The 72,089-nt window shown below is 26.5% G+C and overlaps 9 protein-coding genes and 1 long non-coding RNA gene across 10 annotated transcripts; 9 read left to right on the forward strand and 1 right to left on the reverse strand.

Annotated features, from left to right (window-relative positions):
* Nucleotides 1-24,752: 24,752 nt before the first annotated feature.
* LOC129613641 (uncharacterized) lies at nucleotides 24,753-25,223 on the forward strand. Its single transcript, XR_008697325.1, has 2 exons — nucleotides 24,753-24,929; nucleotides 24,989-25,223. It is a non-coding gene; the product is annotated as an uncharacterized LOC129613641 (long non-coding RNA).
* Nucleotides 25,224-25,943: 720 nt separating this feature from the next.
* Nucleotides 25,944-26,281, forward strand: LOC129611376 (sarcotoxin-1B-like). Its single transcript, XM_055524508.1, has 2 exons — nucleotides 25,944-26,056; nucleotides 26,140-26,281. Exons 1-2 carry the CDS (start codon nucleotides 25,958-25,960, stop codon nucleotides 26,230-26,232), a joined length of 192 nt encoding a protein of 63 aa, XP_055380483.1. The 5' UTR covers nucleotides 25,944-25,957; the 3' UTR covers nucleotides 26,233-26,281.
* Nucleotides 26,282-27,812: 1,531 nt separating this feature from the next.
* Nucleotides 27,813-28,811, reverse strand: LOC129610749 (cecropin-like peptide 1). Its single transcript, XM_055523437.1, has 2 exons — nucleotides 28,257-28,811; nucleotides 27,813-28,173 (listed from the first exon to the last, which is right to left on the reverse strand). Exons 1-2 carry the CDS (start codon nucleotides 28,353-28,355, stop codon nucleotides 28,084-28,086), a joined length of 189 nt encoding a protein of 62 aa, XP_055379412.1. The 5' UTR covers nucleotides 28,356-28,811; the 3' UTR covers nucleotides 27,813-28,083.
* A 1,519-nt stretch (nucleotides 28,812-30,330) lies between these two features.
* LOC129610844 (sarcotoxin-1B-like) lies at nucleotides 30,331-30,808 on the forward strand. The gene is made up of 2 exons (XM_055523601.1): nucleotides 30,331-30,470; nucleotides 30,616-30,808. The coding sequence occupies exons 1-2, from the start codon at nucleotides 30,372-30,374 to the stop codon at nucleotides 30,706-30,708; spliced, it is 192 nt and encodes a 63-aa protein (XP_055379576.1). The 5' UTR covers nucleotides 30,331-30,371; the 3' UTR covers nucleotides 30,709-30,808.
* A 2,708-nt stretch (nucleotides 30,809-33,516) lies between these two features.
* On the forward strand, nucleotides 33,517-34,016 carry LOC129611036 (sarcotoxin-1B-like). Its single transcript, XM_055523952.1, has 2 exons — nucleotides 33,517-33,682; nucleotides 33,786-34,016. The coding sequence occupies exons 1-2, from the start codon at nucleotides 33,584-33,586 to the stop codon at nucleotides 33,876-33,878; spliced, it is 192 nt and encodes a 63-aa protein (XP_055379927.1). The 5' UTR covers nucleotides 33,517-33,583; the 3' UTR covers nucleotides 33,879-34,016.
* A 3,941-nt stretch (nucleotides 34,017-37,957) lies between these two features.
* LOC129610654 (sarcotoxin-1B-like) lies at nucleotides 37,958-38,490 on the forward strand. The gene is made up of 2 exons (XM_055523293.1): nucleotides 37,958-38,152; nucleotides 38,298-38,490. Exons 1-2 carry the CDS (start codon nucleotides 38,054-38,056, stop codon nucleotides 38,388-38,390), a joined length of 192 nt encoding a protein of 63 aa, XP_055379268.1. The 5' UTR covers nucleotides 37,958-38,053; the 3' UTR covers nucleotides 38,391-38,490.
* Nucleotides 38,491-41,289: 2,799 nt separating this feature from the next.
* LOC129611097 (sarcotoxin-1B-like) lies at nucleotides 41,290-41,786 on the forward strand. Its single transcript, XM_055524048.1, has 2 exons — nucleotides 41,290-41,453; nucleotides 41,557-41,786. Exons 1-2 carry the CDS (start codon nucleotides 41,355-41,357, stop codon nucleotides 41,647-41,649), a joined length of 192 nt encoding a protein of 63 aa, XP_055380023.1. The 5' UTR covers nucleotides 41,290-41,354; the 3' UTR covers nucleotides 41,650-41,786.
* Nucleotides 41,787-45,689: 3,903 nt separating this feature from the next.
* LOC129610905 (sarcotoxin-1B-like) lies at nucleotides 45,690-46,222 on the forward strand. Its single transcript, XM_055523703.1, has 2 exons — nucleotides 45,690-45,884; nucleotides 46,030-46,222. Exons 1-2 carry the CDS (start codon nucleotides 45,786-45,788, stop codon nucleotides 46,120-46,122), a joined length of 192 nt encoding a protein of 63 aa, XP_055379678.1. The 5' UTR covers nucleotides 45,690-45,785; the 3' UTR covers nucleotides 46,123-46,222.
* A 2,148-nt stretch (nucleotides 46,223-48,370) lies between these two features.
* LOC129607876 (sarcotoxin-1B-like) lies at nucleotides 48,371-48,860 on the forward strand. The gene is made up of 2 exons (XM_055519112.1): nucleotides 48,371-48,526; nucleotides 48,630-48,860. The coding sequence occupies exons 1-2, from the start codon at nucleotides 48,428-48,430 to the stop codon at nucleotides 48,720-48,722; spliced, it is 192 nt and encodes a 63-aa protein (XP_055375087.1). The 5' UTR covers nucleotides 48,371-48,427; the 3' UTR covers nucleotides 48,723-48,860.
* A 2,620-nt stretch (nucleotides 48,861-51,480) lies between these two features.
* On the forward strand, nucleotides 51,481-52,026 carry LOC129607868 (cecropin-C-like). Its single transcript, XM_055519100.1, has 2 exons — nucleotides 51,481-51,656; nucleotides 51,743-52,026. Exons 1-2 carry the CDS (start codon nucleotides 51,558-51,560, stop codon nucleotides 51,833-51,835), a joined length of 192 nt encoding a protein of 63 aa, XP_055375075.1. The 5' UTR covers nucleotides 51,481-51,557; the 3' UTR covers nucleotides 51,836-52,026.
* The last annotated feature ends 20,063 nt before the right edge of the window (nucleotides 52,027-72,089 follow it).

Here is a 72,089-nt window from a genome sequence, read left to right on the forward strand (position 1 = left end):
TCAAAATTCTATTTTTCTCTATAACGCCTAAACCGGAACAGGTAAAAAGATGACTCATGTATCAAATTAAAGGTCAGTAGACAAATGTTTCCAACTGCTCTCAAATTGCAGAAAGTTCTAATGTTACGTCACCTAGAAAATTAACATTGTATTTAAAAATGAAAAGACAAAATTTCAAATTATTCGAAATTCAAAGTCATGTGACTCCAAAATCTGATTGTATTATAACTAATGTTGATATTAATGAGAAAGTTTTCATTTTAATCGTATTTAATAATGCACCTATCTGACATAGGAACCGAGTTATACTTAAAATTTAAAATTTAAAAGTAAGAAAGTCAGTCGAAATTTACTTTAAGCTCCTGTAACTTCGAACCTATTAAGCTGTGAACATCGTTTCCACACAAAAGTTTTGTCTACACGTGAATGCCTATATAATGATATATGGAAATATACTTTGATACGAGACACCCTGTATATAATGTATATAGATATTGTATTTCAGATTTTAGTTAGAAAACTGTGAAATATTTTGAAATGTTCTGAAAATCAATTCTGTTTTTTTAACTCTTATATTTTTCTAAGATAAGATTCATATATTGCTTATATTGAAGAAACTGTGTTCAGATTGTGTTGCAAGTTTAGATATATTAAACAGTTTTTGTTATAGTTAAGTAATTGACTCTAAATATGACCTGACTCATTATTATATATAATTCGATTTATTCATGAAACGATTTTCGTACTCGGAAAAATTGTAAGGTAGCGCCAATCAATTTGTATGGTACTACCTTTACATTTCTGTAAAAACTAAAATCGAATTATAGAATAAGGTTCCTGGTAATTAAAATGAGTCTTACCTAGTAACAAAACATTAATTAAAAGTAATAGTGTAAAATTAAGGTTTATTAAAAATTTTATTAAGTTTAGTAACTTAATTCAAGTTTTGATTTTATTCAGTAATTTTCAATATTTGCAATGGAAAAATAAAAAATGTTAAAAATCAACACCTTCTTCTTGAAATTTTCAAAATTTTACTATATTAATTTCTAGCACTATATCTGTACAATCCCACATACAATAACAGTATTATTTGAATAAAATAAGAATTAAAATAATTTTAAGTTTCAGATCAAATCTGATTTTAAATTCAAAATAATTCAAATATCTTAAACAAGCTTAACTTTAAGAATTTTATTTTTTCCTGAAAGGATTTATGCCACATTTAAATTGGAATTGAGTAGTTATGATAAAGCAAACCTTCTTTTCCACACTTGTATCAGTACACCTTGATTGTACTTATAAGGAATTGCAATAATAAAGACAGAGAAACTTTTGGTCATGCATATATTTTTTATTTATTCATTTTGGAAACTTCATCTTATGAAAGTGGTAACTCAATACACTTAAAATTTTTTTCGAGAAATACGAAGAAACATGACAAGGATAATTTAATTTTGTATGTTTTGTTTCTTTTTTTTTAGATATCTTCTATATTATACTTTACAAACATACATGCAGGTTATGTATCAGGTTTGTATCAGGTTGTGTATATATGTATAAAAAATAAAATAAATACTTTATTATGCACATATAAAATTTTTATTGCAAATTATAAACCGTGTGATGGCGCTTTTTATTTTCTTGTTCTATAACTTCACGTATCCTTGCATAAATTTTTTGGGATTATAGTTTTTATTTTCCTTATTTCGTTTATTGAAGCTTCTCATATTGTGTCAGGAATCTTCAAGAGCTTGTTCTTTTATTTCTTATCCAATAATAATTTTTTTTTTCTTTCAGTTTTTTGGAGTTTTTGTTTTTTTTGGATACGAGAGTTTGTTTATGGTTATGACATGAAAACAGATGTCTGGGATGCGCTTTTTTATATTTTGTTGCTTTTTCATTTGCTTGGGTGCAATATTATAAAAATAAGAATAAGAAAAACGAGAAAATTTTCAACAAGTTCCCAAAGAGCATACAATAAGTTTTCATATATATTTTTGTTCCTTTATAATTTATTTTCAAGAGTTGTGTCTGAAAACTTCTAGTTATCTATACAATAACATTAAGAAATTAAAAATGTCTTATTGACGTGTTTTCTTGTCAAAACGGTCCTGGGAATATGAAGTCGTTCTTTTTTTCGGTTTTATAATTTAATAATAATTTAATAAAAAGTTTTTAGTAAGTCGATTTCAGTTTTTTTCTTTATTTTGTACTTTTGATATTTCGAAAGCGAATAAAATAGTTGAAATGAAAGAATTATGAAAGCAGTAGATTTGAGTTAATTTATAATATTAAATCATTTATATGTATGTATGTATGTATGGATATCTAGAAATTAGAATTATTAAATTTTTTATTTAATTATGCATAATGCATAGATGGTATTCGTATATGTTTTAGAAATTCTCTTCTAATTATTATTATAATTTTCTATTTAAGTTGTGGTTTGAATCTGGTTGCATAAAAATTATAAAATAAGTTATTCTGCCAATAAAATAATTTTGTCAATAAATATTAGAGTATGAGAGGTTAATTTTAATGAAAGTGTTTAATTAAAATTAATCAAATTAAAGCTTTGTATAAGAATTTTGAGAATTATTAAACAAATTTCTAAGCTGTACGAATTATAAAAAATCAATAAGAAAACATGTAAAGCAAAAATAAAGCTTTTAAAAAAACAGGTTTTCCTCTAAATTTGTTTAATACAAATTTTATCATATTGAAATAAATTAGCATAAAATATTAATTTGATAACCATATACTTTAAGTACACTGTTAAAACTTTGGTTTAAATTTTTAACCAAAAGTTTTCTATTTTTATTGAAACCGAAAAAATTCAAGTTATACTGACCATTTGGAGTTGTTTCTTATTATACTGAAAATACAATTAAATGAAAGGTGAATTCCATGAACTTAAAAATCAGTATACTAAATTGGTATCACATGTCATCAGTAAAAAGCGAATGGACAGATTTTAGAAATTCTAACTTTGAAGCCTTATAAGTCGAGGAAGAAGATCCAAAAGGAAAATGTCGCTAAATGCTTTGTTCTCTTTTGAACGCATTCTATCACCATGCTTTGGCAATACCATCGAATTGCGGACACCCTGCAAAAATATAATAAATAATCGGATAGTTTGCGAATTTTTCCGATTAAATCTGATATCAGACTTCGATTACACATCACATATTCACCAGATTCAGATTTAACACAATATTTAATCTTATGCATAACAGTAGCAGGCACCTTCAATTTTAATTTCAAATTTTGAACATAAAAATTTTGATTTGGAATAAAATTTTGATTAACTAAAAACTTAAGTAAAAAATTTTTAAGCTCTGGCAAGATTTTATTGTATAGTTTAATTAAGTTATACTTCGAGAGTTTAAATTTGTAGGGTTAAAATTTTTCTATTAAAATCCAACAAAAATTTCTTTCAAAGTAAAAGAAAAATAAACTTTTTACAATGTGCGGTTTTATAATTTGCAAGCTTGATATTAACTTTAATTTAACAGTGAGCGGCTCACACAAATTTGTCGTGTTAAACTCGAACTAAATTTTAGTTTTTGAATCTTTTTAAAAATTATGTGTGTTTTTTTCACTTAGAATACGTATACAATTGAATTGTATTTTCTAATAGGAATTTCATTCATGTAAATTAAATTTAGAAAAGTGAATCTATTAATCAAATTAGAGTTTTGTCAAATAATTTTTCGATTCGAATCTCAAAGCAGAAAGTAGCAAAAGCAAAAACTAGCACTGAATTTTTAACAGGGTATGTTATGTACATATGTATATGTTCCTATATACACAAGAATTTAATATACAAGTATCTACATAATTTGAAAGTAATAATATACAATTATAAATGATGTATTTACATCCACAATTTGTTCCACTTACCTGATTAAAAAATATTTTTAATTGGAAGTCAAAAATATTATTAATTTTTAATCCTTTTTCGACAAAAAGTAAATCTACTTATTCTACAATTCTAAAACACATACCATATACTCTTCGGTATACGCATAATTACGTTTGCTGTACGTTTATGCTCTGACGTATGAAAGAGAACATCAAAGTATAATTACTTAAAATATTAATAAATTTTAGAATAAAGAAACAATTATTCTTCTTAATCAAATGTAAAAAAAAGAAGAGAACTTGAATCGTATTATCAAAAATTATGTGTAATGTAGAAGTCATGTAATTATTGTTATGTAATATTTGATCCGACATGAAAGGAATTTAATTGTCTATTTTTGGTTAAAAATTTTCTTTAAAAATGCACCCTTTCTTTCACCGTTTATTTTCTGTTTTTCTTGGTTGGTTTTGATTATCAAAAATGAGAGTAATTAATTACCAGCCATGTGGATTCTTCTTAGGTTTAAAATATTCTCTAAAATTCCAAATTCTGCCAGCATTACATATGTATGCGCGTCATGTGTGAATATTCCGATTCCATATGTAATATATTACATAATGTAAGCCGTAAAATAAATTGTATTATATAATGGTTTTACTCATCTTATATCAAATGATTAAATTTTATAACTAAAATAATTTTTCTATCATCAACCCAAAATCGAAATTTGATTCAAGCGGAAAATTCTAAACTAATGCTTGTTTTAATATTTGTTTAAGAAGATTGTGTGATAGCTAGAACAAACAATTGTTTTAACATATGATTTCTTTATACGAGTAACAATTTGATTCAAAAATTCCAAATGCGGTAATCCGTTCAAAATTATTTAATAAATTGTTCGAGGTTTCAAAAAGGACTTAACATAAAGGTATTAAGATTATCCGTTAATGTATTAAAGACCTGTGTGATTATAAACCTCCTCAACTTTCATAAGATGTTTTAATATAGAAAAGCGATTGTCAGCTTTATTCTGTCCTTCTGTTCGTCAGTCCGTGTGTCTGTTTACAAAACTTTAACATTCATTAAGAGAAAAAGCAGAAATTTTATGCAAAAGTAGGTCTGTGTTAGACACTTATTTCTATGGATCAAAAGTCTCGAGTACCTTTTCTACCGTAAAACAGCATTTTCAAACATAGCAATGAAAAAGTGCCATTTAAATTTTTAATCCCGTTACTTTAAACTCGTCTTTTTTTCAAAATTTTGATATTGTTCTTCTTCTAAACGGTAAGTTGTTGAAGTCTGCAATTTTATGAGATTTTAGGCATTAAATAACTACTTTGTTTCGATGGCCATACCACAAAAAATTTTACTTATGTATTTTGATTCGCTTGTTTAACCGTCGAATTTAATCATTATGTTAAAGCTTCCTTAATTTTTCCTCCTAAGTTTATGCAATAATTTAAAAGATGTAGTATATTCTTTTAAAAAGCAGTATTTTCATTTGTTCAATTAAGAAAAAGTGGTCATTTCTTAGGAGCCATTTATGTGATCCGAATTTATTTAATTTCAGTTTCAAAATCATAGCAGCCTATAATAAGAATTACATAATGCCTATAATTTTTTTACGAAAAATTATAGGCATTATGTAATTTATTTTTAATTTCAAGATGATTAATTATGAAATTTAAAGGTTTTGTAATCTACATTGATACTTATTGTAAGAAACTATATTACAAAATTTTTTATTGTGTCTACCATAGCTGTATGGGTTTACATTAAAAAAATTAATATTGAATTGGATATGAAAGAATTTACAAAATTTAAATTACATACGTATATCTCTTTAAATTAAAATATATGTATATGTAAATGTATGTACATATATGTAAATTAATCACATGTTACAATTTAATAGCTTACATTTATAATATTGACGCGAAATTTACTTAGAAATACGCGATGAGTAATTGTATATCTTACAATATCTTCAAAGTTGGTAAAAAAAATCTTATAGAAATCCCCAAGGAATTCTTCTCGATGAACATTATGTTATATGTGTAACTCATATGTAACTCGTTAACTTTTTAAATAAGCAAAAAAAATTTTTGAAATATCATCATATAGGAAAATCGTTTTAACGCCTTCAAATATCACGCTGAGTTCTAATTTATTTTCTTGCTATTTTTCATTTTTTTTCTGTCTTTTATATTGTCATATGGAAAAAGGGGTTAAAACTGTTAAAAAAATTTGTTAAAAAAAAATAAAAAAAAAGTTACTGGGTGAAAACGCATTTTTGTTTTTCGCATTTTGTTGTAACCCCCAACATTAAAGCCGATTACACACATCATAGAAATGTTTTATGTAACATTATATTGTCATGTGTGTATTTGGTACCAATTTTAATGTACTTGTGACAATTATATTTATAATAGATTTTTAAAATTTGATGATCATCTCTTGTAAACGAAGACATTTATTTATAACAAGAAAAAGCTAGAAGTTGAATAGAAATATGGATTCATTTTTTAAAATGATTTTCCACCAAAAGAATTTTTTGGAGTCAGAACTGGGGTTGCCAATTGTGGACTAATTATTCAAAACTGGGGTTTATTTGATTCTATCGGGTAAAACCCTGAGTAACTTTTATTTTGGGTAATTTTGAACAATTTTAGTTGTTATGAATTTAGGTTCAAAAATTATTTATCAAAAAATATTTATTGTATATTTTTTAAGCATTGTATGTCGTTAAAGACTCACATTTTATGTAAATTAAGGGTATTTAAAACTTTTGTTTGCCAGTTATTCAGATGTCATTTTTATTAATTTAAAGTGCAAATCGCCGTGATTTCTTCAAAAAAATATTTGATATCAAATATTATTATGGGGAGATTATCGTAAGTACTCTACGTTATCTTTCTCTTTATAGTAAACAAGAAGCACAATTGACAGAAGAAGAACATGTAACATGTTTTATTGGTAATGTAGAGTTATACAAAAATCGGGTAAGTTACATGTTTTTTCCGGTAATTTAACATTTTCTATTTGGCAACCCAAGTATTGTATATTTTTTGATATAAAATTTTTAAAATAACTTAAATAACATATACATAGAATTCAAATTCACATCCTTTATAAACCTAAATTGATAATTTGAAAATTAAAATTGAAATTTATTTTTCATTCGTTTTTCTATCAAATTGAATTTTATTTATTTATTATTATTATTATAAGATAAGCTTACATTTATGTATTCGAAAGTGAGATGAGAGCTGGACTGATTTTACTTATATACAAATGAAGTTTATAAAATTAATCATTATTTATTGGAATTTTCACAAAATTATAAACATTCGTACTTAATAACATATTTATAATTAGTTCTTAATTATAGTACATAACAACGTTTTATTAATAACACGGCTTGTTTTTCAGATTTTAGGTTTTGGGTGTACTTAAAAAATACATCAAAGTTAATATGCAAAGTCTTGAATTGGTTAGGGCTTAAGAATTCTTTTGTTATAATTTATATCCCGGGGTATTCGGATTTGGTCGACTATGAAAAACTAATGTTTTAACTTCATTTGTTAACAGTTGACTAAAGAGTACAGAATTCCCAAATAGTAACGATATCCGTTAATAAATCGAAGTGACAAGAAATTCGTAGTGAAAAAAACAGCTCGAATTGGCGTTGAAAAGCTGCAAAGTCAAAAATATTGAAATTATTGTTTCTAAATATGACAGACTGCAAGTTAATTATTTGTGGATATATTAACTATATCTTGTCACGTACGTAAAATTGGATTGGCGATACTCAATACAATACCTAAAGTTGAGTTGAGTCCATATGTGGAAGAATACGTAGAAAAATGGTATTCCATACGTAAATAAAGAGTAACTTAACTTGAAAAGAAAAATAGTGGTACTGCTCCAATGCTGTCATATCCGCCTAGTACATGGATTCGCTGACCTGGACCCACAGAAACTTTAGTCATGTTAATATTGGAGATGTTTTAGTAGCCTTGATCCTTACTCTCCCCGCTGAGTTCGCAATACTCAAAATACAATACGTAAAGTCGTAAATTTGTCGAATTTGTTTGAAAAGGAAAACGGTATTCCATACATAGATGAGGAGTGCCTATACTTGACTAGAAAAATATCAGTGCTGCTCGGATTCTGTTATATTCGGCTAGCATACAGATTCGTGGGCCTAGACCCACAATAACTTAAATCATTGCGATATTGCAGACTCTATAGTAGCCTCGATCCCTACTATCCCAGTTGAGAGGAAAAAAATGGCGAAAAATTAAACATTGGAATATCCTAGGAAGAAATGTCGAAACAGACCTATTATCTGTTTGCGTTCTAAATAGTCTGCTGTCCATTTCATGGACTGCAAAATTGATTTATATTTTTAGTTAAAAAATAATTAATTTTATAGTTCATGTAAATATTTAAGCAAAATCTAACTTATTTCACAGACAAAAATACCTCAAATAATAATTTTATATCTACATAATGTTTATTTTCAAATAGAATAATGATTATGTTACGAGTACGATACTTGTGTTATCTAAGGGCACATAGCAGAGATCAATATAATATTTTTTTTTCTTTGAAAATTAAGTCCCATTTTTGTATTCGAACTTAAATTGAGAAAATTAAATAAGAACTTCTGTTATATTAAATGGATGAAATAAAAATTTAAAAAACACTTACTCGAAATCGCTTCAAGGGATATTTTTGATAAACGCAAGTGAAAAAAAAAATCTTAACCTTTTAAGTATCATTCACAGTTTCTGTTATCAAAAATTCTCTTTTTTTTTGTTCTTTATAACCTTAAATGTATATGTAAGTAAAATACTTTTTTATTTTTTATGTTTTCAATTATACCATACTTATGTTTTTAATTTGCTACCATATTTCAAACCAATCATTTAACTTGAAAAACTCAATTTTCTCGCGAATTTTCAATATACTTACAATATTAAAATTCTAATAAATATGAACGAATTCAATTCCATTTTTCTGCCTCTTTTCTATTATTATTGTTATTATTTTCACCTGAGGGCGATTTTCAATAACATTTTATTTAATACAAATATACGTACATTACATGCACTACAACTATATACGTTAAATATTCCCTTTGAACACGTGCGAACGTATATATTTAAAAAAAAATATATTGACAGCGATTATTGAAGAAGAATGGTTGAAAGTTACAAAATCGTATATTGAATAAGTTCAATTCATATTGTATTTATAATTCAAAAATTCTAGCAATGAATATTGAACATCATTCTCCCGCTATACTCTTTGACTATTTACAAGCACATTTTCAATTATTACACAGAGTATATAAAATATAAAAAGAAAATTTTACCATTACATATTTAGGTATTGAGAAAACTTTCTCCGTTTAAAATTATTTTTGTTTATTTGAGTTTTATTTTTTATTTAATTTTTTTTTTTAGCCCAGAAGCAGTAGCCACCTAATGTGTATGTTTCAATACAAAAATAATAATGTAAAGAGGAGAATTATGTCACCCTTAAACCCAATAAAATATTGAATAAAAACGAGAAGAAAATATTGAATTGGAAGGAAACAGGACTTCAAATCAAATATAAAATTGTAAAACCAAAAACACGTTAACTGTCAATATTATAATGTTATATAATCTTATATTTTTTTTATATACAATATTGTTTAATATGTCATGGGGTTAACAGTGTTAATATTCCATAAATCACATATAAAAAAAATTGTAACATATTTACAAGTAGTTGTAAATTAAACTTATTTTTTCTCTTATATTTTACATTTTTGTTGACATTTTGTATTTCCATATAAAATATTAAGAAAGGATACAAAAAAGGATAATTTTTTTCCTATCCTGATGGGTTTCATATTTATTTACATGTATATAAATATGTATAATGTCAAAAATATATAATTTGTTCTCAATTATTTATGATTTTTTTAATAATCGCGTTTTACACTTCACTCACCATCAAATAAGATGACATTTTAACTTACATATACATACATATGTACATACATATGAATATAACAAAAATTTTATTATGACTGAATAAACCTTCCATATAATAGAGAGCGCATTGTTATTCAAATAATTTTCAAATTTAATTCAATGCTTAATAACAAGGATTCATGAGTTTTTCTTACATTTCTAATTTGAATTTTAATCATGTTTCAATAATATTAAAAAATAATAAATGTAAAATAAAAAAAATAATAATAACAATAATAAATAAGTAATCGCGCGTTCTCGCGAACGTTGTCACAAAAATTCTTTAGATTTTTTATTAAAAAACAAAAAAAAAAAACACAATAAAGGACACAATCTACTATTAGATTGGTTTTTATTAAGCAAGACAAAAAAAAAATCAAAAATTTAAATAAAAAATCCCAAAGCTAAAAGAAATATTTTAAGAATTTTTAATAATAGGGTGGGCGTCAAATTTAATGCCTAGCGTATGATTCTATAAAAAAAAAACAAACACAAGAAGAAGAAACAAAATAAAATGAGCAACCTGTCAATTTCCCATAAAAAAAAATCATTTTAGAAGATTATGTTATATTTTTCGCATCTTTAATCACGACTAGAAGCGCGACAATCAAATGAAAATTTTTTTTTAATTTTTCAGAAAAATTGTCATTCGTCAAATTTTCATTTGTTACGTGCTTAATACCTACGCGTAATTTTTTCTTACGTTCTTTGTTACCTTTTTCTTAATCCAAGTCTATTTTATTATTCATTTGTAATAAATTAATTCAAATGTACAAGTATATACGATTTTCATGGTATTTTGGTAAATCATTATTGAATGTTTCACTATAGTTGATTGTCATTATTTCAAAATTTATCGAGTACTTTAAATTATCAAGCTAAAATATGGCTAAAATAGAATGGTTTTTAACGAAATTTTAATTTTTAAATTTAGAATTATATATAGAGTCCCAAATTTTAGAAAATTTCAATAAGCAAGTCATTATAAAAGTATTACGACAGGCTAGTCATCTACCTAGTTAAAATTCTATGATGAAATGAAACTGGAGCATGTCTATCTATGATATCATACACTAGCCTTATGCTCCTCCCAGGAGTGAAGGAAAAAAAAATTATAAAACTATAGCGAACTTTAATTTATTTTTTAAAGCTCAAATCCACTATAATAAACAATGTGTGCCATATATCATGTATACCTACATATACATACATAAGTACAAAAACTAAATTCAAATTATTATTTAATTTGTGAAATAAAATTAAATTTTAATAGAAAATCCTCTCAAATTAAGTTTCAAATGGTGCGGCCTAAATTTTTAAAGAGCAAAGTACATTGGCCAAATATTTTATAGTAACATATGTATGTATGTATGTAGGTAATTTGGAACAAGAATACGTTGAGCTACTTCAATATAAGAATTAAAATTTCCGAAAACATATTACTAATTTTTTGCAGTACCGCACATTTTCCATGATCTACGTTTAATGGTCCTGACTACATATTCATACGTTTAGTACTTTAAATTTTATACTTGAAATTGTACACACATATATAATTGTAGTTCAAATTTACAGAATTAATTTTAGAATCCTCAAATTCATTTAAATAAATCAAAACTATAGTTTAACTTGCAATGAATAAGTTTATTTTGGTTATTTAAATCAATAAATTGTTGTAAGTTTAATAATTATTATCACACTTATTTCTATTCTAAACTCAAATCTATTCTAAATTCAATAAATTCAATATACATATGTAATTTTCGAAAGACAACTTTCCATTGAGTTAACATTATTAGTGTAATAGGCACAAAACCTATTTATATATATGTTCTTGTTATTGTGTGTTTCAAATAGAAGATTGCATCTCAATGTAAACACTACTTAGTAATCATGTATGTAGATTACAGTATAAAGCAATGTGAAGAGCATTTCGGCGGCAATTTCTTTATACTTCTGTAGCTAAATAGATAGAGCGTCCGTCTGGAAAGCGGTAGGTCACTGGTTCGAGTCCCGTTGGAGCAGAAAAAATTTTTAATTCATTTTGCTTTTAAGTCGTTCCTTTGATTACGTCAACCATCTGTTCTGCAGTTGTATAAAGAAATTTCCATTGAGTTAATATTATTGGTGTAATAAGCACATTACTTATTAATTAAACAACTACACGTTGTATTTATTAATAACTCAGTAGACAACTTGTTTTCAAAAAAAATATTGAAAATAAATATCTAGTATCTTCTTGGAATACAGGCTAGACCAGGGATGGCAAATAGGGTTTGATCAAAGTGCCAAAATTTGGGGAAATTTATTGTCACACTTTTTCCCGTGCCAGCACAGTACCAAGTACAGGTATGGTTAGGTAAATACAATATTATGACAAGTTGTAATAATATTTATTTATACATATTATAGTTCAAGGTATAAAAATTAATAAATACAGATAGAAAAAATATTAATTTAATTTTTTATCAGAAACTTTTTGTTTCATATTACTTGCAAGAGTTTTTATGTCGGGCTGGTACATTGTTGACTGCAGAGTAATACATGCTGCCGAATCTTCCTCTGTTAATCTGTTTCTAGTCTTTGAATGTACATGATTCAAAACGGAAAAAAGACTTTCGCAAGAGTAAGTGGAAGAGAAAATCGTTAACAACGAGATTGCTAATTTTTTGACAGAATAAAAGGTATCTGGCATACTATTCCAAGCTTCTAAAATTTTACTTTCCATGAAACATTCTGATTCCACATTTTGGGATTGATGGCTTTCTAAATCTTCAACAAGCTTCCGCATATTCACAAATTTATTTACCCAAATTGGATTGGATTGCAGATCAATAATTTGCATTTCTAAATTATCTAATCGCATCCAATTAAGGAGGTTATTGTCACAATCTTGCATATCAAATAAATCTGGGTAATTAATAATTTTTAAAATATTTTCGATCCTTTTAAAATCGAGAAATCTTTGTGCAAACTGTTGCTTAATAGAAACAAGAATATTTGTAAATTCATAGGTGAAATTCCAATTAGTTTTTTCAAAAATGTGTATTTCATCAAAAAAAACTTTTAGTTTTCGGAAATATTCAAATTTTCCAGATTCGATATCTCTAATGAAAATATCTAGTTTAACTTCAAACCCCTTTATAAGTCCAAACATAACTTCAATCGTCTTTCCACGCCCTTGCAATTTTTTATTTAGAGAGTTTAAATGTAATGTTAAATCAGTGGAAAACATTAATTTTGTTAGCCATTCTATGTCATCAAGTTCTTTAAAATCGACCCTATTGTTTTCACGCAAAAACAGACGTATTTCATCCAAGCAGCTCACAAATCTTTCTAACGATATGGCCCGGCTCAGCCAACGCACGTTATTGCACATTAATTTAAATTGTCTTTTGTGCATATCACGTGCAACAATAAAGTTTATAATTTTATTAACTTTTTCTGAAACTTCTTTTAAATCGCTAGTACCTACTTTTGCACAAAGCATTTGCTGGTGAATGATGCAATGAAATCTTACAATCGGATGTCCAACATGTTCTTGAAATAAATTAACAAACCCTGTTGCCGGACCAGTCATATTAGGTGCTCCATCCGTTGTAATAGAAACAATTTTTTTTAAATTGAGATTAAGGCTTTTTAATTCATTAACAACAACTTCACAAATATCTGCACCTCTTGTTCTTTCCGGTATATTTGCTAATTTCAACAGCTCCTCGCGTATTTCATTCCCTTTTGAATAACGTGCAAAAATTGCTAATCGGGCAGACGAGTTTATGTCAGTTGTTTCATCCAAACAAATTGAGAAGAAATCGCAACTATTAATATCGGTTTGAAGTTGTTCGGAAATATTAATGCTCATTTTTAAAATTATTTGTTTAAGAGTATTTCTACTCATCTGTAATTCTTGTATTCTTTGGAGAATTTTTTCCTTATTATTGAAATCTTGGAACAAACTGGAAGCAGCTTTTAACATAAGTGTTTTTATAAACGTTCCGTCAGAAAATGGTTTCGAGTGTTTAGCAATCAAATAAGAAATTTCAAAACTCGCTTCTGTTATATTATTAGGAGTTTTCACAAATCTTGAAAACAAATTTGATTGTTTTTCAACATCTTTTAATCGTTGTAATATTAATTCTCTTCTTTCGGCAATATTTTTTTCAGAAATTTCCCTGTGATTAGTTTCAAAATGTCGTTTAATAGAAGATGTTCGACATACAATAACTTCGGAACACAGACCACAACTACTCTTATCTCCATGTTTAATAAAGCCGTAATCAATTGTCCAAGATGGTAAAAAACTGCGAACATCCTGTAGTTTTTGTTTTTTTATTGGTGACATGTTAATGGGGTAAATAATTAAATCTAAAATTACACGATAAAAATTATATATATTTAAATAATGTTTATTTGTTAAATTAGTTCATTACCGAAATCAAGTTTACAGCTGTAAAAATATTTAGCATTAGAAATTGGTCGATGTTTTTCATTCACTTTCTATTAGAAGTATTTTCAATTAAAAATAACGGTAAAAAACTAAACACGACACGTGTTGTGTAAACTCAGAAAAACAATTATGACATTCACTCTTGCTAACTTCGCTCCAAATGAAATATGGATAATTTTTCATACCCTAAAAACCACAACTTTTTTGTTTTAAAAAGAAAACTTCAAAGTTTACTATGTTTTTTCTTTTTTGAAATTTTGAATACTCAATGCATTTTCAAAGCGGTTTGAATTTTTTTTCGTTTTCAATTTTTTTTCAATACTTTACTTAGTGAAGCGAAAAAAAAACAAAAATAAAAAGAATATAACATTTGAATATGTTTGGTTTTGAATATTTGTCATTTCGCTATTAGGAAATTATCATTTTTAGGAAATTTTTCATTCAATAAATTTTTCAACGAGTTTTTAGATTTTTTATTAGAAAAAAAATCTATATAAAAATTTGTCGAGGCACAACTATAACGTGCCATCAAATTTTTTTTCCGTGCCAAGTTTGGCACGCGTGCCCTTTAATTGCCATCCATGGGCTAGACTGAATTTTGAATTTTCTATATCAAATTCCCTATTGAATTTCGCTTTTCAACGTCTACTTTGATATTAAATTTTTTTTTGAAAAAATTTGTTCCTTTATTGTGTAAAAATGAAAAGATTTTAAAAGATTAGAGTAAGATTGTTTTTTAATTTTAAAAATTTTCTGCTACTCATTGCATTTCATATTTGCTGTAAATGTTCATGATAAATGCAGGTACAGACACTATTTTCTTTAAATTATATTTATGGAATTAAAAGCAACCAACAAAAAAAAATCCAACTTTGAAGTGTCAAAGATAAATTTTTTTTTAATTTATTTTCTTTCATTTTTTTTCCAAATTAATGCCATCTATTCAATTCATTCTTAAAATTTTAAAGTATTTGATGAATGAATGCTTCTTTAATTTTTAAATAACAATAATAATAAAGTAATAACGTGTATACAATGTGCCATGATAGAATAAAAAAAAATTATTTAAAGCGAGCTAATAATATTGTTACACAACTTATTACTTACTTATCTACCTACACAGTGTACATACATTCACCAAACTGATAGAAAAATATGTAAATTTTAAAATCCTTCTTAAATTGTCGCATTTTTATTTTTGTTTTTTTTTTGTTTCTTATTACATTTATGGTAATAAGAGACATGAAATGAAATCTCGCGTGTTACAATAAATATAAAGAGTATTATTACTATTCATTTACCTTTACAATATTGTTATACTCGTACTCCCATGCAATATTTTCAATTTTTTAAATTTTAAATTTTTTATAACACTTTTTGTGATGTAAATAAGGATTTTAAATGAAAAATCCTTACATAAGTATAATTGAGAATAATAATATATGTACATATTGTACTAGTGTTAAAGATATGGCACTGGTACTATTATGTATTTACATTTACATATATACGCAAATTTAAAAATGCAATAAATTGTTCAAATAATATAAAAAACATGCTACCTTGTTTTATAATTATATGGGGTAATTAATATTTTTATTTTAATTATTTTTATATATGATTCAAATAAATAAAGTAATAGACAGTAACATTACGGTAACATTTTGTTCTTTATTTTAATTTACGAATTATTTTGGTTTTTAAAAGCACAACATAATTTCACACGTAACATCCTAAAACGATCCAAATTCTTAAAATGAAAAATGTTTATAATTATAGTTACTACTATTTATAGGTAAAGCTTTAGGAAAAAAATAAAAAAATAATTTTTCTATTGGAAACCATCAAGAATAAATAACAAAATCGTTATTGTATTTAGAATGGTTATTTGATGTGGCAGGTACAGCAGGTCCTCCGTACATTACCTCGCCAAGCGTGTGACTTTGGTCGCTAGGCCATCATTGAGCATAACTCCTAAGAAGAAGCAAGAATACTAACGCACAAGTACTGTACAAATAAATTTCCATAATTTCAGATTCATAAGTTCTGAATTTTCGTATTAGATTTTTTGGAAAATTTTTGTTTTATAAAACTAAAAAAAAAATTATATTTGTACAACTAGTTTTGCTATAGGTGAATATAGACCTAAATGAAGATTAGAAAGTGAAGCGATAAGAGTATAAAAAATATAGAAATTTTTTTAGAAAGAAAGAAGCCTCAGAGGCTCATATTATGCTTTTCAGGGTTATGATTCCTAGTATGAATCCTATAAATTATTTTTCTCCAGGTCTTATACATATAAATGAAAAAGAAATAATTCTTATTTTGAAAAGCAGAATTTTAGTGCTGCCATCTACAATATTTCTGAGATAAATTTTTTTCAAACGAACCGTGATATTTTATATTTAGAAATAATTAGAAAAAATAAATGTAAAATCGGAAATTTTATGCAATGAAATAAATTTTCTATTAAATGTTATGCAATTTTCTACAATGAAAACTAAAATTTACATTATTTTTATAAAGAGGAAAGATTCAAAATATTTTTTCATTAATTATTTTAAAAAGTATACAAATTTTATTTTCCCAGCTTTCTTGTCGCATTATTTCAAACAAAATTTTCGGAATACCCCAAAGGATATATTATGGTGCCGTAATTCTATAAATATTTATTATTTAAGATTTTATTTTTTTTTCTGCAACTATTTATTCTTTTAATAAAATTCAGGATTCTTTATACATAAGAACAATAAGAAAAAGCGTTGAATGTTTCCAAAAATATTTTCACATTTCCCACGATAATTTATTTGTAAATTTTTTACTTTTTATTTTGATTGTTATCAAATTTATATCGTGCATTGCCAAATTTTTAACCCCATCATAAATATTGACATTTTGAGACAAAAATTTCATATTTATTTTGAGTTTTTGTATTTTAGATAACAAACAAAAAAATTATTACAAGGAAAGCTATGTAATGAAAATGGAAAAACTGTTCCATTACTCTTTATTCTTATGTTTTTCTTGTTGGTTTTTTTATTCTGTAAAGGTGCCGCGGAGTATTTCAAAGGATTTTTCTTATTTTTCCTAAATTTTTTTTTTCATTTTCAATATTGAACGATTTATTTTAGTTTACTTTTAAAACAAAAAAGAAAAACTTGTTACAAGATTATAAGGAATTGTTATGAATTTGATTTTTTTATTTTATTTTATATAAGAGTTGAAAAAAAAAATTTCCAATTTTTGACGATATAGTGCTGATTTTGGTGGTGTTTTCTTCACGGATTTTATTACTATCTATACGTATAATATGTGTGTATGTTGACAGGAGGGCCTTAACCGTCTAGACAAAGGATCAAAATGAGTAAATTGAATAATACTTATATAAAGAAAAACGATATAACACTCTTGTTTATTTGTGTATTGAGTAATTTTATATTATAATAATAATATGCTAAAGAAAGAGAAATTTTATTCTAATATTGCAATTCTGATTCTACTTATACATAAATATATACATATATGCTTTATTTTTGTTTTACTCCTCATATTTTATACATATATGAATGCATAAGAAATTTAATTCGTTTCCTTCTTCTATTCTTTTAAGAGAATATTATTATCCTTGTATACTATATACTTACGTATACAAGATATTATACAAGAGAGTCATTTTAATTTTATGAAAATATTTTTAAGGAAGGATATGTCTGTTCAAGTTAAATATTCTGTTCGTTGATTTTTTTTCTTGACTAGATCTTTTATATTTTCTATTACTTACAAATTTTCAATTGCATACAAAATATGTAAATGCATGCACATGCAAAACGAGCAAAACGAAAAAACCAAAATGAATCAAACAATAGTGATTCTTTTGGGAAAATTGCTAAAGAAACTTTTAAGCATATTTAAAATATTTTATTCATTTTATAATTCATCTAAAATTTAATAACAAGATCAATGACTTTTAAAATAATAAGGAAATTTGATACAGCGTAAAATTTGTTGCAATGAATCGGAAAAATCCGTAATTTTCTTATTCTTCACATTTTTAGAGAATAATATTATTTTTAGAAGACTTTTTTAATTGAACATAAGGAAAATTTGAATGTGCTCAAAAATCTGCATATATTTTACACTTAGATTTTACCCGTATCATTATAATTTTTCGCATACAGTAGAGCCGTAGTTATATTACTTATAACATACGCATTATGTATGTACATAATGAACAATCAGTTATACAAATTATTTGTACTGGATTGCTTCCTGTTATATTAACTAGCGTTAACTTATATGAGAACACAATTTACAAATTATTTTAAATTTGAAAAATATATGTATGGCGTAATTACATAATTTACAATGGTTTCAAGTGCAATATTATATTTGAAAGTCAAATAAATTAAATTTTCAATTACTCTTTAGTCTATATTTAATAGCCCTTTTGTATTAACAATTTGGTTGTTTGAACTCCTTTGGGCATTAATTAAACTGGATATAATTGCGAGTCTACTGTAATTCATTTTGGATTTAGATTTACGGAATAATTAATCTCCTTCTCTAAAAGTGAAGTTATTGATATTGAAAATTTCGTACTCAATATCTCGAAACGGAAAATTTTTATCATTCGATGTAATGTAATTCAATTTATTAATGACATATATGTATATATGTACGTACGTTTAAGCTCTATACAAATGAGAATTAAAAATTTAATTTTAGGCGAATTCGATTTTAATTTTTGGTACGATATTAATCTTTTTTGATAACAAATTAACTTCAGTACCTATATGAACATTGCTAAACATTTGAATTTTAATTTTCTAGAGGTAATAATGTATTTTAAATTCATAGAGTTGTAGCGCATTCTATTGAAAATGACACCATTGAAAAATTAATGTAAATATCAAATTTTAATAAGTAGACTGTTCCTGCCATACCATGTTTGCGACATATTGTTACCATCCGTAACGTTAAATATGAATTTTGTATACAAGAATTGGTATATTTGTTCGTATCATACAAGCTACCTAATTAAAAAAAAAATCAACATAGAAAATTTTAATTTCAATAAAATATCTTGAGGATATTTTGAATAAATTAACATATGTTTCATTTGAATATTTTGTGCATATGTATATGAAAACAGTTATAATATGTTACCGCATAAAAGTGTAAATAAAAAATTGTATATACATTTTAAAAAACACCAAAAGTATGTTACGTTGTGTATTTGTACACAAGAACATTATTTGTTCTATACTATTTTTTATTTTTAGACCCGCTTTAAAGGGGTTATAAATTTGTCTTACCGTTTGTAACGTTAAGAAATAATGGTTGAGATATAGACATGAGTTTATATTTTCGATCAGTACCGAATTCTAAGCCAATTTAATCATGTTTGTCCGTTTGCCAGTTCCGTCAGTCCTAGCGATAACTCTATTAATTAAGCTAAAATTACGAAATTTTCACAAATGCTTTATAGTAGTAAATGCCTTACCTCTAGTTGCTTTACGGTAGCTGCTTTGCGACTTCAATTGGCTATATATCTTAAAAATTATTGAATATAATATCAAAATTTTGCACATGCAAATATATTATTGCGGTTGCAATGTTTGATAAAAGTTGTTAAAAATTCCTGATTCATTGTGGTAGCTGTCATACAACTTCAATAGTTGTTTTGTCATACTTTAGAAACAATTGAAATTACTGAAATAAATATGGCAATACGATAATAGAGTCAGCTATTGTATATGTGCTCGCCATAGCTGACTATTATACCAAGTTCGTACGGACCCCACAGAGTAGACATGATCAGCTCTATTTTTCTCAGTGTTCTTAATTTCTTTCACAATTTTTTTTTCTTTTTAATTTCTGCAGTTGTTACTACACTGTCATTGTATAATTAATGTTATTTTTGCTGTTATTTTTATGTTCATACTTGCATACATACCTAAAATACTTGTTAAAACTTATAATTTATAAGTTGTACTACAACAAGGATATTTTTTGATTAAAATTAATTAAATAGTAGAGTATAGAAATTTTCCCTTTGTTAAATTTAATTATTATGTTAAATTCCTGTTTTGCTGTCTTTTTAACGTTATTCTTGTGTTTCTTTTCCCGTAATTTTACCCTGATTTGCATCATATGTGTGTGTATATAAAATGGAAAAAAATCTTAAAAAAATAATTTAGGTTTATTTTTTTGGAGATTGCACAACCCAAACATAACATTTGCATAAGTAAATAGTTGAAAATTTCTTTATAATTTTTCTTTGTTTTTTTTTTTTTTTTGGTAAGTTTAATGCATGTTATTATAAGGAGAAAAAAATTCTAAAAGGGTTTTTTTTTCATATATTTTCAGCATGTGTGTAAATAAATATTGTAGAACACATATGAATAAAAAGGTCTGTTAAAGATTGTTATGTTTGTTTTTTAACACATACGTGTACGTTACGTGCACATAATAAAGTTGCACAAAATTTCAAATTGCTTTAATTTTAAATCTCTTTATTTCAAAGAAACTAAAATTAACTTTATAATGAAAGTTACCAGATATTTAGTCAAGCATATATGTATATTTACATATATACATAATTTTATTGCTATTGCAGGAATCTGGCGAAAAAATTGTATAATGAATGAATTTAGCATTTTTTTCGTAAAGCACTGGTTCAAAACAAGTACAGTACACTGCAATTCCGCGTAGAAGCCTTAATATAATAGGAAAGTGTTTCTTTTATACACTTATACGAACATAAAGAGCCTTTTTTGAGTTGAATATTTGGCTGCTTGAGCGGAGACCAAAAATGTGTTCGAAGCACTGTAAATGGTAAAAAAACTATAATTTTAATATCTTTGTAATTATTTATCTCTCGGTAAATCTCTGTACATTTTTTGAATTGTTCAATATTCGATAACTCAGATCATTCAGCTTCTTGTGATGTGAAACTTCACAAATTAAATACTAAAAACCATGGCTAACCATGGCTAATTTATTTTGCCAATATCATATTCCACACTTTTCGAACTATTGAATATACTTTGCTCTACATCTTTAATTATTCTAAAAAAACTAACTGTATATATGTATTTTTAAACGATATTCATAATCATGATAGACAATATTGGGAACTACTACATAGATCAATTAAGGAAATTTCATAATTTTTGAAAGTTAACATTAACATATGCTAGTCACCTACCTAGCTAACTCTATGACTATATGAAACTAGGGCATGAAATCATGCACTAGCCCTATGCTCCTCCTAGGAGTGAAGAAGGAAAAAAAAAATATTAACATACATCGGAGAAACATCTATTAATAAGACTTTTACTTTTTAAAATTGTATGCAGCAGCCGCTGAAATTATTACACATACATATGTATGTACCATAAAACTGATTGCTAATAGGTTTAAAAGGAATGCATTCATTCCAGATTGAATAATTTCACTACATACATAGGTGTATTTCTATTTAAACATTATCCATGCACCTGAGTAATAAAATTTGTAAAAAGTAAATAAATATCAATTCCAAAATTTTGGTAATTTACAGCACCACTTTACAAATTTTTTCTCAACAAGAAGCCCCTAGCGTGGATAGCACTGAATGCAAAATTGTTCGTAAATATTGAACCAAAATTGAGACATGAATGTATATATTACGCTACATAAATGATTAATGATTTAATCGAGGAAGGAATACATAACTTCAATGGCCGTTTTGCAGCCAATGTGACAATTTATGTAAGTAACAAAAGAATTTCCAAACACAACAAACTTTGCTCCAGCTTCAACAGTGCCAAATGTGGCCCCCTCTCCATAACCATACGACTTTTTTCTAAAAAACTCCAACGAATCATCCTGCTTTATAGTAGGATGCAGTCCTGACACTTGGACTGCCAAAACTCTCAGGAGGTCATTGTTTTGACACTTGCAGCTACTCGAACCAGTGCAGCCATCCTAACAAAAGCATATGAAAAATGTAATTGGATACTCATATACGTTATTCCCTTTTGTCGTAAATCTGGCTACAATTTGTGTATTATACATTTTTTCTCAATGATTCATTTGATTGTTTTTTTTATTCCAATAATTATACTGTATATACATTACATACATGAATAATAAATGTTAAACATTCGAATTTTCCAGACACATACTACGTAGATATTTACATGCGTACTTATGTAAGTATCTACGTAGTATGTACAATTATTTTACTTCTAACCGCATTCTGTTACTATGTTTGAAAAAAAAATCTAGAAATTTATACGTTATTTACGTTATGTCTATCTATACATATTACGTTAATTACGAATTCTATATATACATTTTATTCCGTACATGTATGTATGTATGTAATATAGTTTATAAACTTTTTTCAACACTTTTTATTCTCTCATAACAAAAGTATGAATATAAAATTTTTAATGACGTCATAAAATTAAAACACATGCGAAAATTATAGGCGACGATAACATAAATTCATTGAACTTTTATAAATAACGTTAGCGTAAAGTCGCTGATCGTAATTGAAATGAATTTATACTTGTAAATATTCCAACATTATCACGTATTGTAATGTGGGCCATTGAAAGTATGTATGTATATGTAGGTACATACATATACACAATATATAAATGCAAATATACATAATTCGCGTAAAAAACTCTTAATAAGTAATTATCATAGGTCAGTTATGTTTATTAATTTCAATAAACTTGAGCATTTCAATAAACATTGCTATGTCATTATTAAGCTAAAATAGTATGTAATCAAATTTTATTATCTATAATATTCTAATTTATAATTTAAAAACGATTTTGTATTGAGTATAATATGTAAATAACACGCCTATAAATGGAATAATATTGCAATTGCAGTATGCATACACGTATGTATGTGTGTATTACAGTGCAATATCGCTCGATTACCGTAAAATACTAAAAACTCCAAGATGAAAATTTTTCTTGTAAAGCTTTCATCTCGATGGCGCTAGGAGAAATAAAGTAATATTTAAACAAGCTGGCAAACGTAAAAGTTAATTTTCATGCATAAGCTAAATAACTCCGAATTATATATGGAATTCCGAATATCCACGGAAAGGAATAATATGGAATGAAATCGAAAATGTAATAAAAAATGGTAAATCCCTTTGTATTATCTCTTCTAAGCATCCTTTTTAATTAGTATTCTAATCAAAGATTAGAAACACACACACAAAAAATTTTAAACCTAATAATTGTGAAAATGAACAAATTTTGCGTTATTGCATTTTTGCAGCAAGCAAGCAACATTTTTGAGAGAGTATGTGAGAAACAACATTACTCTTAGAAAACCATAATTAATTGCTGTGTTGTTGTAGGTATCCGTATAATAGTTTTAGTGCGTGCATATACCTTTTAAATTCGTGCGGAAATCGGGTCAAATTATTGCGCTTCCGTTTATTCATACAGTTTTGAAACGAAAAATCAAAGAATTGTCAGCAAAATTTAACTTAAACGAGAAAAAATAGAGTTGACCGTGTTAACTCTGTGATACCCGTACGAATTTGTTATCCCATGAGCGAATAAATATGCCATAGCTGACTATTGGACAGACTATGACTTTAACTTGCCGTATTACCATATGAGTTTATGAAAAAATTTCAGTACTGTATTTTTCAAAATACTGTGTGTGCCAAACTACTATTGAAGTCGTATGGCAGCTACCAGAAAGAGCCAAGAAATTTTAACGAATTTTACTCTAGGCACATCGGCCCTACAAATATATTGGCCTGTAAGAAATTTCAATACCATAGCTTTTATAGTTTCTGAGATATAGGCAAATAAATTTTGAAGTTGTATGGCAGCTACCCGAACCGGTACCCCGATCATGTCCAATTTAAATAGGGTTCTGGCACTTACTACAGTAAATCATTTGTGAAAATTTGGTGAACTTAGCTCAATTAGTTTTTGAGTTATCGTTGGGACGTACGGACGTACGGACAGACGGACGGACGGACAGACAAAGCTAAATCAACTCAGAGTTCGACGTTGATCAAAAAAATACACTTGAGTCTATATCTAAGACCGTTATTTCTTAGCGTTACAAACGGTAAGGCGAATTTAGTATACCCTTCGAACATACGTTCGTACGTCCATTTATCGTCCATTTCATTTATTGAGTATGCAAGAGTTAAAAATGGGTTAATAAGAATTCTTGTTAATATTACTGCAACATATACATATGTATGTACATGTACAAAATTTAAATAATATTATGGTGCAGGTATTTATAATAATTTTATACGAATTGAAGTTGTTTTATGAAAAAGAGATACGAAACCTCTTTGAAAGCTTTAACTTTATAAGTTTATTGAAAAAGTATTTGATGACATATATGTAAGTAAAAAATTTAAATATTAACTATTAGTTGTTGGAGCGCAGTAGTGAATTGTAGAACTGCCGCTAAAAGAAAAATACAAACAAAAATGAATTTTTTAAAGTGGTTTACGATTGCGTTTTTTATACTGGCAATCACTTTATCCGAATCGCAAGCTGGATGGGTACAAAGGACTCTTAAACCAATTGTAAGTATCAATGCCCACTATTTTGAAAAATGATTTTAATTGAAAATTTTAAATTTTAGCAAAGATTTGGACAAAGAATACGTGGTGCAACATTACAAACAATTGGAGTTGCTCAAAAAGCAGCCAATGTTGTAGCTACTTTACAACGTGGTTAACAAACAAATGGAAAAAATAATTTATTGGTTATTTATAGTTTTTTTTTTTAATGTTGTTGGAATATTTTAATTTTTGATAAATTGTACAGTAGTAAAATAATTTAAATATAAGAAATTTTAGAATTTCATCAATATAGAATTTGGATTAATTTTGAAAGACATAAAAATTAAATTCTATAAGGTAAAAAAAAAAAGCGAACTAAACGCACCATAGGCAGAATGTCTCTTTGTATAGCAACTGAAAATTTGTTAGGAATTTGTTATAAGTCTCGTGCATCGTCTCATTCGTGCATGGAACGGGCCAATTTCTAAGAAGTTGGGAGAATTCAATTGTTTAATTAATTATCTTCAAAAAAATTATGCGCGTGCTGAATTAATTATACTTTAGAGGTTAAAGGTCCTAAACCTTGATTTCCCTTAAACTTTATATTTTTCTCCAAAGCCTTCACAATTTAAAGATATCAAAATTGAGATTAATTGAATCTAAAAATAAACTTAGAAAATAAAAGCAAATCAAATCTCAGTACGCAAATAAAAAATTTAAATAAGCTTAAAATCATATAAAAACTCAATAAACTAAACATACAAAAAGAAAATCAAAAATTCAAGATAATTTTCTTATCAAAAATAATTTAAAGAAAAATTTTTAATTTTATGTCAACTTCTTGAAAATTTGAAGTGATTCCCTTTAAAAAAAGATTACATATTTTCTCTTTTTGAATGTTCAAACAAAAAAATTTTGTATAAAAGTGTCTGCAAATCTTAATACTATTATCACTTAAAAAACATCACTTATTATTGACGTTTCCATTGGAAATTTCGAATAAAATATAAAAGCATTTTATAAACTAAAAAAAAATTAATCTTAAAACCATGAACTTTTCTAAAGTATTCGTTTTTGCTTTGATTGTATTAATGGCAATGTTTGGACAATCACAAGCTAGTTGGTGGAAGAAAACCTTTAAACCAGTTGTAAGTATTCAATAAGTTCTTTTAAGAATTGAGAACTTTAATAGTACAAAAGGTTTCTATAACTACCCGTTTTTGTCTTTTAGGAAAAATTGGGGCAAAGGGTACGTGATGCAAGTATTCAAACAATTGGGATTGCACAGCAAGCTGCTAATGTAGCAGCTACAGCTCGAGGTTAATACGATAGGAATATCAGTCAGAATTTTGGAACAGACAGCAGTATTTTAGACCCTTATAAAGTTATTAACATTTTGTTAATTTTGTTGAAAAAAGTAAAAATTTAATTAAATAAATTTAAACAAAAAATCTAAATTATTATTTAAAATGCAATTATTGTCGAATTAATTAGTCACATTAATTTTTATTGTTTCCACTCTCTTTAAAATCAAAGTTAATTTCAATTGCATATTGACATTTATATAGAGCTTGAGAATTAAGATAATTTTGGGAAACTTAAAATATTAGGAAAAGGTCTTTGTAATGCCAGCCGTGTTCTGAACAAAAAGAGGAGACTTGTAGCCACAATATATTTTACATGCCGAACTTACAAAGTGAGAGAAAGCATTTTTCTATGTCATAAGCTTTTCTCTATCTGCGCAAACACAAAAAAATTATTTGCGACAAGTCACTTAAATATTACCCCACACATTGTAGAGTTTTCATTGCCATATGACATTTTCCGCACTATTAATTTTTTTCAAATGTGAGGGTTGCTAAGTTGAACATTCGCATAATTAAAAAAAAGACACCATTTTGAGAGGTTGTTGTGCATTTCTTTAATGCGTTAAAGGAAAAAATTTGGTATTGAATAACATTTTCAGTATTTTATTTTATTCAATAACTCCTAAATCAGAACAGGTAGGAAGATAACTCACATACCAAATTAAAGCTCAGTTATTAAGGCTGCCAGCCGTGCTAAAATAAAAGAAAACTACAATGTTATGTCATTTAAAAAATTAAGGTTTTTTAAAATTAAAAAAAAACTAAAATTTAAAATTTTTTGAATTTTAAAGTCATGTGATTCCGAAATCTGAATAGATTCTAACTAGTGGAGATATTTATGAGAAGCCCTTGTTCTAAGGTCTTCAAATTATATTTAACAACGCGCTATCTGAAACAGATGCGGTGTTATACTTGAAATTTCGAAAAGTATAAAGGATTAGTCGACATTGATTTTATACCTTTGTAACTCGGAACCTGTTGCATTGTGAATTCTTCATATACACAATCTATATCTCAGAACATTATTTTTAAGTATAACAAACAGAACGATAAACTTATTATATTTTACTACTACACACGGGTATAAGCACCAAAAAATATTCGTCTTATTGTTAATAAAAAGCGTCCACTTTTGCTTCGTTTGCTTCGATCGAGATGACGTTCAATAATACGTTTATCGTTTTCCTAAGTTGCAAAATGAAACACTTTTCATTGACGTGGAGTCGGGTTTTATTGGTGTAAAGTTGTTGAAAACAAATTAGCTTTAAAATTTTTAATTCTGTGTCTATTTGAATATCTAAAATTTACCAATGGATTTTTAAAAAATTATATGTAGTACATAGAGGTTCTAGAAAAAAAATACCGTAAACAACTACATATTTACAACTACATTTTGTTTCAAAATTCAAAACGCTTATACTTTTTTATGCTTCTGATCTTCTGAAATTTGGGTATTTCAATTTCACACATATAGCTATGTTTGTAAGAAATATTTAACAGCGCTCGTCTTATGTGAGAAATTTACCAAGAACACAAAGTAAAACAAACTTATACTCGTACGCAAAATATATACTTGACAACACAAAAAGCTAGGAAAATTAATTAAAACAATTAAATTTCGTTTTATTACAAACATTTTTTTTTATTTCTTTGTATTTTCCCATATCTTAAATTGCTTAAAACTTAAGTTTTATGAATAACAAGGTACATTTGACACGTTTAGAATGTAAAATATTGACAATGTAATGATAAACTGTAAAACAATAAATGCTCAAAAATTCTAATTCAAATAAAAAACAACCAGTCAATTATCCAACTGTAGCTACAACATTAGCAGCTTGTTGTGCAATCCCAATTGTTTGGATTGTTGCATCACGTACCCTTTGTCCTAATTTTTCCTAAAGACAAAATTAGATAATTATGGATTTTTTTTTTAACCATTGCAATTCTAAAAACTAAAAGGAACTAGTTGAATACTTACAACTGGTTTAAATATTTTTTCCCACCATCCAGCTTGGGACTGTCCAACAACTGCCATTAAAACAATTAAAGCAAATACAAATATTTTTGAGAAATTCATAATTTTTTCTTTCTAGATTTTATTTAGAACTTTTAAATCATTAAAGAAAAGTTCTTAATTTTGTTTTAGTGATTGCAATTTGAACCTCCTTTATTATTGTTGGATTGTTTAAAACTGATACAAAACTGAAAATATATTACTCTTTTATAGAAAAAGAAATCTTATGTGGTCAGCACATAACCGATCGAAAATGTGAATTGTCTAGTTTAGCCAAAATTTTACAGAGGATTATAAAAATCCATTTTACACACTTTTCTCCAATTTTAAGGAAGTTAGTAAGCTTTAGTTAACATACTTAGAAATAAGTTAATTTTGGTTTTTAGTAGAGTATAGCTTTGCGCCACCCTAAATTTACTTAAAAGTTTGTCAGTTATTTTCTATAAAAACCAGGATTCAAATATTAAATTTTAAAAAACTTCATCAATCCCTAGTTTGGTTTGCGAGCTCAAATCTTTAAGACAATAAATTAAAATATTAAATTTCAAGGAAATTCATTGGTTTCATCTCTCTCCGCAAAAAAGTTTAATTCTAAGGTTTGATATATCCCAAAAATTTATCACTGCTTGTCAACAACAAAGGTAGATCGGCAGACAAACATCTCTATAAAAATAGTTTATTTAAGCTTCCCTATCATGGAGAAGTGCGTTCCCACTATTTATGGAAAAGTTATGTGACTCTGAAAGGTTATGTGATGGAACAAGAAATTTAGTTCCATCATATAACCTTTCTTATTATACGCAATGCGGTCAGTAAAAATTATTTTGTGTAAGGGGATTATTTTCTCTAAGTAGAACTTTTGATTATTGAATTATCTTCAGGGTCTATTTATTAACAGTAAGTATAACGCAAAACGAGTGGGAATCACCTTTTGTGTGTTTTTATTTTTTTTTTTTTTCAATTAATGTTCTCCACTGTTGTTAATCTTTGTGTGTTTTTAGCAGATAAGAAATATATTTCAATTTTCTTCTGCATATATTGTTAATTAGGATGCTATATAAAGTAATATATATGTATTTATTGTTAAAAATTCTATGGATGCAGGTTATTATGTACTTAAATGTACACATATTGTAAATATTTCAATTATTTTATTGATATTATTGCCTTAACAGGGTAAATTATAAAAAATTTGCTAATGAATTCAAATTAAGTAAAATATAAACCAAACCGATCAAGAATACTTATTTTTAAAACCATGTCCTTAGTCAGTCACCTCTCTCTATTTGACAAACCAGTTTCAAAGTGGAAAATTTATTTAACCTTAAATTTGTACCTTCACACAAACATTTAAAAAGGACTTTAAATAATTTTGTAAATATTGTCCGGAAACATATTAACAAAAAAGTTTCGAAAAGCGGTAGAGCTTTTCATATTTTCACATCGAAAGTAAAAGTAGGTTGTAAACGCAATATTGAGTCTGCGTTTATATATATGTATATACAGGGAAATATTAAATTGCGGATATACGATAATTGTTTTGTTATCCGAATTAATATCGTAATTATGTTCTAGTTCTTAATACTATTCGAAGCTTTAATAACTACTTCATTGATGCTATTGATTTCCGACGTTTTTAATCGAACTATTCAACAAAGTTCTTCACTAATGCACTAAAATAAAATTCTCTGGGTTTTTTTTGGAACCAAATACCTTTACTTTCATATTTCTTAGATCAATAAAATCACTTTTCATAGTTCTAAGAAAAAAACTGCAATATAAAGATTATTTCATAAAAGCTTTTTTCCTCAGAGAAATCATTTTATTATCAGTACAAAGTTTTCTAATTAAAATTTATAACCGCGAATAAATATCACTGTAATTAAAGGTGATTCCCATATATTTTCGTATCTCATTTTAAAATGAAAATAAAATGTACAATATGATTTGAAGAGTGAATTTCTATAAAAACGTATCTCACATCTACGTAAATCCATTCTTAACTTGTTCATCGAGTAGAAAACTTACAATAAATTTTTATAACAGTTTTAATTATTTTACTAAAAAATTTTTTTTAAAATGAACTTCTCAAAAGTATTTGTATTTACCTTAGTTGTTTTAATGGCTGTTTTCGGTCAATCACAAGCTGGATGGTGGAAGAAAACTTTTAAACCTGTTGTAAGTATTTATAGGAAAATATTGTTCCAAAATTAATAAAATCTATAATCGCAAAAATGGACACTAAAATTATTTTGTTAATAATAAAGCTTTAGATATTTAAGCCAAATTATGGTCTAATTTTGTATTTAATTTTTAATTTTAGGAAAAATTGGGCCAAAGAGTACGTGACGCAACTATTCAAACAATTGGAATTGCACAAGCAGCGGCTAATGTTGCAGCAACTGCACGAGGATAAAGATGAACAAATTAAATAAAAAAAAACCCATTAGACTATTCAAGATACTCGTATTTAAATGTTATTTGTTATTTATTTAATTTAAAATAAATTTTTGTAATTAAGAAAAATTGTTTTGTTATATTTTATTATTTGTGACACTTCTAAAGGTACAAGGACTTATTTAATTGTGAACACAATTATGAGATCAAATCACAATATAAAAATTTGTCCAAAGCTGGGTGATCAGAAAATAAAAATTTAATAATTTTAGTTTCCAATCTTAATGCACTTTTTAACTCATATACATAAATACCATATGCACACTTTTAACACTTACTCCTTAAACCAATAATGAATACTTCAATTTTTATTCTAATGATTCGATATATTTTTTGCTAATCTTATAAATGTTGTCATAAAATCATTTTGTTGAATAATCAATTAAAAACTAATGTTGGATTCAAGGTATATATATATTTACATATGTATGTATGAACGTGTATTATGTTAAAAGCAAAGCAAATGAGAAAGAAAAAGTTTTGATTGATCTTGCCAAATTAATAACGATGACAGTGTAAGTATTTTAAAACTATCGAATTTCTTATAAATGTTTCCATTTTAAAGCTTAAAAAACTATGTGAAACTAATTAAAACCAATTATTAAAGGTCTTGTTCATTTTTCATTATCGCCGATTGGGAAAAGAGTAATTTTTAGTGAAAAAATATTTTGCCTGTCTTTAAAGTACTTGTATACGAAATTTCTGCTTTTAGATATAAAAAATTTACTGAATATTCCAAGATTTTTGTATGATAAGAAATAACGCAAAAAGGTAGAGCTGAAATACAACTGAAACAAGTACGAATAATTTGCACATGAGTTTTGAAACAGTCGACATAAGGATTCAAGCAGCCTCTACTAAGTGCCATATACATATCTATTGGGCCACCAAACAAATTATTTTCCGAAGTCTTCCGAAATAACAAAATTTACAAAAACAATTTTTAGTGTTAGTATAATTGTTATAAATTTAATATGCACTTTGCCCTCGAGATACATCTTCTAATAAGAAATTCCGAGTTACGACATGATACAAATGGACCGCTTTTATTCGGCTTGCGATATTGTTCCTGACACTAATTTACTGATTTTTGAATAAAAATCTATACCGAATTTAGGTATACGGCAAGTTTAAAGCAAATACTTCAATAATAATTTATTTCTAGTTAAAAGCACTAGTCAGTAGTCAGTCAGTCAGAATTATACTATAAAATAGTTTGTCACTTCAGTTCAAGTTGCGACATAAATTTGTAGAGCCAAAAATACAGTATCTCGAGGACTTAGTGTACTTACATATAAATGTTACTTTAGCACCTTCCAAAGAGCTTATTAATTTCACTCCGTCCGTCAATTAACAAAAGTTGTACTCCTTTAAGATACAAAACTGAAATTTAATATATAAATGAGTTTTTACAGGAAACTTCTCTCCGTTGAGGAAAATGTTAACCTATTTCCACCTCTCTTAAAGTAATAGAGCCTCAAAATTCTAAAAATGTTATTGTTTGACTATTTCTTGTAACGAAACCACAAACATTTTTCATATTCGGCAAATGCAAAAAAGTAGTTGCTGAATTTTCCAACCACGGATAGAAATAAAATTTTAATTTTCGGAAACTTATATTTCCGAAATTGCAAACTTAATAACAGTAAATGTCATGCTATCAAAAAGTATAAATATTTATCTTAACTCACGCAGTTAATCCTTGAATTCGTTCATTATGCTAAATTGTTTCAATTTTCTTTCTTTTGTTAACCTAAATATATGCAATCATTTAAAACTTTGTGGTATCTAAATGTAAGTAATTTAAAAAATGTAATAGATAGCTTTTAACAGCATTGTTCTTAACGTTGTGCAAAATTTAAAAGAATCGTCTTCCAACGATTTACAGAATAATTTGATCATATTTTCGAAGCTACGAAGTCTGCATTATTCAAATTTGACGTAAACAATTCTGAATAATATCAAATTTGAATTCTGGCTATTATGAACGAAATTGACTATAGTAGTATATGTTTTTGTTGACCATACAAAGTGTAATGGTCAACTCTATCATTTCTACTTTTTTTTTTCAATCTATCTATAGTAAAATCGAAGTAGTTGTTTGTTTTGTTTCACTTTTTGTTTTTTGCTGTCCTACCGGTCATACATACCTACAATCTTAACGATTTATTGTTGTTTTTATTAAGCTTTTCATTCACGATCAGTTTATTTCTTATAGGTTATCGCTCTTTTTATTTCATTGAACAATTTCGAACCGTATCTACGAGTATCTGTATTATATATTTGGTTTTGTATATATAGCTGTAGTATACATATATGTGCGCACACATTACACAAATAATATGTGGTGAAGTATGTAAATATTAATATGACAATAAAATGTTTCTTTTTCATAATTTTTTCTTTTAAAAATTTTTAATCTAAATGAGTAATAAAATTTAAATTTTTCGGAATATGGAAATAAAATCCCCTTTTACAATTTAAATCTTAAATATAGAATGTAAAATCCTAAACGAAGTTTGGTTTAAGAAGAATAATTGGAATATTACTTTCTTATTTTATCAGAGCCCAAAGGTGATTCCCAACATTATGTGCATAAATGTATTGCCTTAAAAATAAAAAACAAAGAACAAAAAAAAATATACTTTATATTTTGAATTAGGAAAGGAAACCGCAGGAAGTATGTAAGTTCCCCGTTTTCATAAAATAAGATTTCGGTCTATATATAAGCAGAATTCGCAATTGAATAACTATCAATCTCAAATTAACAACTTAACTGAAAAGTTAACTATTCAAATTATTCGAAAATTAAAATTTAATAAATAAAATTCAAAATGAATTTTTCAAAAGTCTTTATATTCGCATTAGTTGTTCTTATGGCCGTTTTTGGACAATCACAAGCTGGATGGTGGAAGAAAACTTTCAAACCAGTTGTAAGTACTTATGTTTTTTTGTATAATGTTATAAAACTAAATAATTATGTATAATATTATGAAATATAAGTACAATGTGTAATACTTTTATTTTTCTTTTTAGGAAAAATTAGGACAGAGAGTACGTGACGCCACAATACAAACAATTGGTATTGCACAAGCAGCCGCCAATGTTGCAGCAACTGCACGTGGTTAAGAACAAATTAGAAAATAAAATTTTAAATTATTTATTTTTAGAATTAATAATTGTAAATTAATTATATCATATACATATACATATAAGCAAACCTCATAATATAAAAGATGAAAAATTAATAAATAAATCAAAAATTTAAAAAAATTAATTATTTTTTTTTTGTTTTGATGGAAGATATTAAGTACCTTGTCCTTAAATAAATCTACAGGTGTAAGTGCCTATAAATGAAAAATAATTTTGGAATAATGTTGGCATGTTCGAAAGATATTTATATTGGTATTCAAGAAACACAGCAACATTAAATTTGCAGGGTGTTTAAAAAACTGTTTTCAAATATTTCAACTGCTTTTAAACTCATTGTACACTATTTCTGCTAAAAAAAATGCGTGTGTCAAATATGTCATATATTTTAATATGGGCTATAAGCTAAGTTGCTAAGTTTAAAGTTCAACATCATTTAAAGCATAATTGTACAGGGTGATTGAGACAAAGGTACAGGTTGATAATCAGTGCCAACAAAGCACCTTTGTCTCGATCACCCTGTACAATGATGCTTTAAATGATGCTTTAAAATGTAGTAAAAATTTAGTGCTTTAAACAAAAATTTTACTCATTTTCGATGTCCAAAGCCATGGTATAAAATAATACTATATCACTCTCGGAACATATCAACGTACATATATTAGCTATATGTACGCAACTACATAATTATAATAGTTTACACATAATTAGTTCTAATATTGAAAACGTGAAGATCGTGTTTAAATTTATTATTAATTTATTTATATGGGATTCACCTTATCACAGTTTTTGTTTTTTAATTTCTTATCAGTAAGTTCATACAAATTATAGCAGCGTGCCTCCCCATAATAATTTCCATAGTCATATAGATTTTATTTTAGTTACATGAACTACGTACGTTTATTTATTTGCAAGAGTATTAAATTGACATCATATAACGTTAAGCAAATGTTTAATTAATACGTAGAGTTTTAGAGAAGACGATGTTCAAATCAAATGGTTTATTTTGTAATCCAAAACAATTTTGAAAAAAAGTGCTTGTTCGTTTCACTTTGTTCGTCCGTCCGTGGACTCGTTTACGAACCTTCTACATCCATAAAGATAGAGAGCTGAAATTTCATGTGTACATAGATCATTAGAAGAAACTTATTTCCGTAGAAGAAAATTTTTGCCTATCTCCTCTCTCTAAAAGTGTACCCTTTAAAGACCTACCATCAAAAAAATACCATTTTTGACAATTTATTTCAAGAAACCATTAACATTTTTCAAATTTTGTGAATGCAGAAAACTAGTTGCAGGCTTTTTCTACCGTGGTACAGCATAATTAAATATTAAAAAAGCAAAATAGCGGCCAAAATTAACCATTATCTAAATCAATCTTTTTCCTTCTACATTATGTGTTGTAGGAGTATAAAATTTTAGGAGCTTTTAGGTATCGGTAAATAGTTTATTTCGTTAGAGGAAAATTTTGTACCACCTCCATCCATTCTCAAGGTATCACCTCCTGAACATGGAAAATTTTCAACGGCATATACATATTTCCGAGAAAACAGAGAACGCAGAAAACTAAAGGTAAATTCCATGCCATTAAAAAATATAATTATTTTTCTTTACTCACGAAATTAACGCTTAAATGTGAGTATTATGCTAACGACTCCTTCGATTTTATTTTTACCCTATCCTAAATGTATGCAAGTTTTCAAATATTTCAGTATATAATGTGAAATTAAGTTAAACAAAGTTGGGTCAAACCAATGGTTTGTTATTGTAGCACTTTTCCCTTCAGCAAATGAAAATACTGCTTTTAAATACAATTTATTTATACCTACCTATCACTATTAAAATTTTTTTCATTCAAATACGAAACTATTGCTAGAATTGCATATATTCAGGTGAACGATTTATGCAGTCTCTGATATAAGCAAAAATTAATTTAAAGAGGGCTTAACATAATGCTCGATTTTAAGGGTTAATTGTGTGAGTTAAGAAAAATAATTATGTTTTTCAATGTCATGAAATTGACCGTTAGTTTTTCCCGTTAATAGAAATTTGAAAAAACTTGCGGCTTCGGCAAGCGTCAAAAATTCAAATTTTACAAACTTCAAGAGGCGATAAGTTGAGAGTGGGTGGAGATGGAAAAAACTTTTCTTCTAACGAAATAAACTATTTATTAGTATCTAAAAGCTGCCAAATTTTCAGGCTCTTACAAGCTGGGATCTAGAAGAGAAACGACATCAAATATTTGGAAAAAACGGATTTTAGATAACGGTAAATTTGAATAGCCGTTTTGTTTTTTTCTATAGTATGCCACGATAGGAGAAACAAAAACGTATTTTTGGGACTTTGAGGGGCTATAACTTTCAGAGGGGAAAGATTTCACGGACGGATGGACAGAGTGAAACTAATAAGCATTTATTTTTAAAAAAATTTTGCAAAGATGCTAAAAAGCATGTAAAAGCTTTGAAAAAACAATCTTAAAAGTTTTATTTGTATTTATAAATAAAAAAATCTGATGTAGTCAGCACATAACCGACCGCATTGTATATTGTCTAGTTAAGTGTTACAGAATATTATGAAAATGTCTGTCAAATTCTTCTTTCCAATTTTTAGGACATTAGTAAGCTTATAGATAACATACCTAGAAAAATGTAAATTTGGCCCTTAGTAGAAATTCGCTTTGTGCTACCCGAATTCCCTGAAATGCTCGTCAGTTAGTTTCGATAACAACCAAAACTCAAATATCAAATTTCAAGAAATTCCATCAATTCGTTCCGTAGATATGGTGAAAAATGTAAAATCGGCCCGCAAATCAGTTTTCGAGCCCTGATCTTTCCAAAAAATTTATATGTTCATTGTTTTAATACGAGGAAATCATATATTAAATTTCAATGAAATCGCCCAATTATATCCCTTTATATACGCAAAAATATATATTTGGCCCGTAGTAAACGTCCAGTTGCTGATGCCTGATTTCTTCCAAAAGTTAGGAATTCTTTCGGACGGTCGAGAAAAGCTTATATATGGAATTTCAAGTAAATGGGTTGAATACTTTCTTGAAAATGTTCAAAAATGTAAAACAGGCCCACTAAAAAGTGTAGTTCCCAAGGCCTGATATATCCAAAAAGTTGATCAATCCGTGCCATGGTGGAAATAAATTTACATATAAAATTTCATCAAAATCGGTTCAGCAGAACTTGAGATACACGCGTACACACACAGACCGACAGACCGACAGACCGACAGAGCGACAGACCGACAGACCGACAGGTTGCTAAAAATAGTTTATTTACACTTCCCTACTATGGAGAAGTACGTTCCCACCGAAAACTCGATATGCAAAATTTGTTGCCATCACATAACCTACCTATTGTTTACACAATACGGTCGGTAAAAAATGTACGTGATAATTGTTGGAAACAAAAGACAAGAACCTAATATTGTTGTGATGCGAAAGGTAGAGATTTGGTTGGAGGCTTTATTGTCTCCTCGGAAGTAAGTTGTACATGCAGTATTAAGTCTGCGTATATATATATATATATATATATATACAGACATGTATATTCAGGCAAATAATAAATTGCGGATATACGATAATTGATTTATTTTCAGAGTTAATAGCGTAAATAACTTTTTGAAACTATTAAAAGCTTTTATAACTACTTCATTGATTCTATTGATTTTAATTTCTAATTATCAATGTTTTCTATTTATTTTTCCTCTTTCAATAAGGTTCTTCACTAATGCGCTAAAATAAAATTCTCTGGGTTTTTTTGGAACCAAATCCCTTTACTTTCATACTTCTTAGATCAGTCAAGTCACTTTTCATAGTTCTAAGAAAAAAACTGCAATATAAAGATTATTTCATAAAAGCTTTTTTCCTCAGAGAAATCATTTTATTATCAGTACAAAGTTTTCTAATTAAAAATTTATAACCGCGAATAAATATCACTGTAATTAAAGGTGATTCCCATATATTTTCGTATCTCATTTTAAAATGAAAATAAAATGTACAATATGATTTGAAGAATGAATTTCTATAAAAACGTATCTCAAGTCTACATAAAAACATTCTTAACTTGTTCATCGAGTAGAAAACTTACAACAAACAATTTTTATAACAGTTTTAATTATTTTACTAAAAAATTTTTTTTAAAATGAACTTCTCAAAAGTATTTGTATTTACCTTAGTTGTTTTAATGGCTGTTTTCGGTCAATCACAAGCTGGATGGTGGAAGAAAACTTTTAAACCTGTTGTAAGTATTTATAGGAAAATATTGTTCCAAAATTAATAAAATCTATAATCGCAAAAATGGACACTAAAATTATTTTGTTAATAATAAAGCTTTAGATATTTAAGCCAAATTATGGTCTAATTTTGTATTTAATTTTTAATTTTAGGAAAAATTGGGCCAAAGAGTACGTGACGCAACTATTCAAACAATTGGAATTGCACAAGCAGCGGCTAATGTTGCAGCAACTGCACGAGGATAAAGATGAACAAATTAAATAAAAAAAAACCCATTAGACTATTCAAGATACTCGTATTTAAATGTTATTTGTTATTTATTTAATTTAAAATAAATTTTTGTAATTAAGAAAAATTGTTTTGTTATATTTTATTATTTGTGACACTTCTAAAGGTACAAGGACTTATTTAATTGTGAACACAATTATGAGATCAAATCACAATATAAAAATTTGTCCAAAGCTGGGTGATCAGAAAATAAAAATTTAATAATTTTAGTTTCCAATCTTAATGCACTTTTTAACTCATATACATAAATACCATATGCACACTTTTAACACTTACTCCTTAAACCAATAATGAATACTTCAATTTTTATTCTAATGATTCGATATTTATTTTTTGCTAATCTTATAAATTTTGTCATAAAATCATTTTGTTGAATAATCAATTAAAAACTAATGTTGGATTCAAGGTATATATATATTTACATATGTATGTATGAACGTGTATTATGTTAAAAGCAAAGCAAATGAGAAAAAAACAGTTTTGATTGATCTTGCCAAATTAATAACGATGACAGTGTAAGTATTTTAAAACAATCGAATTTCTAATGAATGTTTCCATTTTAAAGCTCAAAAAACTATGTGAGACTAGCTTAAACCAATAATTAAAGGTCTTGTTCATTTTTCGTTATCGCCGATTGGGAAAAAAGTAATTTTTAGTGAAAAATATTTTGCCTGTCTTAAAAGTACTTGTATACGAAATTTCTGCTTTCAGATATAACAAATTTACTGAATATTCCAAGATTTTTGCATGATAAGAAGAAACGCACAAAGGTAGAGCTGAAATACAACTGAAACAAGTACGAATAATTTGCACATGAGTTTTGAAACAGTCGACATAAGGATTCAAACAGCCTCTACTAAGTGCCATATACATATCTATCAGGTCACCAAACAAATTATTTTCCGAAGTATTCCGAAATAAAAAAATTTACAAAAACAATTTTTAGTGTTAGTATAATTGTTATAAATTTAATATACACTATGCCCTCGAGATACATCTTCTAATAAGAAATTCCGAGTTACGACATGATACAAATGGACCGCTTTTATTCGGCTTGCGATATTGTTCCTGACACTAAGTTACTTATTTTTGAATAAAAATCTATACCGAATTTAGGTATACGGCAAGTTTAAAGCACATATACTTCAATAATAAATTCTTTCTAGTTAAAAGCAGTAGTCAGTGGTTAAAAATACGAGTTAAAGTTATATACATATCAACTTAATCAGATTTTATTTTATTTATTTTTGTTAGAAAATTGAATTTTTTTGGTTTCGTTATTATATTTTGATGTTTTTTAAACTTTGTCTCTTCAAAAACAAAAACAGGGGAATTATACTATAAAATAGTTTGTCTAATTCACTTTTTGTTTCCATACATTTTGACCTGCTCAAGCGACAGTTCAAGTTGCGAGAAATGTAATTTTAGCACCTTCCCAAAGAGCTTATTAATTTCACTCCGTCTGTCAATTAACAAAAGTTGTACTCCTTTAAGATAGAAAACTGAAATTTAATATATAAATGAGTTTTTACAAGAAACCTCTCCGCGTTGAGGAAAATATTTGCCTATTTCCACCTCTCTTAAAGTAATAGACCCTCAAAATTCTAAAAACGTTAAGTTGTAACTATTTCTTGTAACGAAACCACAAACATTTTTCATATTCTGCAAATGCAAAAAAGTAGTTGCTAAATTTTCCAACCACGGATAAAAATAAAATTTTAATTTTCGGAAACTTATATTTCCGAAATTGCAAACTTAATAACAGTAAATGTCATGCTATCAAAAAGTATAAATATTTATCTTAACTCATGCAGTTAATCCTTGAATTCGTTCATTATGCTAAAGCCTGTTTCAATTTTCTTTCTTTTGTTAACCTAAATATATGCAATCATTTAAAACTTTGTGGTATCTAAATGTAAGTAATTTAAAAAATGTAATAGATAGCTTTTAACAGCATTGTTCTTAACGTTGTGCAAAATTTAAAAGAATCGTCTTCCAACGATTTACAGAATAATTTGATCATATTTTCGAAGCTACGAAGTCTGCATTATTCAAATTTGACGTAAACAATTCTGAATAATATCAAATTTCAATTCTGGCTATTATGAACGAAATTGACTATAGTAGTATATTTTTTTGCAGTAGCTGCCATACAAAGTGTAATGGTCAACTCTATCATTTCTACTTTTTTTTTTCAATCTATCTATAGTAAAATCGAAGTAGTTGTTTGTTTTGTTTCACTTTTTGTTTTTTGCTATCGTTCCGGTCACACATACCTAAATTCTTAACGATTTATTATTGCTTTTATTAAGCTTTTCATTCACGATCAGTTTATTTCTTATAGGTTATCGCTCTCTTTATTTCATTGAACAATTTCGAACTGTATCTACGAGTATCTGTATTATATATTTGGTTTTGTATAAATAGCTGTAGTATACATATATGTGCGCACACAGTACACAAATAATATGTGGTGAAGTATGTAAATATTAATATGAAATTTTTTAATCTAAATGAGTAATAAAATTTAAATTTTTCGGAATATGGAAATGGAATCCCCTTTTACAATTTAAATCTTAAATATAGAATGTAAAATCCTAAACGAATTTTGGTTTAAGAAGAATAATTGGAATATTACTTTCTTATTTTGTCAGAGCCCAAAGGTGATTCCCAACATTATGTGCATAAATGTATTGCCTTAAAAATAAAAAACAAAGAACAAAAAAAAATATACTTTATATTTTGAATTAGGAAAGGAAACCGCAGGAAGTATGTAAGTTCCCCGTTTTCATAAAATAAGATTTCGGTCTATATATAAGCAGAATTCGCAATTGAATAACTATCAATCTCAAATTAGCAACTTAACTGAACAGTTAATTATTCAAATATTCACAAAATAAAATTTAATAAATAAATTCAAAATGAATTTTTCAAAAGTCTTTATATTCGCATTAGTTGTTCTTATGGCCGTTTTTGGACAATCACAAGCTGGATGGTGGAAGAAAACTTTCAAACCAGTTGTAAGTACTTATGTTTTTTTGTATAATGTTATAAAACTAAATAATTATGTATAATATTATGAAATATAAGTACAATGTGTAATACTTTTATTTTTATTTTTAGGAAAAATTAGGACAGAGAGTACGTGACGCCACAATACAAACAATTGGTATTGCACAAGCAGCCGCCAATGTTGCAGCAACTGCACGTGGTTAAGAACAAATTAGAAAATAAAATTTTAAATTATTTATTTTTAGAATTAATAATTGTAAATTAATTATATCATATACATATACATATAAGCAAACCTCATAATATAAAAGATGAAAAATTAATAAATAAATCAAAAATTTAAAAAAATTAATTATTTTTTTTTTGTTTTGATGGAAGATATTAAGTAATTTGTCCTTAAATAAATCTACAGGTTCAAGTGCCTATAAATGAAAAACTATGTTTAAAAAACAATTTTGGAATAATGTTGGCATGTTCGAAAGATATTTATATTAGCATTCAAGAAACACAGCAACATTAAATTTGCAGGGTGTTTAAAAAACTGTTTTCAAATATTTCAACTGCTTTTAAACTCATTGTACACTATTTCTGCTAAAAAAAATGCGTGTGTCAAATATGTCATAAATTTAAATATGGGCTATAAGCTAAGTTACTAAGTTTAAAGTTACAGCATCATTTAAAGCATAATGGTACAGAGTGATTGAGACAAAGGTACAGGTTGATAATCAGTGCCAACAAAGCACCTTTGTCTCGATCACCCTGTACAATGATGCTTTAAATGATGCTTTAAAATGTAGTAAAAATTTAGTGCTTTAAACAAAAATTTTACTTATTTTCGATGTCCAACGCCATGGTATATGATAAAATAATACTATATCACTCTCAGAACATATCAACGTACATATATTAGCTATATGTATGCAACTACATAATTATAATAGTTTACACATAATTAGTTCTAATATTGAAAACGTGAAGATCGTGTTTAAATTTATTATTAATTTATTCATATGGGATTCACCTTATCACAGTTTTTGTTTTTTAATTTCTTATCAGTAAGTTCATAAATTAAATAATATTTCGCAAATTTTGTATTGCAGCGTGTCTCTCCATTATAATTTTCATAGTGATATAGACTTTATTTTAGTTACGTGAACTACGTACGTTTTTTTATTTGCAAGAGTATTAAATTGACATCATATAACGTTAAGCAAATGTTTAATTAATACGTAGAGTTTTAGAGAAGACGATGTTCAAATCAAATAGTTTATTTTGTAATCCAAAACAATTTTGAAAAAAAGTGTTTGTTCGTTTCACTTTGTCCGTCCGTCCGTGAACTCGTTTACAAACCTTCTACATCCATAAAGATAGAGAGCTGAAATTTAATGTGTACATAGATCATTAGAAGAAACTTATTTCCGTAGAAGAAAATTTTATCCTATCTCCTCGTTGCAGGCTTTTTCTACCGTGGTACAGCATAATTAAATATTAAAAAAGCAAAATAGCGGCCAAAATTAACCATTATCTAAATCAATCTTTTTCCTTCTACATTGTGTGTTGTAGGAGTATAAAATTTTAGGAGCTTTTAGGTATCGGTAAATAGTTTATTTCGTTAGAAGAAAATTTTGTACCACCTCCATCCATTCTCAAGGTATCACCTCTCGAACTTGGAAAATTAAATTTTCAACGGCATATATTTCCGAGACTGCAAGTTTTTCCATATTTCTGTAAACGCAGAAAACTAAAGGTAAATTCCATGCCATTAAAAAATATAATTATTTTTCTTTACTCACGAAATTAACGCTTAAATGTGAGTATTATGCTAACGACTCCTTCGATTTTATTTTCACCCTATCCGAAATGTATGCAATTTTTCAAATATTTCAATATATAACTGAAATTAAGTTAAATAAAGTTGGGTCAAACCAATGATTTGTCTTGTTATTGTAGCACTTTTCCTTTCAGCAAATGAAAATACTGCTTTTAAATACAATTTATTTATACCTACCTATCACTATCAAAATTTTTTTCATTCATATACGAAACTATTTCTAGGATTGCATATATTCAGGATGAACGATTTATGCAGTCTCTGATATAAGCAAAAATTAATTTAGAGAGGGCTTAATATAATGCTCGATTTTAAGGGTTAATTGTGTGAGTTAAGAAAAATAATTATGTTTTTCAATGTCATGAAATTGACCGTTAGTTTTTCCCGTTAATAGAAATTTGAAAAAACTTGCGGCTTCGGCAAGCGTCAAAAATTCAAATTTTACAAACTTCAAGAGGCGATAAGTTGAGAGTGGGTGGAGATGGAAAAAACTTTTCTTCTAACGAAATAAACTATTTATTAGTATCTAAAAGCTGCCAAATTTTCAGGCTCTTACAAGCTGGGATCTAGAAGAGAAACGACATCAAATATTTGGAAAAAACGGATTTTAGATAACGGTAAATTTGAATAGCCGTTTTGTTTTTTTCTATAGTATGCCACGATAGGAGAAACAAAAACGTATTTTTGGGACTTTGAGGGGCTATAACTTTCAGAGGGGGAAGATTTCACGGACGGATGGACAGAGTGAAACTAATAAGCATTTATTTTTAAAAAAATTTTGCAAAGATGCTAAAAAGCATGGAAAAGCTTTGAAAAAACAATCTTAAAAGTTTTATTTGTATTTATAAATAAAAAAATCTGATGTAGTCAGCACATAACCGACCGCATTGTATATTGTCTAGTTAAGTGAAAAAATAGTTAAGTGTTACAGAATATTATGAAAATGTCTGTTAAATTCTTCTTTCCAATTTTTAGGACATTAGTAAGCTTATAGTTAACATACCTAGAAAAATGTAAATTTGGCCCTTAGTAGAAATTCGCTTTGTGCTACCCGAATTCCCTGAAATGCTCGTCAGTTAGTTTCGATAACAACCAAAACTCAAATATCAAATTTCAAGAAATTCCATCAATTCGTTCCGTAGATATGGTGAAAAATGTAAAATCGGCCTGCAAATCAGTTTTCGAGCCCTGATCTTTCCAAAAAATTTATATGTTCATTGTTTTAATACGAGGAATTCATATATTAAATTTCAATGAAATCGCTCAATTATATCCCTTTATATACGCAAAAATATATATTTGGCCCGTAGTAAACGTCCAGTTGCTGATGCCTGATTTCTTCCAAAAGTTAGGAATTCTTTCGGACGGTCGAGAAAAGCTTATATATGGAATTTCAAGTAAATCGATTGAATACTTTCTTCAAAATGTTCAAAAATGTAAAACAGGCCCGCAAAAAAGTGCAGTTCCCGAGGCCTGATATATCCAAAAAGTTGATCAATCCGTGCTATGGTGGAAATAAATTTACATATAAAATTTCATCAAAATCGGTTCAGCAGAACTTGAGATACACGCGTACACACAGACCGACAGACCGACAGAGCGACAGACCGACAGACCGACAGGTTGCTAAAAATAGTTTATTTACACTTCCCTACTATGGAGAAGTACGTTCCCACCGAAAACTCGATATGCAAAATTTGTTGCCATCACATAACCTACCTATTGTTTACACAATACGGTCGGTAAAAAATGTACGTGATAATTGTTGGAAACAAAAGACAAGAACCTAATATTGTTGTGATGCGAAAGGTAGAGATTTGGTTGGAGGCTTTATTGTCTCCTCGGAAGTAAGTTGTACATGCAGTATTAAGTCTGCGTATATATATATATATATATATATATACAGACATGTATATTCAGGCAAATAATAAATTGCGGATATACGATAATTGATTTATTTTCAGAGTTAATAGCGTAAATAACTTTTTGAAACTATTAAAAGCTTTTATAACTACTTCATTGATTCTATTGATTTTAATTTCTAATTATCAATGTTTTCTATTTATTTTTCCTCTTTCAATAAGGTTCTTCACTAATGCGCTAAAATAAAATTCTCTGGGTTTTTTTGGAACCAAATCCCTTTACTTTCATACTTCTTAGATCAGTCAAGTCACTTTTCATAGTTCTAAGAAAAAAACTGCAATATAAAGATTATTTCATAAAAGCTTTTTTCCTCAGAGAAATCATTTTATTATCAGTACAAAGTTTTCTAATTAAAAATTTATAACCGCGAATAAATATCACTGTAATTAAAGGTGATTCCCATATATTTTCGTATCTCATTTTAAAATGAAAATAAAATGTACAATATGATTTGAAGAATGAATTTCTATAAAAACGTATCTCAAGTCTACATAAAAACATTCTTAACTTGTTCATCGAGTAGAAAACTTACAACAAACAATTTTTATAACAGTTTTAATTATTTTACTAAAAAATTTTTTTTAAAATGAACTTCTCAAAAGTATTTGTATTTACCTTAGTTGTTTTAATGGCTGTTTTCGGTCAATCACAAGCTGGATGGTGGAAGAAAACTTTTAAACCTGTTGTAAGTATTTATAGGAAAATATTGTTCCAAAATTAATAAAATCTATAATCGCAAAAATGGACACTAAAATTATTTTGTTAATAATAAAGCTTTAGATATTTAAGCCAAATTATGGTCTAATTTTGTATTTAATTTTTAATTTTAGGAAAAATTGGGCCAAAGAGTACGTGACGCAACTATTCAAACAATTGGAATTGCACAAGCAGCGGCTAATGTTGCAGCAACTGCACGAGGATAAAGATGAACAAATTAAATAAAAAAAAACCCATTAGACTATTCAAGATACTCGTATTTAAATGTTATTTGTTATTTATTTAATTTAAAATAAATTTTTGTAATTAAGAAAAATTGTTTTGTTATATTTTATTATTTGTGACACTTCTAAAGGTACAAGGACTTATTTAATTGTGAACACAATTATGAGATCAAATCACAATATAAAAATTTGTCCAAAGCTGGGTGATCAGAAAATAAAAATTTAATAATTTTAGTTTCCAATCTTAATGCACTTTTTAACTCATATACATAAATACCATATGCACACATTTAACACTTACTCCTTAAACCAACAATAAATACTTCAATTTTTATTCTAATGATTCGATATTTATTTTTTGCTAATCTTATAAACGTTGTCATAAAAATATTTTGTTGAATAATCAATTAAAAAAAATTTTTCAATTTACCATCTATTTTGCTAATGAATCATTTTCGTTGGCATCGAGGCATATACTCGTACATATAATAATTAAAACATAGGTACAAACGTGTATAAAAAATGATATACGCAAAACAAAAAAGAAAAAAAAGTTTTGATTGATCTTGCTAAATTAATAACTATGGCATTGCAAAATTTTTGCATGATAAGAAAAAATGAAGCGTCCTTTTTCCAAAAACGCAAAAAGGTAAAGTTAAAATGCAAATGAATCAAGTACGAATAATTTGCACATGAGTAATAAAACAGTTGAAAAAAGGACTCATATAGTCTCTACTAAATGCCATATATACATATCTATCAGGCCGCCAAGTAAATTATTTTCCGATTTATTCAATGTTTAATGCTTTATACTCGGGAATTTGATATATACTTACATACAAATGTATTTTTAGCACCTTTCCAAAAAAAGTGAATTTTTAGCTATCTCCACCTCTCTAAAGGTTTTAGAACCTCAAACTGCTAAAAGTACCACTTTAACGAAACTACAACCACTACAACTTTTAAAAGAGTTGGCCGCTGGAAAATCATAAAATTTGAATTTTTGGCACAGCACTACACGCTTGTCGAAATTTTAATAAATACAGAAAGCTAACGGCAAATGCCATGCCATCAAAAAGTATAATTATTTATCCTTCACGTAGTTCAATTTCTCTTCTCAAACCTCTTTCAATTTCTTTTCGTCTGACCCTAAATATATGCAATCATTTGAAATATTTTGAAATATTTAAATAAAACTTAAATCTCGCAATAGACTGTTTTTAACAACAGTACTTTTAACGTTCAAATAAATTTAAAAAAATGGATGGGGGAATTCGCCATAGGAAAACGCATTACCAAAAAAATTAATTTCAAAGTTTGAACATACCCGACCATTCCACAACTTGCAACAACTTCAACAACAATTTGATCAATTTTTGGTCAACAACATTTGATCATTACAAAGTCTGCATTATTCAAATTTAATACGAAGTATTCAAGTGATTCTGATCAGTTTTAATAACAGTTGCATAAGTTCTTAGAATATCTGTGAAACAACTTTTCTTTTCTACTTGTTTAAGTTATTCATAGTAAAATCAAAGTAGTTGTTTGTTTTCGAATCTGTTCTTGTTTTTGTTTTTGCTATTCTACCAGTCACACATACCTACATTCTTAGCGATTTATTGTTGTTTTTATTAAGCTTTTCATTCACGATCAGTTTATTTCTTATAGGTTATCGCTCTTTTTATTTCATTGAACAATTTCGAACCGTATCTACGAGTATCTTTATTATATATTTGGTTTTGTATAAATAGCTGTAGTATAAATATATGTGCACGCAGAGTATACGAATAATATGTGGTTAAGTATGTAAATATTAATACGACAATAAAGTTTTTCTTTTTCATAATTTTTTCTTTTAAAAATTTTTAATCTAAATGAGTAATAAAATTTAAATTTTACGGAATATGGAAATGGAATCCCCTTTTACAATTTAAATCTTAAATATAGAATGTAAAATCCTAAACGAATTTTGGTTTAAGAAGAATAATTGGAATATTACTTTTCTATTTTGTCAAAGTCTAAAGGTGATTCACAACATTATGTGCATAAATGTATTGCCTTAAAGATAAAAAACAAAGAACAAAAAAAAATATACTTTATATTTTGAATTAGGAAAGGAAACCGCAGGAAGTATGTAAGTTCCCCGTTTTCATAAAATAAGATTTCCCTCTATATATAAGCAGAATTCGCAATTGAATAACTATCAATCTCAAATTAGCAACTTAGCTGAAACGTTAACTATTCAAATTAATCGAAAATTAAAATTTAATAAATAAAATTCAAAATGAATTTTTCAAAAATTTTTATATTCGCATTAGTTGTTCTTATGGCCGTTTTTGGACAATCACAAGCTGGATGGTGGAAGAAAACTTTCAAACCAGTTGTAAGTACTTATGTTTTTTTGTATAATGTTATAAAATTAAATAATTATGTATAATATTATGAAATATAAGTACAATGTGTAATACTTTTATTTTTATTTTTAGGAAAAATTAGGACAGAGAGTACGTGACGCCACAATACAAACAATTGGTATTGCACAAGCAGCCGCCAATGTTGCAGCAACTGCACGTGGTTAAGAACAAATTAGAAAATAAAATTTTAAATTATTTATTTTTAGAATTAATAATTGTAAATTAATTATATAATATACATATACATATAAGCAAACTCATAATATAAAACATGAAAAATTAATAAATAAGTTAAAAATTTTAAAAAACAAATTATTTTTTTTTTTGTTTTAATGGAAGACATTAGGTACCTTGTCCTTAAATAAATCTACAGGTATAAGTGCCTAAATTACAATTTTGGAATAATGTTGGTATGTTCAAAAGATATTTATATTGGTATTCAAGAAACACAGCAACATTAAATTCGCAGACCGTTTTAAAAACGGCTTTCAAATATTTCAACTGCCTTTAAACTCATTTCACACTATTTCTGCTAAAAAAAGGACAAAGATGGTCCTTTGATTAGGACAAAGATACAGGTTGATAACCAGTACCGACAAAGATACAGGTTGATAACCAGTACCGACAAAGCACCTTTGACTCAATCACCCTATACAATAATGCTTTAATTTATGATGCTTTAAATGATGCTGTAACTTAAGCTTAAAAAGCTTTGAATATTTATAAAAATGTGGTAAAAATTTAGTGTTCAAAACAAAAATTTTACTCATTTTCAATACTATATCACTCTCGATACATATCAACGTACATACATAATTTATTTGTACAACTATATAATTATAGTAGTTTATACGTAGTTTAGTTATTTCTAATATTGAAAGATCGTCTTTACAACTGATAATGTATGTGTAAGTATATGGGATTCACCTTATCGCAGTTTTTGTTTTTTCTTTTCTTATCAGAAAATTCATTAATTAAATAATATTTTGCAAATTTTGTATACTAGCAGCGTGCCTCCCCATTATAATTTTCATAGTCGTATAGATTTTATTTTAATTACGTGAGTCGCGTACATAAATACATTTATTTTTTTGCAAGAGTACTGTAGTGGCATCATATAACGTTAAGAAATAAGTAGCGATTTGGAGAATACGATGATCAAATCAAATGCTTTATGTAGCAGTTTTTATTATTTTTCATATTTTATAAGTTATTTTGAAAAGGTGAATGTTATATTTGATTTTTTTTTTATTAGGAATTCCTAAACTTAAAATCATTCCTAAACATTTGAAAAAATTAGAATAATTCTATAGGACTACTTTTATTTTGGGTAATTTTTCATGTGGAGAAATTATTGACCGCCTAATCTTCAGGGAACATAAAATAAACTTCGTAAATTAGCGGGACCAAATTTGGCATTATGGATTTCAGTATTATACTGAGCTTTTTAAAAATAAGGCCAAGTGATTTTTCGGCATAAAAGAGTTTGATATTGAATTATTGGCTGTGATCCTTTCAGGGAATGTAACAAGCTAAACGTTTAATATTTTGGCATGTCTCTCAGCAACTCTAGCGTAGCAAAGGAATAATTAAAAGCAGTAGTTACGAGCATATATTTACGATTTTGGAAAAACGATTTTGGGTTTTACTCCTATATAATATGGTTTATCACTTTACCTTGTTATATACCTTGTAGCCTTGTCTTATTTTTAATTTAAAAAAAAAGAGTTTTGAATAACAATAGCTTGCTCTAATTTACTTTCATATATGTTAAAGTTGCTGATATTATATGTTCTCGACGCCCATTACTGCGATTTTTAAAAAATGGAAATGTCATTCTTAAACAAATTTCTCATGAGGCTCGTTCTCTTGATTATGCTAAAATTTTGTTCATTCTAGGTCTCTCCCTTGATTGATTTCTTAAACCTAGTAATATTAATTATCAAATGTAATACGTCCGTATAATTATCAACTACATGCTGTGTATGACCAGATATGTCTTCTTCTAATTTTAGTATAAGAGAACTTAAAAATGTTCTAAAAATTCATTTGTCCGCTTTTTGAAAATAATTATATTACTTAAAGAACCATCACAGGATTTATTTAAATAAAATTACAAAGCCTTTTCAAAATTCAGTACATGTCTCATTAAAAAGGAATGATTATACAAAATTAAGGTTTCGTTTTTATACGCACATACTTAAATAAAGATAAAATACAACTACCAGTAAATTCCATAGTTTTTAAAATTTGGCATAGAACGGTAACCCCTTCGCCTAACCTAGCATAATTTATTCGGCCAACTTGTTAAATTCTGTATTAAGCTGCCGAACCCACTACCATTTTGTATTATGTATTTATGTATAGCAAACGGGTTTATTAGCCACTTTATTACAGTACAGTATAAGAAGTGCAGTACTAACTTGAAGTATTTAACTATAGCTATAAATTGCTGCATATTTTTGACAAATTCAAGAATTTGTCACATCATATATTTTCATTCGATTTTATCTGGCATTCGTAATGAAATACGATACATTACGTATAACGAGAAATACGAAGCCGTCATCATCACCAGAATTGCTCGCAAATTTGTCATATTTGATAAGCTTAAGTTTTCGATGCAGATCACTTTTGCATTACGAAAATAGGGATTTTTTTTTAACGAAACGTAAACAGAAAATAATTTTGCAATTATGTTTTTTTTTATTTAAAATATTATAAAAAAAAGTACCGTTATTCATTCTTCTTAAGTAAAACAACAGAGTAATTGTTTTCTTTCATAATTTAACTGCGTTATAAAATAGGTGATTCCCTTCAAGTTTATTCTGAAATAGGAAAATTTAGTTGCATATTTTTACGTTGCATTTTTTTTTGTATAAAAGATTTGAATTTTTTTCAATCTGCATCAGTTTTAATTTAACAATCAATTAAGAAACTTCTTAAAAATATTAATTTTTCTTCAGTTTTTTTAACAAATCCTTTAAAACCAAAACCGCAATGAATTTTTCAAAAGTTTTTGTATTCGCTTTAATTGTTTTAATGGCTGTTCTTGGACAATCCCAAGCCGGTTGGTTAAAGAAAACCTTCAAACCAGTTGTAAGTATTCAACCAGTTTTTTAATGATAGTTAAAAAGTTTAATAGTGAAAAAGCTTTCTATAATTACCAATTTTTGGTTTTTTAGGAAAAATTGGGCCAGAGGGTACGTGATGCAACTGTTCAAGGAATTGGCATTGCACAACAAGCAGCAAATGTTGCAGCTACGGCAAGAGGCTAAATAAATGGAGTGTTTTTCTATGTGTACTTAAAAGTTGCCATATTAATATAAATATAAAAAGCTACCATAATTATATATATATATCTACGATAAAATGAGTATTAATTGTATATTTATAAACAAAAAAAAAACTATTTTACATTTTTTTATCCCCGTTAATTTGAATTGAAATAAAGTAAAAGAAACCAAAACTAGATTTAATTTATTTATTACACACTCATATATTCTCACATATTTCAATAAATAAGTAGCTTTGTATAATCAATAATCTATGCCTATAATGCCAATACAAAGCTTTAAAACAAATTGCAATAAAAAAAGTTTCAATTGAAATTAAAAACAAAAACGGTTCAGTTGATCTTAATTACACACCCTACACCATCACAATCCGATTATAAAACAATTTCGAGAAAAGTTAGAGAAAACTTTCAAAAATTATTCTTAAAAGCCGAATGGATTTTTTTAGGCATATGTAAACTATAATTCGACTTTATCTTACCAAATTTAAAATAGTTTTCGAAAAATTTTAAATTAGCTGTTGTATGACAATAACAGAGAGCTATCAAGCTATTCCACTAAAATTTCAATAAGATATATCTGAGTTATAATTGGGCATAAAACTGCCAAATTCATATGCGAGTTAACCTTATCATTTTTTTAGATATCTATGTTAGATTATGTATGTATGGCAGATTTGTATGACAACAACTTGAACCCGCTACTCAAATCGATCTTGTAACAACAGCAGTCCTATAAAATTGACAATTTCTTTTCTTTTCAGGAAAAATTTGTGATATTTACTTATTTTGTTTTTGAGTTATCATGCGTTCAATAAGACAATCGGAGGGACAAATTTGTCTAAAATTAACATAGAGTTTAAGTTCAACCAGAAACACACGACTGTAGAGACGCTCACTTATGTGTGGGGTATAAAAATATAATAAGCGTTCTAGTTTTTCCGCTGAATAAGATATTATAGAAAATGATTTTATGCTATCAGTTTGTAAACCAAACATGTACATATACAAACCTCCAAAATTCATCAATCGGCAAAATTAATTTTATCAGCAAAGAAAGAAAAAAATTTTATTTGAAATTATCAGTATGAATGGTGATTCCCATGTTTTTTGTTGTGTTTCAGCTACAGCAAAAGTTTGATAAAGCTGTGAACTATGAGTACATAACGTATATGTATGTATAAACATATTAATGTTTTTATACGAAAGTTTTAATTTGATTGTTGACTGTTCTGCTTTCATTTAATTTTTTCTCGGATTATAAATAAGCCAAGCTAAAATTAGCTTGACTTAATAGATAAGCAGAATAAATAGAAATTCATCTGAATTGAAAATATTCAAAAACAGTAAATAATAAATTTGTATGTATGTATGTGTATGCTCGTTCATATTAGAAATAAAATCTCTCTATAAAGTTGTCGTAAAATGTGAACAAAAAATGTAGGAACAACAACAAAAATATTTTTAAAAAAATGAGACTTTATAATCGTAGATTAGGCTTAAACAGCGAGTAAATATAAGCATCTATAGTTAATCTAATTTTTCAGAAGAAACTAAATTAATGGATCACATGTGGAACAAATTGCAAATATGTACATATGTATATTATGTGCTGTATAATATAATTATACCGTTTCAAGCCCTATAAAAGTTATGTGAAAACATGAAATTTAAAAATAAACAAATTAAACTTATAAAATTCTAATTAGCAATTTAATTTTAGCATTTTTTTTTATAAGAGTGCAATTAAATTATTAAGCTAATTTCATATAAGGCGTTAGAAAAGCTTAATAATTATAGAAAAGACTTAGTAAAAATTTCTTTTAAATCTTAAAGATAAAATTTTAATCTTTATCATTCATTTGAATCTCATTTTCTCATGTACCTATAAAAACGTAACAATGGCGTTAATCTTAGCTACAGTGACATAGCTCATTCTAAACATCATTATTATAGTTAAGATTAATTTCTTTTGAAATGGGATATTTAAATATGTCAATTTTAATAATATTATTGTTGGTATCTTTTAAATATAGTGAAGCCTGTTGGTGGGAAGATACGTTTAAGCCATTAGTAAGTACTTACACCATTGTAATTTTAAAGAAGAAATTCTCTTTTTATATTTAGGAAGCATTATTTCAAAGAATACGAAATGCTGCAGTACAAGGAATTACAATTGCACAATTAGCTGAAAATGTTGTTGCAACATATCGTGGAAATTAAAGTGTGGATGATATTGTGTCGTATGTACACTGGCATTATGTAAATCATTAAACATTGTGTTAACTTTTTTTAAATAATTTGTCGTATTGGATTTTGTTAACAAAATTTACATAAATTGAGTAAATTTAATTTAAATAAAAATACATTTCATGATATTTATAAATTTAATTTTTGATATTAATGGTTTTAAATTTATGAGTCAAAATTCTTCTCCGGCATTCAGAACACAAGCTATTAATTCTTTGGTCTTAAACTTGTTTACAATTTCATTTTCAAAAAATTTACAGACTTAATTTGTACTTTCTCACCCAATTTAATTGAAAATTAGAAAATTTGGCAATATATTGGTTCAAGACTAAAACTTGTGACCAAATATTGAAAGAAATTTGTGTCACAATGATGATATTTCAGGTTTAATGCTACAAATAAAGTGAATTAAAAAAAAATTACATTTTTATTTTTTACAATTCGACAGGAAAATTTAAGATCAATGGCATTATTTGTGCATGCTTTTATTTAATATTTTTATGTTAACCCTTCTGTGTTTAAGGCGTTATTAACCTCAATCAAGCTTTGTCTTTTCTTTTTTTTTTAATATATCGCTTGTACAGTGTTTTAAATTGATTCAATTTTCAGAATAGTGAGCTACAAATAAAAAATCTTCATATTAATAATTATATGGCAAGAGAGAATGAATAGCTTAATCAAAGAAATTTGCAATTAATCGCGTTGATTTTGAATGCATTACAATATTATGTGACTAAAACTGACATGACAATTTGCTTATTACATAGGAGAGACGGTGGGACATTGTTCTTCACCTTACTTTTCTAGGAGGGATATAAAAAGGGCTATTGCATGATATCATTGTAGTTATACCCCAGTTCCATAAAGTCACTGGGCTTTATTAGATAGGAAGCTTGCCTTCCACTGCTTCTTTCTTTATATGTATTAATATGTATATACTTAACATTATTAATATTTATTGTTTATTTTTGTTGCTACAGCATCGAATTTTATTTTTATATCAATTTTATTATAGAGGTTTAAACACGAGACCTTTCTGTTAAAGGACCGGTACTAGAACCACTGTACCATCATATTCAGATTTTCAGTTAACTAATGACTAGAGGAGTTTAATCAGAAAAGTTTCAATTTTTCCTAAATTATAAATTTTTACCATCACAGCTAGATATCGCTACACTTCTCTATATTAGAATAACTTTAAAATATGAAAATTCAGAATGCATATTTTCCTTTTATATACTATTTATTTTATTATACATATGTATATAATTTTAGAACTAAAATATGCAAGTACATTTGAGCACGTTACGAAATACACAAAGATGTTAGAGAGCACATGCATATAAATTATATATAAGTGTGATGAAATAATATATAAGAAGTAAAATTGTCATTAAAATATTAAAACCAATGTCATACTTTTCCTGGATATAAGCCAATTTTGTCACAAATAATTTATAAAATAAAAAACAGTAAAAAAAATCAAAATTCTACCGCAATAGAAAACAACATCCTATATATTGACATAAAGATCCTTAACGATTTCAATGTATGCAATTGTCTCCTATAGCCTAGCTCTTATATAATGAAAATTTTACTTATGTAAGTATTATGTATATATACATATTATATTGAATGAAATTTTAATACCATTATTTAACTATATATCTCTTATAGGTACATACTTTATATTCAAAGGTATGTATATGTGCGAATGTGCTTATAGAAAGCAAGCATGTCATAGATTATATTATGCAAGTATATCTATATGAAATGCTTGCACCATACATAAGTTGGTTGTTCTTGTCCCCGTGTATTACGTGTATATATACATATACATGTATATATTTTATTTGAAGGAAAATAAAAAAAAGTGCACTTTCTCCATTTCCAATTTCATGTTTTTGGTTTATTTTTTCTTCGAAAAATTTATTGTGTAAGTATTGAACTACTACTGTAAAGAAATAAATGTTACAATAAAGTATGTATTTGGGTAGTAATTCACCGATATAACTGCAATTATTGTTATTAATGTTACTAGATATAGCATGTTTAGCTATATCTAGTGATATTTCCGATCCGACTTTAGCTTTCAAACAATTATAGTCATACTTCCTTTGCTTACCATGAAGCGTTTTCAGTAATGTGAAAAAATCAACTAGTATTTTCATTTTATAGTCAACTACAATGTGTTTGATATACACGTGGATTTTGGTTTGATAAAATAGTTCATAGTATAGTTTTCGCATGAGAATTCTTCTAAAGTAAAGCAGAATTAAAAAGTATATTGTTAATACTTAGAAAATTTTTCCAAAATTTTTCCAATAGAAAAATTATGAAAAAATATTTTCTGAAATATTTGATAGCGTATTAAGTGGTTATCAAACCGCAACCATTTCTATCAAATTATTGAATTTCCCTTCATGAAAAAAATTACTCTAAATTTCACAGAGAACCATTTTGTCCTAATTTGTAACAACTTAATATGGTTAAAAATTATTCGTTAAAATTCGGTATTGGAGACGATTACAATTGATCGGAACACTATTTTGCATATAATGTCACACACACACAAGGAAACAGATAATGAAAAAAACCCGTCAAAATAAGAATTTAGGCAGTAAAATAGAAATTTGTGCTATTCGCGGCGGTTATTTTGCTTAACTCTGCGCAGAATACAAATTAGTAAAAAAAATTATGTGAACATGTTGGTTATCAAAAGAGAAAATATTATTTTCCTTCTCTCTTATTCTATATCTGCTTCATAAGCAAACATAAAAAAAAATTGTTTAAGCAAACAGAAATTGGAAACAGAACAACTTCAACTTCTACAGTGAAATTTTTTATCTTTACTAAAATTCAATTTTAACATCGAATATTTTCTATTGTATTTGTATAGCATCCTTAATAATAAATAATATCCTTTATATATTTATTATTGCATTATTTCTGATAGAGTTTTCTCATTATTTCGAAAATAATTCTATTCTGTTTTTTGCTTGTCTATTTTTCCCGGAACGAAACCGAACGCAATCATCCCTATTCTTATTCCTTTATTTTTCATTTTAGTTTTTATAAAAACAAGCAGTTTTCCTTTTTTTTGCCATTTTGAGTTTTTTTTTTTGTGTAGAATCACACAATTGCAAAAAAGTATACTCTTGAACGTAAAAAATTTTTTCTTCATATAAAAACGGCATGAATATCTTTGAGTATTTTTTGTTTGTGTGGGTATTTTTTTATGTATGCATGTATGTATTAAGGCAAAAGGATATTAAATGGGCAATGTCAGCATAATTTTTATAATACGTTTTTTTCTCTTCTTATCATTTGTAATTTTGTTTTTCCAATTTTTCATTTTCATAGAACATAAGAGAGTTAGTGCTGTATGGTTCCATTATTATGTTGTGATGTATCTGAAGCAATGATCTTTTTTTTTCTATGTTATAGGTTTCTATGTAAAGATATAAAAATAATCATAATAAAACGAGTATATTATACAATAAGGATACAAAATATTGTGAAAATTTTTTAAAGTACAGCTTTCGGCTATGAAAGACACATAAATTTTAAAATAAAAAAATGAACAAACGATATTTTCAATAAAAAAATTGAACATTACAACAAAATTTACTTTAAACTACAAAATTGTATAAATATTTTTCACTATGAAAAATTTGGTTCAGATTTAAGAGTTTAAAACATTTTGAAATTCAAAATCATTTTTAAATGAGCTTCTGCGTTTGATCTTGGAATACTATTAAGAAATTTTTGAATTTAATTAAATTTTAGTAATCATATTACTATTTACAAGTAATCCTCAAAGAACTGAAAAATAATTCAAACTATAAATTTGAATTAAATAATGTGATTAAGACCCTCATTATTCTGCTGCAGTTTCGTTAACAGTAACAATTTCTATTTAAAATAAATAAACAATAAGGTATATTAAAAATTCTTATATTAAATTTGTTAGAAAATTCACTACATACACAAACACATACTCTTTCTTATATTAACATATCCCTTAAATGAACGCTCGGTTGAAAATGGACGAAGACATGATTGCCTCAAAATCTCAATTATATGAATATACTACTACATCATTACTTTTTTTTTTTATTTTTTTAAAAAGTGCTATACACGCAACGCTAAGTGTATTTCATACTTAAGGCTTATGTAGAATGCATTTAAATAAATATTCAATTATCTTTAATTTTCGCACTTTTATCGCTATATTTAGCATAACATATTCCTAATAATCCATGAGTTTCCACATTCTTGACAAATAACATGAGGGGCTCAGAAGCAGAGTGGCGTAAGCCACAATGTATGCCACTTTGCTTTTGAAAAATCAAAAAAATCAGCAGGAAAACAAAAAAATTTTTTCTATCTGTGGCTTGTGCCACTCTGCTTCTGGAACCCTCTTATATGAAATTATCCCAAATCCTTAATGTTGTAAATTTTTTTTTCAAATCGGTGAAGATGGCATAAAAATGTAATTGCAGTATTTTATTTAATAACGCCTCAATAACGCCTAAACCACTATACAGGTAAGAAGATTACACGTATACCAAATTAAATCTCAGTTATGTTGCCAACTGTACTTAAACTGTACTGCAGCTTTCTCTTACAATGTTAAGTCACGAAAAAAAATTAAAGTTTTTTAAATATAAAAACTTAATAATTCAAATTTTTGCGAACTTTAAAATTACGCGATTCCTATAATTTGAAAATATTTTAAGTAATGTTCTAAGAGTTAAAAATCAACAGATCTGATTAAACGCAATCCTGACATAAAATTTCAAAACTATATAACAAAACTGGGATCGACCCATTTTTGTTATATAGTTTTCGATTTCTCTAACTGTCCCCATAATTTATAAAATGTGTAATTTAAATTTTCATAATTTTCATTTTTGATAGCCATATTTGATTTTAGATATAAAAACACATTGCTTCTTCATAAACCTACTTTAAATTTTAACCAAATTATTAAAGTAAAGTAATAATGTTTTTATAGTTGCCAGTTTTCTTTTCATTAAAAGAGAAATAAACACATAAACGTATATAATATTCATATGTAATAGGTCTATTTTTAAATATAGAAATACGTTCATTGTAGACATACACAAATTATGCATGCATATATACTCGTACATATAGAGTGAAAATTTTTTCAGTGAAAGTAAAAATAATTTCATTTTTTTTTTATTTTTAACCAATTCAAGATCCTTTCATTTTTTCAATGCAGTGTATACATGCATATGTATGTATAACAGTTCAAAATTTTTAATGTTTTTCTATGTTGTTTTTATGACAAAATACAATAATATTTTTATGAATAGTAAGTATGTACATACACAAACATACTTAAATCATAATAATAATGAGTATTGGCATGAATTTTTTAAAATGATATGTTCACAAAGTTAATTGTATATAGAATAATGTAGATCTACAGAAACTCTTCTGATATATGCTCGCCATAATATATTGTATAGTCCAAATTCCCTATATGTACATAAAATTTTTTCAAGCTTATAAGGCTGTAGTTGCACATAATCATGATTTATAACTATAATTATATAAAGTGAAAATAAAATTTAGAAAATAAAAATTTTTCTTTATTTTGGCGTGATTTTTTTTCATTTTTAAAATAAATCTAAAATATACGACCCAGGCAGATAGCCAAAAACCTAGATAAAAGTATAAAAATTAAGATATACCAATTAAGTAAAGTTTCGGAAATTCTCCTAAAATTTCATACTCGCTTTTATTGAACAAAAAAAATGCTTCCCTTCAATTCTCTTCTCTTGTCTACTCTTCTATTCTATTGTAATAATTTATAACTTTTTTTATTTTTTTTTCCTATATTACTGTTTTTCATTCATCTCTATTGAATGAAAATGAATAAAAAAACTACTTCTTTAACTCATACCATCATGAAAATTGCATAACGCAACATAAGTATAGGATAACTAGCGTCGTATGTAAAACTGTTATATTTGAAATTTTATTCTATTTTTGTATTGGTATGTATATGTACAATATAAATGTTAATGTGTATGTTATTATTCCTTATTTCACTTCATCTCTTTCTCTATCTTTTCACTTATGTATTTCATTATGTATTCCTTATTCCGGGTTCATATCAGACTACAATAATACTGTATTTTATACCGTAATAAAAATAATACTGTATTTTATATAATAATTATGTACGTATGTATTTCTATACAACACAATATAGAAGCATAAAAAATATTCTGCAAGTTTTAATTTTCAGGGACGTCAATGTTAAACATACTATGTGTATATACAAAGAGAAAGTGAATAAAAACTACACAATTGAATCGAATATATTTTTATGTATAAATATATAAAAGTGCAATAATTACACATATACTACATTATTTGAGTATATATAAATGTTATATGTAGATATAACACATAAAAGCATAAATAAAAATTCATGGTGCTATAACGGTATTCTAGCAAAGTATGAAAAAAAGAAATAAGGAATACAAGTTTTTGCTTTTGGCAATGCAGCATTATCTATATTTTTTTTTGCCCTTTTCATTCTTCGTATATTATATGGAATATAAAGTTATTATTATACAAACAATTTCTCGTTACTGTGCAAGGACTTTTTGAAAGTTTTGAAAAAACAAAAAACAACTTGCTAAAATAATGAATTTTATTTTGTATTACAAAAAAAACTAAAATAAATTTTAAGGCCAGGGCCATGGTCTAGGGCTGTGGATGCCTTTATATATTGTACGTATATATACATATATTCATTAATTTAATATAAAAAAAACTACATTACATACTGACACATACATAATCTGTATACCCATCCATACAATTTCATTCCTTACTTATGTTTTATTTATACTACTGGATTGTTTAGTGAAATTATAATTCTGTTCTTGTTATTTTCTACTTAGAGTAGAAAATAACAAGAACAGAATATAGGAAAAAAACGGAGTAAATAAAAAGTGCAGATAATAAGAGAGAGAGGGAGAGAGTGTGAGAGAAAGAGAGAAATGAAGAAAAAATTCAATATTGGAGATAGAGAAGAGGGAATACCAAATAAGAGAATTGCATAGAGAAAAGGAAAATAAAATAATTTAGGAAAAAAAGAATAAAAATGAAAAAACAAAAACAAAACGAACAAGACTGCAATAAATGATAATGGAAACATAAAAGGATTTTTTTTTTTTGCTTTTTATAAAACCCTGAATTGAGGAAATGTTATTAAATATGTTGGGAATAAAAAAAACTGTGAGGATACTTTTATATTTTTCCTTTTTTGGGGTTGCCATTTATATAATAAAAAATTTTTCGTTTGTTTTTATAATTTTTTTTTTCTGAAATATTCCGGAATTTCTGGAATAATTTTATATAGAAAATATTTTGCATATATGTATAACAGTTTATATATGTATAATATGCATTTGCATAAAAATAATTGTGAATGGATTATTTACTATATACAATGTTTTTATATATGAATGTATGTAAGATTTTTTTTGTTGTGTGCAAAACGTTATGTGTTATATATATTATATTTCTATATTCCTTTTAAAATATAGGGAACATTTTTAAGGGATGCATTGAAAATTATGGTATATAATGTTATTAAGCATTTATATTGTATATGATTGTATTTGTATGTGTATTTACACGTATAGGAATAGTATAAATAGGAAAAGATTTTTAATACAAACTTAAAAAAAAGGCGAAAGAAAAATTTGTACACAACATGCATTTTCGCTTCCCCCTCCCCCCCCCCCCCCCCCCTTCACCTCCTCCTCCTCCTCTACGCAATCGGATTAGAAGAAGAAACACGGATATATTGGAGTGTGCGTTAGGGATTTTATTTAAAAACATTAAAAATTTCATGGTTATGGTTAAGATGTTTTACTTAAAGTTTTTTGTTCTGTTTTTCTGTTCTTTGATTCAGACTTGCGCAAAATTTTCAAATGAATTAAATTTTAAATATTATTTTGGTACTATTATAATTGTGTTGATAATTTTATTTTCTATTACATTTTTATTTCTTTAAAATTCTTAAAGCTCTTATATCTTTTGAACATGAGAAAATCTTGTAAAGGTTTTTAGTCCTTGAAGGAGCAAGGAGGAAAAGATGGAAAATATAAAGATGAGAAGTAAAAACATGAGCGACGGGTGGGTGTTTTTGCAATTAAGCATAAGGGAAGAATGCGGGTGACTGCTATAAGTGAAATATTTGCAACACAACAGCAAAAAAAAAAGGAATTAAAAAAAAATAATCCAGAAATTGTCGTATTTGTATAAAAAATATTTTTTTAATTAAAATTGTACATATATAAATGAAATGTTTTATTACATTTATAACACATACACACACACAATATATATATTTGCGGTTATATTTTTGTATATATTCTGACATTTCAATATACACATTAATATTTTATATGTAAATAATGATTAAATGGGAGAATAGAAGAAAAAAATACAAGATAATTTCATTTTTTTGTTGTTTTTTATTGTTTTTGTTTATTCTGTATTAATTTTACTTTTTAAAAAAGAATCACGTTGTATGTGTTTTTTTTCTTGCATTTTTTTATTATTTATTTTTGCCTTATAATTTAAATCACATTTTGAGTGAAAGTTACCATTAAATGAGGACTTTAAAGTGTCCTTTATTTCTGCATTTTTATTTTTTACTCAATTTTTTTTTTATGTTTTTATTTAGATGGTTTGCAAAAATTAATGGGTTTTTATGCTTTATCTTTACACATTTAATTTTTTTTTTTTTTTGGTTTTTGCATATTTTTGAATAAAATAATGTTTATGGTTGAAGTATAACCATCCTTTTTGTTTGCTTTCTACTTTTTTTTTTAATTATTTATATGCAATTTATTAATTGAAGCAAGTTCAAGTTTTTATTTATTTAAATTAAATTTTTACATGAATTTAATTTGAAAAAGAAATACGAAATAAAATGTGCAACTTTTCAAAAAAAAAAATTTTTTTTTATAATTGCATTTTTTATGTAAAACTTTTGCTCTATAAATAAAAAGTGAAAGTGAAGTTTTAATTGCATGGGGGAACAAAAAATAGAAATAGAAAATTGTTTACCATTTAATTTATGTAATTTAGACTTTTCAAATTAGGTTTATGGAGTTGAATTTATAACTATTTATGGGAATGCATTTAATGAGTATAAGAATTAAATTATTAAATTTAATGATTAAATAAACGACTGCTCCCTCAGATAGTTATAGTATTAATTTATTTTATTTAAATTTATTTTAATAATATACGCAGCCAAACACGGTTAATAATACAACTCGAATGAAAAATAATTATCAAATTCACTTAACATGATGTGAATTTGTCCGAGCATCGATAAATTTTAAAATCCAGTTAAAACCATAATTTCTGTGATATTAAGCAAGATGACAAATCATATATTTAGATATATATGTACACACAATAGACTACTCATAATGCATATAATGACTACTCATTTATGTGCATAAAACAAAAATATTAATAGTATACTTTTAGGGGTTTGATTTTTTTTATAATAATCTGTGTTTACACAACTACTTTGACATTAATTGTTGACATACGTTTTATTCGCTTGCCAACAAGCTTTGTTGTTGGCAATGTCAACCACTAATCCAAAAGTTGGTGTATTTAAATACAGGTTATACAATACAAAAATGTAATATAATATTAACAAAGGAACCCTAACTTTTCAACTTGTGATCCAAATGTGTAATATAATTTGTAAATTCTTTTAAATATTAATAATGAAAGTTAAAATATAACATAAAATTAATATCATTTTTAAAAACTAAATTTGAAAAAACATATTTCAAATTTAAAATATTTTGACAATACGAGAGTTCATTTTTAGAAAAAAATACGTAGGGGTAAATATAGTAAATCTCATTCGAATTCAAATATTTTAATTGCCTAATTACATATTTTATATTTAATTATATTTTTATTATCTACAAGTTTTAGTGAGTTTTGAGTGAGTTTAGAAGATTGCAATCTGGTGTAACGGTGATTTTGTGAAGGTTTTGGGAATACTATAAGATTCTTGTTTTTAAAGTGATAACTATATTGTCTAATAACGTTTTAGGGTTAACAGGTAAGAACTATCACCTTTGACGTATACTTATGTAATCATTATATTCTAACAGCTTCTTCTCCTTAGTAGTAAACCCTTCTTTTACAACCTGACTCAGAATGACTCGTAATTTAAAAAAACCAAAAAAGAAAATTTGTGAGAATAATGACATAAGTCAAAATGCAGAGTCAAAAACTTGCTTTTATTATACTTTACTATAAATACTTTACTATATACTTTGCTATTATACTTTGACATATAAAACTTTTCACTAGCAAAATTTGTTCATATACCTGTAGAATATTTCTACAAAACGTTTTGTAGCCTTCGATAAAAATTTACACTCGGCTATAAATACTTTAAATTCTGCAAGTTGAAATTATATTTTTGAATTTTGTCGTTATTTTTCCAATGTACGAAATTTTAAGACCCTACCAAACTTAATATGTAAATAATATTCATAACATTTATAATGTTAAGGCTTCACCTTATTTCAAATTTCATTATTCAACTACTCTTCACTATTATTAATTATAAAAAATAAAACTTACGAGCAATTTACAACTTTTACCAATGTCATTAAACTAAAATTTTTAGACGTTAAAAATTTAAATGGGTCATGAAATCGTCATGTACCTATTGATTATTGATAGATTATTGGCAACTGGTTATACCTAACACACTCCCAGGAACTTACGTAATATAATTGAAGTTTTTGTGTTTTAAATCCACCCTTTAATTCAATATAGGAAACGATGACCGCATAAATAAATGGTTATTATACTAACTTAAATATTATACCTAGAAAAAGATAAAATTGATAACCTACAGTTTTAAGGGAAAATGTAATCACTCATTAGTAATGATTTTTATTTTACTCTTCAACTTTGCATATCCACCAATAGGCATTATTATATTGCACACAACAGGAACAGCACTATTGGCAATATGATTGAGTGGCTTAATACTATACAAAATATGTAACAGAGTATGAAATGATTTGTTTGGACCGCGAACTTATAAACTAATATTATTTTTGAAGTTTGATTTGTGTTGGACAATAATTGAAAGCGGTTTTTTGAATATTTTTTTCAATTATTTGTAGAAGTCTATATAAATCAATTATACAATCTATTAAAAATAGCATTTTCGCTCGAAAATACAATTTCTCTCAAAAGAAAAATAATCCGAATGAATTCCACTCAATTTCATTTCAATTTATCATGTACAAAAACCTTAAATTCAAACCAAACAAATCTTATAAGTGATTAACGCCTCCAAAAAACAAAGTAAGTTAATTTTTAAACCAAAATTGTTATTTTCTTATAAAAAAATTTTTCGGAGTTTATTTGAGGCAAAAACCATATTAATATCAAACAGAAAAAGCTTAATTTAATATGGAAAAAATATTTTATCATCCAATAGATGTCGGTAGTATATTAAATAATTCTTAATTATTTCTGATATCATGTACTCAATTAATAATTTTGTATGTCTAGTATATGTACACATTCATAGATATTTATTTAAAAGAAATAATATTTAATTAAATTATTTTATAAATTTTAATTAAGATATGGATAAACTTTTCGTGTAAATTTCGTAAGTATTTTGAAAGCTAGTAATTGAAATTTAGTTAAATATTCTGCATTATATTGATTACTCTGACTCGCTCGATTAACTATTAAAAAAGATAAATTTTTCAGTATGTAGATAACGATGTTAATTTGATATTTTTTATAATATTTAGGTTTTAAAATAATTTTCAAATTAATTTTTATTAATTTGAATCAATATAGTAAAGCATATTTGAAATGAATTTTACACAATTTGGAAATTGATTCAAAAATTATTTTAGAACCCAAATATTATTTTAAATTGCTTTAAAAAAAAATTATACGTATATTGTATACCTACACCTAACTTACATAAGAATAATTTTAGAAGATCAGGAGTACTTACATTTATGTACATAAAATTTCAAATTAATCAAGAATTAACGTCACAATATGACGAGACAACAATAAATTTTACGGAGAAATCTGGTGCAAACAACATTTTCATCGATATAAAGAAAGTAATCAACAGAATTTTTTGAAATTAAATCCCATGTAGGTTGTACTTGACAAACGACACTAAATAACAAATTTTTAATATTTGGATATTATATTTGTTTAAAATATCTAAAAGCTTTATCAGGTTTTCAAAATTGCTTATATAATTTGTCAGCTAGTTAAAAAAATGTCTCGTTTTGCAGTGTTCTAAAATATTCCAAAAGCATACGTTCCAATACTAAATCCAGAGAGTTATTTTATGTAAAATTATTTTTTAATAATAAATATTTTAAATATTAATATAAAATAAATTATTTATTAAAATTTAAATAAAACATAACAATTTTTTCTAAACTAAATAAAAAAATTCATTTAAAAACTTCAAATTTCAGTAAGAATAGCTAAAAGATGGATAAAGTATTCAAAGGAATGAGTCAGAAATATTAAAAAAAAATTTTCTCCTCGAACTGAACCCGAACCAGTGTCTTACCTCTTTCTAGACAGACGCTCTACCAACAGAGCTACAATTTCAGTAGGTTCTAATTCCAGTCTTATTTTAAATTACATTACAAAGTAATGTGAAGTATCGCAAACTGATACCTAACAAAGTGAGTTATTGGTATACTTAATTTGATCTAATGAAAAAGATTTTAGATCAAGCAATTTGTGTAATTCCGGTTGTGTTTAAATATTAAGCATATGAGTTGTTGTGACCCAATTTCCCGTAAATTCATTATGCATGATAAATTTATTCTAAAATTAGTATACAATACAAATTATACTTATTTCAATGATTCAAAATAAAAAGTGTAAAAAGAGCTACTTGGTACAAATCAACAAGTGCTTTCTCCCACCAATTAATATGCATTTACGATCTGTAAATAATTAATGTAAAGATTTGAAATAAATCTTTTGGCAAAATACAAAAAAATGCAATTGCTGAAATTAATGATTTAAATTGAAAATTGTTTAAGCTACTTTATAATAAGTTTTAAATAACCATAAAGAATTACTGGTGATATATTGGTTAAATCAGTTAAATATATACATTCTCCTTCTGTAACTCGAAGGGAGTATCTATATGCTATTCTATTAAATTCTTTCAACGACACGATAGTCATTTATACTATTTTAGTTCAATTATGTTACAACCGAAATGATTCTGATGTTTAAATTTTTGGTTTCATTGCATACTCTTAGCTACTTCAATAACAAAACTTTGGTTGGTACACCATTATTTATTTATTGCTATAAAAATATGAGTGACCCTCACATAAACAACCAAAAACAATTAAAATTTTATGCTTGTAATTAAAAATTCCAATTTGATCCTGTTTCCTGCCGGTAATGCATAGACTTAAGTATATAGAACCATCGTTTTTTGCAAACCTCATGCCGTACACTGCGTCCATTTAACAGAATAATAGTAATACTTCGATACCTAAATACATATATACAAAATTAACAACGACTAGTTAAGAATTCGGTGTTATAATGAAAAATCATAAAACCATCTTAGGGCTTAAGTTCGAATAGTGTTATAAATGGAATCAGAATAGTACTTTCAAAACAAAATTTCTTTTCTGTTGTCTACTATAGCTTACCTTAAATATTAATTAAGAGCATAATATACAATTTATCGATTATTGACACATATGAATGAATAATATTTGAGAATTAAATATTGACTGTTGCGATAAAAATTTTTTTACATTTTTAAATACATATATGTACATATGTATATAAAATACATAGCAATAACACTGTACTATTATTTCACCCTATGCTGTTAATTGATTAATCATCTTTTCTTATTAAAAAAAAAATATATTTATTATCTATTTTAGTTTGCATTACCGATACCAATATATAAAATAGATAATTCAATATATGTATGTACATATGTATATGTACATACAAGGTGTTTTCCACTCACGTATTTATTGTATATTGTATGTAGATAACCACAATAATGTTAAACAATATACCGTAAAATGTATAGACATGACACTATTATGATACCAGACGTAAGTTCAATACATAAATTCTCAATATGTTGACTGCCAGGGTGGTAAATATTAGCAATTTTTTTACTCTAAAATAGTAAAAATCAAAGTTGGAAAGCTTGTCAAAGCTATATTTTAATCAATTAAGTAGTTGTAAAGCCTATTTTGCATAAGTAAATATGTTACAGACTACTTGTAGATGTATATAATGTTGCTTTACACTTAAAATTACACTTAAACTTTAATGGAAAGAATCTGCGAAAACATGGATAAAAATCTGTAATTTTCACAAATGGAAGAGAGTCTGTGACTTTCAAAATGTTGTGAGAAAAGTTTCACGGTATAGTTCGAATACTGCAATCAAACGAAAAAGCAACTTTTATGCATCTTAATTTTATTTCCTGTATAGCTGTATAAAATAATATTGTCTTGAAAAAAAATTACGAACTATATACTCGTTCGTAACTTAATATATTGTTGTCACAAATGTCACATTTAAAGTTACTATTTTGTTCTCTCCGTAGTAACTACTCAAGTTATACATTTTATAACCGGCTGCATTTTCAACAGTACAATACAGTTAGACTTTTATACTGCTTTTTGATAGTCAGGTAATATTGCTTTTTGAAACATTATAAGAAAGTTTAAAATGTATAATTAAAAATAAGTCATGTGAAATTTCAGTCATTGTTCCCATTCCTATCCAATAAGTTGTAAATAATTACCCACCACTCTGACATAATTTGCATAGCAAATATACAACAAGTAATTTACATTATTAATTGCGATAGGGAATTTCTATGGCAGTTCGGTTTTATTCTTGTTAAAGTATAATTGTTACCAACTGATTGATTTGTCAAACATTGGGAAAAAAATAAGCTGAGAACGGATATTATATGAGAATACCAAAATATCACTAACAGTTTAAGTGTTATTACACTTTATTATACGCATTACATTTAATGAAACCTCTTATACCTCATAAAAATGCAATACGCAATATGATGGTAACAAATGTCAAATTTATTAGTAACTATCTAAAAGTTAATATCAATGTATGTGTACCTTCATAAAGTTCAAGTTCCAAGTAAAATTTCAAATATTTATTCAATGTTATATTACCATATGTTTAAAAAATAAACAAGATATGCATAATGTACATAATGTAGATAAAATATAAGAGTTTTGTGATATACATGCCTACATATGTATAGGAATCTAAATTATAGACAAAAAATTGAATCGTTTTAGCGTAAGTACAAACACAGGGGACAAATAAAGCTAAAAATTTTTAGCTTTATTTTTATCTCTAACTGCCTGTTAAATTATCTTTGGTACACAATTATACTAGAATGAAAGCAATATGGTGGGTTCAGAAATCGTCCTCTTCTGAATTCTAAACATATGTAGACAATATGGTTAATTTCTCATTTAATAAAAAAAAAGTTTAAATAAAGTAATGTTCAAAATAAAAAAAAAAGTAAATAATATTTTTAATATCTAAAACGGTTTTTTTTATCAGCTTAAACCACATAAAAACGGAAAATATCACGTTTGTTGCTCATGTCAATAAAAGTAGAAAAAAATTGCGAATAAATTTTGTGGAAAAATTATGTACATATATGTACAAATACACGTTACATACACATATACATTTACTTAGTTTGTGATTTATAGCGGAATTATTCAAAATTAATTATTTTGAAAAGGTAAACCACCTGTCCTGATTCGACAATTTTAGCGTTTGCCATTAAAATCCAAAGTTTACAGATGGTTTCCCTAAAATATTGAATATATAGTCAAAGTAATAAAGTCAAATTTGATTTGATTAAGAAATCAACTGCAAAAAACTGTCTATACGTTAAAACTGTGCTGTAACTTCGTACTCTGAATAAGATTTCTTTATTGACATTTCGCTAGCGTTGCGTTGCTTTGCATTATAAATCTAAAATTGCATAGTATGTATAAATTAATGTAAAAAATTTAAAAAACGAGATTCTTACGCATACCGAAAATTATTGTATGCATATTTGCAATGAGATGGATAATTTGCTGGCAAGTTGGAGTTCACTTACAACTATAAAGTGTAAAATTTAAGAATATATAGGCACCATATACAGTGCTCTAAAAATTATAATAATGGCAGAAATTATTCAGAACTCGTATTATATAAGCAACAAGAAATATGTGATTTCTCTCCGGTGAATATTTCGGGATGTACATATACAATTTCGGCCATTTCAAGAATTTCATTAATTAAAAACCACAAACGTACTAAGGCGTAATATGATTTAAGCGAAAAAAATTGACATTTTTAGAGAATCAGTAAATTCGCAATATTCAAAAAACAGAATTCATTTTAGCACTTATTACCAAAAATTCATGAAAAAAAAAATTTCATGCATATAGAAAAAGTTTATTCAACTCAGTTAGTCTACTGTGTACCTATACTATCACAAGCAATAACTAAACTAAGTAGAGTGTAATAAAATGAAATTTTAGAATGTACTTAAGTGTATACGACCCGAAAAAAGAATAAGAACTTTATATATGTACATAAATACTACACGGCTATACCCCAAAAATTTTATTCTTTAACAAAATATAATAAAGTTGGGTGAAACCAATGGTTTGTAATGTAGCACTTTTCCTTTCAACAAAGTGAAAATGGTGCTTTTAAAAACAATCTAGCTATGTTACGTATGTACATTATTAAAATCACTTTTATTTAAATACGAATGTATTTAAAAAATTGCATACTTTTAGGATGAGCAATGTATTGAGTCTTTGAAATAGAACAAAAAAAATCAAAGAAGCTATAACATGATACATGAATTTAATAGTTTTACAAAATTATTTTACCTTGTCTTGTAAAACTTTGACTAACCTGCTCTTTTTTATTATCCTTGACTTCACATCTTTTTAAAATTATCAATTTTATTTTGTGCGAACATTTTCAACTATATCGTTCCAGGTATTTTTTAATTTCGGTTTAAATTCTGCCTTCTTTGTAACAAATTCGTTCCTTCAAATTTATTTCATGTTATCCAAAACTGAATTTTTAAAACATTTAAAATCCTCTGTGTGAACCTAAAATAATTTCAAATTTTTTGGGAATTTGTGTACATTTGTACACAAATTCCCAAAAAAGTAGTTCGAATTTCTTTTATGTTTTCGCTGCTTCCATATTTTTTGCATAAGTTGATTGTTATTAAGTTAATTTCCTTCAAATTCTTTGCATTATTTAATTTATTTTCATCGATTTTGTTATTGCTTAATTTTGTAATTTGAATTTAATTCTAGTTCTTTCTATATTTTTCTATTCATAATGTTGCTCCGATTGAAAAAAAAATTTTTGACTTAAAATATTTTGTTTAAAATATAAAAAAAAAATTAAATTTTTGAATTTTAAACCTTTATTCAATTGACATCGAATAAAGAGATTTTTTTATATCTAGATACCTTTGTTCAAATCGAATTTTCTTGAAAATATTTATGTATTAATAGAAAAACAAAAGTTTTAAGAAAATTTTATTGGAAATCACAAATATTAAATTAAAAAAATAATAAAATTAATTTGGACAGAATGGAGGTGAAATAACTACCACGAATAACGAGTTTGGACAGTTTGGTGAAGGCTATAACAATTTTGAATGAAGGCAAATTTTAAAGAAGAAAAAGTTCAATTAAACAAACAAAATATTACCAAGTTTTCAACTAGAGTGTGCTTTTTTTGGACGACATTTTATTAAGAGTGGGCTCTTTAAATTAAGTATCTATATAGGAAGT

Source organism: Condylostylus longicornis, unplaced genomic scaffold (genome assembly GCF_029603195.1).
Source record: "Condylostylus longicornis isolate FDR11 unplaced genomic scaffold, ASM2960319v2 ptg000004l, whole genome shotgun sequence".
Lineage (NCBI taxonomy): Eukaryota > Metazoa > Arthropoda > Insecta > Diptera > Dolichopodidae > Condylostylus > Condylostylus longicornis.

Coding starts and splice junctions, on each gene's coding strand:
- LOC129611036 (XM_055523952.1), top strand. CDS start 33,584: ATGAATTTTTCAAAAGTCTTTATATTCGCATTAGTTGTTCTTATGGCC. Junction 33,683..33,785: donor AGAAAACTTTCAAACCAGTT/GTAAGTACTTAT, acceptor TTTTCTTTTTAG/GAAAAATTAGGACAGAGAGT.
- LOC129607868 (XM_055519100.1), top strand. CDS start 51,558: ATGAATTTTTCAAAAGTTTTTGTATTCGCTTTAATTGTTTTAATGGCT. Junction 51,657..51,742: donor AGAAAACCTTCAAACCAGTT/GTAAGTATTCAA, acceptor TTGGTTTTTTAG/GAAAAATTGGGCCAGAGGGT.
- LOC129610749 (XM_055523437.1), bottom strand. CDS start 28,355: ATGAATTTCTCAAAAATATTTGTATTTGCTTTAATTGTTTTAATGGCA. Junction 28,174..28,256: donor AAAAAATATTTAAACCAGTT/GTAAGTATTCAA, acceptor TTTTGTCTTTAG/GAAAAATTAGGACAAAGGGT.
- LOC129607876 (XM_055519112.1), top strand. CDS start 48,428: ATGAATTTTTCAAAAATTTTTATATTCGCATTAGTTGTTCTTATGGCC. Junction 48,527..48,629: donor AGAAAACTTTCAAACCAGTT/GTAAGTACTTAT, acceptor TTTTATTTTTAG/GAAAAATTAGGACAGAGAGT.
- LOC129610905 (XM_055523703.1), top strand. CDS start 45,786: ATGAACTTCTCAAAAGTATTTGTATTTACCTTAGTTGTTTTAATGGCT. Junction 45,885..46,029: donor AGAAAACTTTTAAACCTGTT/GTAAGTATTTAT, acceptor TTTTAATTTTAG/GAAAAATTGGGCCAAAGAGT.
- LOC129610654 (XM_055523293.1), top strand. CDS start 38,054: ATGAACTTCTCAAAAGTATTTGTATTTACCTTAGTTGTTTTAATGGCT. Junction 38,153..38,297: donor AGAAAACTTTTAAACCTGTT/GTAAGTATTTAT, acceptor TTTTAATTTTAG/GAAAAATTGGGCCAAAGAGT.
- LOC129611376 (XM_055524508.1), top strand. CDS start 25,958: ATGAACTTTTCTAAAGTATTCGTTTTTGCTTTGATTGTATTAATGGCA. Junction 26,057..26,139: donor AGAAAACCTTTAAACCAGTT/GTAAGTATTCAA, acceptor TTTGTCTTTTAG/GAAAAATTGGGGCAAAGGGT.
- LOC129611097 (XM_055524048.1), top strand. CDS start 41,355: ATGAATTTTTCAAAAGTCTTTATATTCGCATTAGTTGTTCTTATGGCC. Junction 41,454..41,556: donor AGAAAACTTTCAAACCAGTT/GTAAGTACTTAT, acceptor TTTTATTTTTAG/GAAAAATTAGGACAGAGAGT.
- LOC129610844 (XM_055523601.1), top strand. CDS start 30,372: ATGAACTTCTCAAAAGTATTTGTATTTACCTTAGTTGTTTTAATGGCT. Junction 30,471..30,615: donor AGAAAACTTTTAAACCTGTT/GTAAGTATTTAT, acceptor TTTTAATTTTAG/GAAAAATTGGGCCAAAGAGT.